We start from the raw sequence: 72,089 nt of genomic DNA, 5'->3' as shown, positions 1-72,089 counted from the left end.
GGCTATGTAGAGATTTGATTTGCCATTGGCTTAAAATCATAGAGTAAAGTGAGATTGGCAATGATAACCTATCAGTTAAATTTCTTTATATCCATAATAGGTTGGAACAGCATTAAATCAGGAAATTTTAGAGCCTTTATACCTATTGCTTTTCCTCTAGGAAAAGTAACTAAAATTTTTGAAATATCTGAAATAAAATATTTTAATCTTACTCCCTAATATTTAGGTAATTGTGATCATTAAAAATAGATAAAAAGCTCAAAATTCAAATTTAAACTTGAAAGTATAGAAATTACATACCTTTCCTTTTCATCCTAATGCATTTTTTTAAAAGAAATATAATGAATAGTTATACTTATGTTCCAGGAGCCATTACTAAATTAGTTTTTTCTTTCTAATATAATTAGAGAAAATTAGCATCAAATAAAGCTCATTAATAAAATCTGATATTTGGTAGCTCATTATCTTTGATTTTGCAGCAGAGTCTATCATTTATTGCTAAAATTTCACCTTTTAGTTAATAAGTTCTGCTAATTGACATAAGTATGCATAATGAGAGCTGTGTACTAATAGTTATATTAATATTCCCTTTGCATTTGCTAAAAACCTAACATAACTAATTATTAACCATTTTCCTGCAACATTCTTTTGCAGATTTTTTCAGAAATTTATGAGTTTTTGAATAAAACTTATTATTTTTCTTATATTTTATGTCTGTTTCATATTAAAATTTATTAGTTTTACTATGATTCCATGTCTAGTAGGTAAAGATTATTTAGATACAAAAAGGCAAGAAAGAGAGGTCTTATAATGGTCTTCTGTTTCAAAAGGAATATATTCATATTCATTTCACAATATGAACATCAACACTAGGATCTTGGTAAAAATCAATATAATTCTAAAAGCATTTGGAAATTATGTTTATCATTGGATAAATTGTTCTAGGCAAGTGGTATTCCAATTCAGAAGAGTATCTACAGCATTAACGAACATCATGCAGCTTTACAACAAATAGAAAGATACAGCTATTTGTTTTATAGCCCTGAATACATAATGCTGGCATCTAATCAAAACTAAAGTCTGAGCTCTCTGCTCTCTTCCTCTCCTTTCTGCTGGTCTCTTCCTCTCCTTTTTTGCTTTCTTCCTCTCTTTTCTTCCCCTTTGGGCAGCCTCCCCAATAAAATCTCTTGGTTGGAAAAAAAAAAAAAAAACTAAAACTAAAATCTGATTGAACTTGCCAAATATGTTACTTGTGGAAAGTTTTTTTTTTTTAAAGATAAAATTCTGTTTGTTTTTCTTCTGTTTGTATGATGCTATTTTACAGCTATGAGATTAGTAAGTTTTCAAAAATGACTTTTTATTTTCAGAAAACCTTATATACTGACGATTAAATTAAAATAAATAGAGTTGTGCCTTTTGACTTTAATTTTCTTTTTTGTTTATGCCTCAGAGTGCTGTGTTAAGTACTTTGGACAAAGGGTATGAATGAGGATGCATCTGTAGCAGTGAAAGACAGATCATGATCCTGTGTAGAGTAATTCTTTCATTCTTTTCTCCATGTATGAATGTGAAGAAAATTTTATGTCCCAGACATGTTAAATGCTGATATCTGAGCTCTTTCTACATATACAAAGAAATATCCCTAGTTATATTTTATTCTGGGCCTCTTTAAAAAAATTAAATGTGCTATTTTCATAACATTTTCCCTCAAACATTCAAAACACTTAAAAAGTGATAACTCCACTTTTAAACATAATACATTGAATAATAAAATTCCTCAGTTAAGTTTTTCTTATTTTTACTTTTTTAATAGGTAAGAATTAATATTTAAAGTAAGAAAATAAATAACAACAAAATACAAGCTTTAAGAAACTGACATATACCACAAATTTTACAAAGTCTAGAAAACAATTTTTTCATTAATTACCTGAAATGCCTTTATAATATATTACTGCTACATTATTATAAGAAAATTTTAGAAAACTTCCATCAAATTTCTTTCATATGTCAGCTACAAGAGATATATTAAACATTTTAAGTTTCCTATATGTTTGTGGTCACAAACAGGGAAATCTGAGAAATTCTATTTCTTATGATTACTATTTTTTTTTTAAATTTCTTTTAACATGGGCCTCTCCCTGAGCATCTCACAACATGACAGCTTGCTTCATCAGAGTGTGTAAGCAAGAGGGAATATGTAACAAAAATGAAGACACTGATTCTTTTGTAACCTAATCACAAAAGTGACATCTCATCCTATTCAGTTGGAAGGGACCCCTGAGTACTGCCATCCCAATTCAAGGGAAGCAAATTGCACAGGGCATGAATACTGGAGGTAGAACCCTTGAGAAAGGTATGGAAGTTGTCTTCAAAGTCCCTTCATATGGTGCTCTGGACTCTGGTCTTGAACCTTCCAGTCTTACTGCTGGCTGAGCAGGCACAGTGGGCCACAGGAACACACTGAAGATGCCTTAGATAGGGATGCAAGTAACTTCCACACAACCCATTAAACTCAGAGAAAATGGGTGCCCAAACTCAACTGTCCTCATCAAAGTACCACTGGCCACTCCAATAAAACCTTATACAACTGACTTTAACTGACTGCAGTTAATATATCTTATTCTTGCAAATTTTATAATAGTATAACTTTTTGAATACACCTGAAGAAGGTCAAAGAACACTTAAACTTCAGTAATTCCATCATAAATCAGCCTTTGAGCAAAAGACTTCCTTTACTGATTAGGTTGATCCAGAAAAAAATGTTACAAAGGAGGTAAAATTTAGAAATTGCTTTGAAGACCAGTTTTCATTGCTGCATTTAAGTTCCTGAAAAATCACTGTGACTTAAGTTTAAGTAAGCCAATCTCTCTCAAAAAGCTAAAGAAGAGTTTAGGGAAATGTTTCAAAATTGCTTCTATTCTTTTAATACTACAACATATTACATATGGTTTCATATTATGGAAATTTACTGATCAAAAATGGAAACCAATACTAATCTGGGACTGCTATTAACTTTAGGAAAAGGGTCTTAATCCTAAAGGTACAGTTGCAAAGACTAAGAGTCAAGAAAGTGTTGGGGTTTTTTTGTTTGTTTGTTTGGGTTGGGGTTTATTTATTAAAAACAAAACAAAACTTAGTCAATAAAAGGACTAAGGAACGGAACAGGCACTTCACAGAAAAAGAAATATGAATAGTCAACAAACATATGAAAAAATGTTCAACATTTTTAGCAATTAGAGAAATGCAAATTAAAACTAAACTGAGATTCTATCTCATTCCAATCAGAATGGCAATTATCAAGAATACAAGTAACAATAAATGTTGGCGAGGATACGGGGGAAAAGGTACACTCATACATTGCTGGTGGGACTGCAAATTGGTGTAACCACCACTCTGGAAGGCAGTATGGAGATTTCTCAAAAAACTAGGAATGGAACCACCATTTGATAACCACAGTAATCCCACTCCTTGGTCTATATCCAAAGGAGTTAAAATCAGCACACTACAGTGACACAGCCACATCAATGTTTATAGCAGCTCAATTCACAATAGCTGAGCTATGGAACCAATCTAGGTGCCCTTCAACAGATGAATGGATGATGAATATATATATATATATATATATATATATATATATATATATACACACACACACACACACACACACACACACCTACACACACATTGGAATATTAATCAGCCATAAAAAGAATGATATATGCCAGTAAGTGGATGGCTCTATAGACTATTATGTAAGTGAAATAAGACAATACCAAAAGACCAAAGGCTGATATGCAAATGTTAACACACAACAAGTGATGGAGGGGAAGAACCGAAGTTCAGTGAATCGGACAAAGGAGAATGAAGAGAAAGGAGGGGTACTATGAATAAGAAAGACAATAGAATGTATTGGACATAACTTTCCCGTGTACATACATGAATACACTCTACCGTCATGTATATCTAAAAAAGAATAAAACATATTATTAATAAGGTTAAAAATAAATAAAGCAAGAAGCAAAAAGGGGGGAAAAGATTTTTGCCTCCATATCATTCATTAGCTATTGTTTCATTTCTTCTCCTACATAGCAAAACTTTACTCTAGAGTTCTCAGCATACCACATCTTTATATTCTAATCTCCCATGTATTCTCAATGTAATTTTTATTATAATACAATCCAAATACACAGAAAAATACACTAACAATACAAAAATGCATAGCTACTAACACCCATCTTTACACATTTTTTTTTTTTTATAGTGCTGGGGATTGAACTCAAGGGTGCTCTACAACTGAGATACATCCCCAGCCCTTTTAATTTATTTTTTACAGTTTTATTTTGGGAGGTACTATGGATTGAATTCAGAGACACTCAACCACTGAGCCACATCCTCAGCCCTATTTTGTATTTTAGAGACAGGTCTCACTGAGTTGTTTAGTGCCTCGCTTTTGCTGAGGCTGCCTTTGAACTCTGGATCCTCCTGCCTCATCCTCCCGAGCTGCTGGGATTACAGGTATGTGTCACCGTGCCTGGCTATATTTTTATTTTTTGGTAATCACGAATTAACCCAGGGGTGTTTAATGACTGAGCCACATACCCAGCTCTTTGTATTTTTTATTTAGAAACAGGGTCTAACTAAGTTGTTTAGGTCCTCAGTAAGTTGCTGAGACTGGCTTTGAATTTATAATCCTCCTGCCTCAGCCTCCTGAGCTCCTGGGATTACCAGTGTGTGCCAACACCCAGATGCCCCTTTGTATTTTTTATTTTGAGACAAGCTCTTGCGAAGTATCCTAAGCTGACCTTGAACTTGGGATCCTCCTGCCCCAGCTTCCCAAGAGGCTGAGATTATATGTGTGTACTACCACATCCAGCAAAACTTCTAAAATCCAAGAAAAGCACATAACAAATTCAAGAAGTTCAAAGAACATCAAGGAGGATAAAACACCCCCCAAAATCATATCAAGATACATTGTAACCTGTTTAAAGTCAAAGACAAAGAGCAAAAGAAAAGCAGCAAAAGAAAAGCAATTCATCAATATATAATGGGGAGCTGGGGCTGTAGCTCAGTGGGAGAGCGCTTGCCTAGCATGTGTGAGGCACTAGGTTTGATTCTCAGCACTGCATATAAATAAATAAATAAAATAAAGGTTCATCAACATCCTAATATACACATATATGAATATATATATGAACTTCCATAAAATTATCAGGGGATTTCTGACCTTGCAGGCCAGAATAATAGTACGAGACATTCAAAGGCATGAAGGGAAAAACAAAAATCTTTCAACCAAGAAAGTTTGCAGTGTTCAACAAAACTCTCCTTCAAAAGTTAAAGAAAAATAGTAACTAGGAGAATATCTCAGAGATAGACACACACACACACACACACACACACACACAAAGGAAATAAAATAAAGCTTGTCACTACAAAATATCAGTGAAACACAAGAAGGCAAAAAGAGAAAAGAAAGGACAAAAAAGAAACAAGACATAGAGAAAACAATAAACAAAGTGCCAACAGTAAGTCCTTCTCTATCAGTAATTACTTTAAATGCAAATGAATTTATTTCCCAATATAAGATTGGCTAAATGGGTTAAGTAAAACAACATCTTGGGCTGGGGATGTGGCTCAAGCAGTAGCGCGCTCGCCTGGCATGTGTGCGGCCCGGGTTGGATCCTCAGCACCACATACAAACAAAGATGTTGTGTCTGCCAAAAACTAAAAAATAAATAAATAAATATTAAAAATTCTCTCTCTCTCTCTCTCTCTCTCTCTCTCTTAAAAAAAAATCTTACTATATGGGCTATCTATAAAGCTCACTTTAGATCTAAGGATACACATAGGCTGAAAGTTGAAAGGACAGAAATAGATTCCAGGCAAATGTTAAAAAATAAATAAATAAAGGAATCAGGGTTGTTATATTAATATAAGAATAGACTTCAAGTAAAAAAATATTACAAGAGACAAAGGATACTATAAGATAAATCTCATGTTAAGCCACGTCTTTCAAAATTCAAGATGACTGAAATTATATAGAATATATTTTCCAATCACAATGGAATTAAAATAGAATTCGAAAGCAGAAAATCCACAATGTATAAAACAAAGTGCTTTTTGAATCTGTAAAGTTTCCCAAAAGCTCATGTGTTAAGAGAAACGCAGCAATGTCTAGAGGTAGGACTTTTAGGAAGCGACTGGATATGAGGACTATAACCTCATCAGTGGATTAATCTACTTGATGCATTATTATTTGAATGGACTACTGGGTGGTATAGTAGGCAAATGAGGTGTGGTTAGAGGAAGTGGGTCACTGGATACCCTTGAGTACTTAATCTTGTCCCTGGCTGCTTTCCCTCTCTCTTCTGCTTTCTGGCTGCCATGAGCTGAGCAATATTCCTTTGCCATGCCCTTCTGCCATAATGTTCTGCCTCACTTTAGACCTAAAGAAATGGAGCCAGCCAACCATGGACTTAAGTCTGTGAAACCACAAACCAAAGTCAGGCACAGTGGTGTATGTCTGTAATCTTTCTGACTCAGGAGGCTGAGGCAGAAGAATTGCAGGTTTCAGGTCAGCCTCAGCAACTTAGCAATTTAGTGAGATCTGATGCCACAGAAATAAAAAGGATTATAATACAATACTATGAGCAACTGTAGGCCAACAAATTAGATAACCTCGATGAAATGGATAAATTCTTAGAAAGGGGTGAATAGAGGTATACAATCTACCAAAACTGAGACAGAAAGAAATAGATAATCTGAGACTTTGGTTCGCTTCTGCGCCACCGTTTTTTCACCTTGCCAGGACCCACTGAGCTCGCCCCCCGCCCCACCCCGCCCGCAGACATGTCCGAGACCAAGAACAGCCCCAAGTATGCTTCGTCCTTGGCGGTCATGGGCGCTTCGTCTGCCATAATCTTCAGCGCCCCGGGTGCCACCTATGGCACGGCCAAGAGTGGCACCGGCATTGCAGCCATGTCAGTCATGAGGCCGGACCTGATCATGATGTCCATTATCCCAGTGGTCACGGCTGGGATCATCGCCATCTACGGCCTGGTGGTGGCAGTCCTCATCGCCAACTCCCTGAATGATGGTATTAACCGCTACAGGAATTTCTTCCAGCTGGGTGCAGGCTTGAGCGTGGGCCTGAGTGGTCTGGCAGCTGGCTTTGCCATTAGCATTGTTGGAGGACGCCGGTGTTCGGGGCACTGCCCAGCAGCCCTGCCTGTTTGTGGGCATGATCCTGATCCTCATCTTCACTGAGGTGCTTGGCCTCTATGGTCTCATGGTGGCCTTCATACTTTCCACAAAGTAGTGCCTCAAGCTCACCAGCCACAGAACACGATGTAAAGACCACCCCCTCCTCATTCCAGAACGAACAGCCTGGCACACGCTAGGGCAGCCGCCCCCTCCGTAGTTGGTCTTGTAAATGCGCAATGTCCTAGTGCCCATCATCTGTTGCCCGGCCTGGCTCCTTCTTCCCCGTGCTGTGGACATTTGGCCCACTCATATCCCATCCAGGCCCCAGACCAGTGAGCATGCCAGCCTCCTCCCCCGCCCTCTGCCCTGGAGTGCACTGTGTATAAGGATGAATTAGAGTTGTCATTTTTCTCTTCACTGGATGTTTATTTATAAAAGATTTGACTTGTTCATGTGTCTGTGGAGCAACTCTCGTCTCCCAGTTATATAGTACTCTTTAGGTAACATGTTGCCCTGTGGGGGGCCCCCTGCTCAGACTTTTTGGATGGAACCTCCCCTTGTGCCTGGTGTCCGTTGGGGGCAGAATGCCAGCCACCAGGCCCTGGCGCCTAGCTGTGTCCTGTGAAGTTCTCGGATGTGAAGGGAGAGAGAGAGAGAGAGAGAGAGAGAGAGAGAGAGAGAAGAGAGGAGAGAGGAGAGAGAAAAGAAATAGATAATCTGAGCAGATCAATAACTAGTAAGGAGGTAGAATCAATAATCAAAAACTTGCCACCAAAGAAAACCTCAGGACCAGATGGCTTTGCTAGAGAATTCTGTTCTACATTCAGAAAGAATTAACATCTAAACTTCTGATATGTTTCAAAGAGTTGAAGAGGAGGGAACACTTCCTTCCTCTATGAGGTCAGCATTACACTGACATCAGACAAAGACACTACAAGTAAACTACAGAGCAATATCCCTAGTAAATATTGATGCAAAAATCCTTAATAAAATATTAGCATATCAAATCTAACAGCACCTTGGAAGGATCATACACCATCACCAGGTGGGATTTAATCCTGGAATGCAAAGACAGTTCAATATGTGGACATTGATAAATGTAACATACTACATTAACAGAATGAAAAACCAAACAAACAAACAAAATAAACAGAGGATCATCTCAATATAAAATTTCTTTTTTAAAAAACTCAACATTTCGTGATTAAAAAAAAAAACATTCAACATTTTATTCTAGAGCTAGAATAAAACTATCTTAGCATAATAAATGGCATATGTGAAATTTCTACAGGTAACATCATAATTAATGCCAAAAGACTAAAAGCTTTTCCTCTAATATCAGGAACAAGACAAAGATACTTGCTTTCACTACCTCTATTCAATATAGCATTGTGAGTCTGAGCCAGACAATTAGACAAGAAAAAAAATAAAAAATAAAGACATTCAAATTGGAAATGAAGAAGTAAAATTATCTCTGTTCACAAATGACATTAGCTTATCTATAGAAAACTCTAAAGATTCTACAAAACTAACTACTAGAACTAATAAATGAATGCAGCAGTTGCAGGAAACAAAATTAACACACACACAAAAATCAGATTCTATACACTGACAATGCACAAGTAGAAAAGGAACTTGATTTCACACAATTAGGTATTTGGACTATATGATTTAAAAAAGAGTATATATTAATTCACTGAGAATATTTGCAAATATTCAGTAAAATGATATATATATATGTATTTCACTTTATTTCTCCTTGTATGTGCACCACATATAAATTAATAAAAAATAAAGTACATCAACAACTAAAAAATATTTTTAAAAAAATAGAGCTGGGGATGTGGCTCAGTGGTTGAGTGTCTCTGAGTTCAATCCCTAGTACAAAAAAAAAAAAAAAAAAAAGAGAAGAAGAAGAAGGAGGAGGAGGAGAAGGAGGAGGAGGAGGAGGAGGAAGAGGAGGAAAAGAGAAAACTAGACTAAGAAAATATTTTCCACATATCCAAAAAAAGGACTAGTAGTATCTAGAATTATATAAAGAACTCTCAAAACTCAACCATAAACAGTTTAGTCAGAAAACATATTTTACTGAAGAATATATACAGATGTAAATAATCACATGAGAAGATGTACAACATCAATATATCTGAATTTATATGCCTTTTTATTAGTACATGAGCTTGGAAAAATGTAGAAGGATACTATTAGGTTGTTAATTATCTCCCCTGGGGAGAAAAGGTGCTTGAAGACATCAATGTGGTGAAATAAGAATGGCAGAGCAAAGAAGAAGGAAATTTTAAAAAGTTAGATTGCATTAATATGCATATGATGAATATTATGTATTATGCAAAACAATATTTCAATTGGTACTTTTTTCATTACATTTTCTAACAGATGTAATATGTAAGATTTTTTTTTTCTTTTAGGTATTGGGGATTGAACTCAGGGGCACCTGAGCCATTGGGATACAGGCATGAGCAACTGTGCTCAGCAAGATGTACATTTTTAATTTCTGTTTATATCTGGTCCCCATACTGAAATGTCTTATTAGTTCTGATAGGCTTTGCATTGATTTTCTTGGGTAAACAATCATATAAGTTGAAAATAAAACTCTGGGTCCCATTTTATAATTTGTATGTTTGTTATTTCTTTTATTTTTGTCTCCTTTGATTACAGCTTGAAATTTCAGCTTTCAAAGAAATATTAAAGAATACTGGTTTTCTCAGTCAACCATATTTTATTTCTTTAATATTTCTAGGGTTTACAGTTGACTACAGTGTGGGTTACACATCTGAGATTTGTTTCAGAGGTATGTTTGTATAGTTTATAGGGAAAATATTCTGAATGCTAATGGGTCTCTTTTTGACATCTATAAACATAACATTTAATTCTTTGACCTGTTAACATGATATAGCATATGAATAGATTTCTTTAATATCAAACCATCATTGCATTTTAGAAAACAGACTCCCTACTGGCATTGCTTATTTATTCAATATAGTTCTGAGTTTAATTGATTAATATTTTATTTAAAAGGTATTACATATTCATGGATTTTTCTATAGTTTTCTCTTTGTGAATTTTGTCAGATTTTCATATCAGGATTATTAACATGAGCTGAGGTGTTCTTATATTTTCTGTGCTCAGAAATGTTTTGAAAAGCATATGAGTTATTTCTTTATAATTTGATAGTAATAATCATTCAAATGCTTAAGGCCTGAAACAGCCTACAGAGGTAAATTTTAATAAAACTTCAACTTGTTACATGATTATTTTTATTTTGAGACAATTTTAGTAAATTATATTTTCCTAGAAAATCATTCATTCCATCAAATAGTCTTGTCAAGATCTTCCCATTTTCAAGAGAAGCCAGAAATTGAGTTTTATTAGTACTCCCTTTATTAAAAATAATTTTGGATTTACATTAATGTTAAAATCTTATATAACCATAGTATAACAATTAAAGCCAGAAATTAATATTGATATGATGTTATTAGCTAATTTGCAGGCTTTCTTTGAATTTCTCCAATTGTTTCACTAATATTCTTTAAGACAAGATCCAGATTCCACAATGTGTTTAGTCATATCTTATTTGTTCTGATTTTTTTTTATGTTAGCAAATTGCTTATAGTGATGCATAGGACCAACAGGATCCTCAGATCTCCAGTTTACTACTCTTGGACAAATAGGGCATAGTTAAAGCTATGTCTTGTGTAAGATCAGCAACAGCTGTCCTGTAACTCAATACAGAACTAAGGGAGAGTTGATGGAGCATGTTCATTACATCTCTTCTTTCTCTAATTTGCCAGATGGATATTTTTGCACTTATTGTACCATGTAGAAACAAATTGTTTATTTGCTTATTCTGTTATCCCTTACACCTTGAATGGCCTACCATATACAAGTAAATTCTAACAAGAACAAAATGCTGTTTGGGAAAAGTTTCTACTAGCAAGAATTCATGTGTACTATATATTGTCATGGATATGTAATGTTTTTGCTAATCCACCTATTTTTCTTTCTTTTAGAATGGCAACTCACTTTTCCTTTTGGAAATAACTGCTACCAACTCCATGCTATCTTATTAGAACTATCAATCAGATGCAAAGGAGAATATATGACCCAGGTTAGGCTAACAGTTTTTCCTGGAATTTTGTATCTTAGGTAAGTAATATAAGATGGGAAAATGACTGGATCTCATTCATTTCATTAGCAGAACCCTGAATAGACTTAGATCCCTGGAATTTTTCTGGTTCCTTTTCTTACAAAGGTTTAATTTGTTCAATTTTTACTTGTATTTTACAAGCTACTCCCACTTTTCCAATAAATCTTTTTTTTTTAAGAGAGAGAGAGAATTATTTTTTAATATTTTATTTTTTAGTTTTCAGTGGACACAACATCTTTATTTTATTTTTATGTGGTGCTGAGGATCGAACCCAGTGCCCTGCGCATGCCAGGCAAGTGCACTACTGCTTGAGCCACATCCCCAGCCCTCCAATAAATCTTTACCTTCCCCTCACTCTGGTTTTGGCTTAATATTGTTGAAGTCACTTGCTATTGCTTAGAAATCTAAGATATACGTGTAAAAGAGAAGAGAAAGGCTGTTTCTAGATTTTCTTCCCTGAACGAGTGGAAATTAACAAAGAGGAAAGTTGTGACATATGAAATTCAGACTCTCTCTCCTTTGATTGGTAAGCTAAATTTATATCCTTCATAATAGTTAATTTAGTGCTCATATACCAACTATTTTAGTTGCTGTTGATACATATGTATTATTTTATGTACATCAATAAAGTTACAGCAAGTAGATAGCATAAATATAACTGCAACATATATTAAATTTGACTATATATATACTGTAATGTAATAGTTAGATAAGATGTACAAAATTGATAGAGCTCTTGCCTATATGTGCAAGGCCCTGGATTTGACTCCAGAGTTGAAGAAAGAAAGAGAGGAGTGAGGGGAGTAAAAGATACAGTAAAAGATACAATACAATATTGTCTACTGTTTTCTGAAAAAAAATTCAAGTAAGCATTTCATTTTGGAAAACAATAATCAGGCATTTCTCAAGCTAGTAGATTAACATTTACTTAAATTGAATATAACCTTCTTAAATATGAATCTGAAAAAATACATTATAATATTTTACTTCTAACTCCTAGGTATAGCCAATTCATTGTTTTCAAAAATATCCTACCCCAAAACAGTTCTCATAGTTGACTCATAATAGAGAGAGAGAGAGAGAGAGAGAGAGAGAGAGAGAGAGAGAGAGATTTAAACTACTTGTATATAAGACTAATTCTGGTCACATTTTGTATGATTTTCCATTTTATGTGTTTATAGTGTTAGGCTTAGAGATAGAAATCTGTGCTTATTAACATAATAAAAATGCATGCATTTGTACCCAATTTCATAACTTATAAAGATGTGGTAAAAGCATTGACCATCAAATGTCATCTCTCATATAATGATAGTCTAGACAAAAGATAACTATATTTGAAGTCCTGGAAAAAATTGCTAAGCCTTCAGCATTCCCTTGTCAAAGGAATCATTGTGACTAACAAGCAGCAATAAATGACAAAAACCAGAAATACAAATAGTGTTATGTTATGCTAGTACTTAAATTGACTTACCCTCTGTGTTTAGTCTCTGATGATCTTAATTCTAAGATATAATTTCCTTTAGGAACTAAAGGAAAAAAAATATATAAGGCCTCATGAAATTTCAAATAGTTATTATGGATTGGTCTTAGTTTTAAGAAAAGGAAGAATCAGAGGGCTGGGGTTGTAGCTCAGTGACAGAGCGCTTGCCTCGCATATGTGAGGCACTAGGTTCAATCCTCAGCACCACATAAAATTAAATAAACCAAATAAAGATATTGTTCCCATGTATAACTGAAAAAAATATTTAAAAAAAAGAATCAGAACATGAAAAATATTAATTTATGTAAATGAATCCTCTTATACAGCTTTAAAAAAATTCTCCTTGTTTTCTAAACCGAATAATACTCAGGTGAAAGTTCCTAAGTATAGGTGAAAGTTTTTTTTTTAAATTTAAACCATATTTATTTATTTATTATTTTTTTAGTTTTTTATTTATTTTATTATTTTTTTTAAATACATGACAACAGTGGAGTGCATTACAATCCTTATTAAACATATAGAGCACAATGTTTTGTATCTCTGTATATAAAGTATGTTCACATCAATTTATGCCATTATACATGTACTTTTTTTTGCATTACAATTCTTAATACACATATATACCACATTTTTTCATATCTCTGTATATTAGGTATGTTGACTCCCAATTCAAGTCTTCATACATGTTCTAGGTGAAAGTTTTTAAGAAGTAAATTGTAGGGGCTGGGATTGTGGCTCAGAGGGAGAGCACTCGCCTCGAATGCATGGGGCACTGGGTTTGATCCTCAGCACCACATAAAAATAAAACAAAGATATTGTGTCCACCTATAACTAAAAATAAATATAAAAAAAGAAAAAGAAAGAAGACATGATAAAAAAAAGTAAACTGTAGCAGTATATATGAAGATTATATTATTATTATATTATATTATCATTGTAATTTCTATACTCTTTATTTGGTTCAGGTCACTTGTACCTTCCAAAAAGGCATAATTCTTCTAATATAAAAAAAAGGTTTGCCCATAGTCACATGTTTTTCTTGTTAAATAAAACAGAAGAGGGCTAGGATTGTGGCTCAGCGGCAGAGCACTTGCCTAGCATGTGTGAGGCACTGGGTTCGATTCTCAGCACCACGTATCAATAAATAAAAATAAAGGCCCAATGGCAACTAAAAATTTTTTTTAAAAAACCCAAAACAGAAGAACTTGCTCCATTATTAAAAAATAATTAAATGGTAATTTCTAAAGCATATTTCCCTAGGTTTTTCTGGTCTATAGATTTTGGTAATTTTTATAAAAAAATTTAATAAGTTATACAAATATTTATAGAGTATTTCACATAATATTATGTGAAAAATCTTGTTAGATGTTTTGGAAATAGTAGTGAATGAGACAGACTTTTCCCTTTACATTCGGAACTTGTGGTCTAGTAGTAGATACAAACATTAAAGCATATATTATTGTATAATTAAAATTGTGATCAATTATATGAAGGAGGTATGCAGAGTATTATGTCAGTGTAGAGGAGGCATACTAGCAATCTGTGGGACAGAAGGGCTTTTTGAGGAAGTCACAGAAATCCAGTGAAAATACTAGTAAAGTCTATGGTTTTCCCCAGACCTGACGCCAAATCTATGGTTATTTTCATGTATAAACCAGTCCAAATTGGGTGTCTCTTCCTTCCATCCCAGAATCTTAATCAACATGCCATTTAAAGACAAATAAAATATAAAATTAATAATAAACAGGCAGAATATCCAACCTAAAAGCAATACATATTCTTAAGAATATACAAAACTTTCTCAAATACAGATGGCATGTTAAATCACAAAGCAAGTCTTAGATCCAAGTATCTTTACTGACCATGAAGTGAAACTTGAAATCAGTATCATTTTTCTCTTTTGCCCCTCTGGGAACCAGAAATTAAAGACCAGGATATTTAAAACAACTGCATATATGGGGAAAATTAGAAAGCAAACATGCATGCCTAGAGAAAGGTAGAACCTTAGAAAAGACCTGAGAAAATCTTAAGTTTTTATCTCACACTGATCCTTGGAATGAGACAGCCTATAATAATCAGAAAAACAAAACAATCACAAAGTATAGCAAACCCCAAGAAAGGGAGAATCTAATTTCCAGAGTTATCACCTAAATAGATTCAAATATCCAGTTTTTGACAAAAAAAGTCACAAGTCATACAAGGAAGTAGGAAAATATGGACCACACAAAGGGAAAATAAATAAATAGGAACTGTCCCTGAAAAAAACTTGATGACAGATTTATTAGACAAATACTTTAAAGTAATTGTCCTAAAAATGCCCAAAGAATTAAGAAAAGAAGTTGAGAAAGTCAACATTGTATGAACAAAATGGAAGTACCAATAAAGAGAAAACCCAGAAATAAACCTGCTGGGAGCCATCAGCCAAGTAGGTATGACAATTTCCTTGCCAGCTACTCCCATGCTGTCTAGTGGAAGGACTCCTGAAAGGTGACCTTGCTCAAGGACCAGGGCGGATCCGTGTTTAGTGTGTCCCGGTTTAGCATAACAGGAGATTAGGGTGTTCCCCCTTTAGAATAGGGCGGTTTAGCATAATAGATTAGGGTGTTCCCCCTTTAGAATAGGGCATATCCTGCTGCCTGAGTTCCTCTTGAGTTCTTAGGGTCAGACAATATATTTGGGAGACAGAAGCCCAGGAGGTGTGGATTTGGGCAGAGAACGTGGATTTCCCCAGAACGTGTTTGTAGAAGGCCGGTGTGAGATCGGGAATAAAGAATTGCTGTTTGAATCTACAAGCTGTGTGGTGGCTCGTGATTTGTGCGCAGCCAGAGACTGCGGCATAAACCAAAAAAGACTTTCTGGAATATGAGTATAATAGTTGAAATGAAAAATTCTTTAAAGGGATTCAGTGGCAGATATGAGCAGGCAGAAGGAGATATTAGCAAATTTAAAGAAGAAACAATACAAGCCAGTGCAGTGGTATGTCTGTAGTTCTAGCTACTTGGTAGGCTAAAGCAGGAGAATCTTTGAGTTCACAAGTTCAAGGCAGCATGGACAACACTGTGAGACCCCCACAATAAAACAAATCATAAAAAATATATATAGGACATTACATTTTTATATGTTGTGGGTGCCAAAACACAAACCAATAATTCTTTGAAATGCATTAATCTCTTAAAATATGTAGAAAATACATGTGGAGTTCCAAATAAATTACAATAATATTAGCTTTTAGCTAATATTATTGTATTATTTGTATTTTTAATGTATTTGTCTCTTCAATCATGTAGAAAACAAAAAAACTTGAGTTACAAACCAGTTATAATATTAGCTTTTAAAAACATTTGAGGGGCTGGGGTTGTGGCTCAGCAGTAGAGTGCTCACCTATTACATGCAAGGCTCTGGGTTTGACACTCAGCACCACATAAAAATAAATAAATAAAATAAAGATATTGTGTTCAATTACAACTAAAAAAAATAAAAAATAAAAACATTTGATATATCAAAAAATAATAATAGCTTTTATAATTGCCATGTATTTATCTTTATTGAGATCTTCTTCTCTTCATATGGCTTCAAGTTACTGTTTAGTGTCATTTTGTTTTGGTACTGGGGATGGAACCCAGAGGTTTAACCACTGAGTCACATCCACAGCCCTTACATTTTATTTTGAGACAGGGTTTCACTAAGTTGCATAGGGCACTAAGGTGCTGAGTCTGGTACCACACTTATGATCCTCCTGCCTCAGCCTCATGAGCTGCTGGGATTACAGGTGTGCACCACCATGCCCAGCTGTGTCCTTTCATTTTACCCTTCAGGAATCCCTTGAACATTTCTTGCAGTGTAGATGTAGTGGTAACAATCTCTCTCAGCTTTTGTTTATCTGGAAATATTTTAGTTTCTTCCTCAATGTTAAAACAAAGTCTCACTAGATATAAGAGTCTTGGTTGACAAGATTTTTTCCTATAGCATTTTTATATATTGGCCCACTGCCTTCTGGCCTCTAAGGTTACTGATGAGAAATTTGCTGATAAATTTATTGAAGGTTCAACAAATGGGTGAAAGGAGAAATCATAAGAGAAATTAGAAAATAATTAGAGAAAAATGAAAATAAATCATACCAAAACTTATGGGAGTCAGAGAAAATAGTACAAGAGGAAAATTAATAACCATAAATGCTCAAGAATAACTCAAATCAACAACCTAATTTAACACCTTATGAAGAAACAAAACCAAAATCTAGCATAAGGAAGGAAATAATAAAGATTAGAGCAGAAATAAATAAAGAAAAGACAAGACTATAGAGGAAATCAATTAAATCAAAAGTTGACAAAAATTGTCAAAACTTTAGCTAGATAAACTAAAAAAACATGAAAGAAGATTTACATATTAAAATATAAAATGAGAGCAGAGACATTACTGTTGACTCTACAGACATAAAAATGATTGATAATCCTTTGATAGTATTACGAACAATTTTATGCCAATAAATTGTATAAACTAGAAGAAATGGACAAATTCCTAGAAATGCAAAGTCTACCAAGACGAAATCACAAAGAAATAGAAAATCTGAATAGACTTAAAAATAGTAAGGAGATTAAATCAGCAATCAAATCTCCCAACAAAGAACAGGCCCACTGGATCCAATGCCTTCACTGGTAAATTCTATCAAATATTTAAAGAACTTACACCAATATTTCTCAAACTTTTGCAAAAAAAAAAAAAAAAAAAAGAAGAAGAAGAAGAAGAGAAGGGAACACTTCCTAACTCATTTTATGAAGCCCCAATTACCCTGACACCAAAGCCAGACAAAGATACTGCTCTAACCAATGTCTCTTAAGAACACTGATGTCAAAATCATAAAAAAATACTATCAAACCAAATTCAGCAACATAATGAAAAGATTATACACTATGACCAAATGGGGTTTATTTTGGAGTGCATAGATGGTTCAACCTACAATGAACCAATCAATGGAGAAAAAAAAGAATCAAGGTAACAAGCCACATTAACAGAATAAAGAACAAAAACTACATGATCATCTCAATTAATGCAGAAAAAGCAAATAACAAAATTCAACACTTTCATGATTAAAAAAAAGAGAGAGAGAACTCAATAAACCAGGAGTAGAATGAAACTACTTAAACATAACAAAAGGCTTGTATGAAAAGCCCATAGGAACATCATACTTAGTAACAAGAGACTGAATGTATATACTCTAAAATCAAGAACAAAAGAAGACTGCTATTCAAAACAGCACCAGAAATTCAAGCCAAAACAGTTAGGAAAGAGAAAAAGAGAGAAATAAAGAAAGAAATGCATGCATCCAAATTGGAAAAAAAGAAGTAAAACTATCTATTTATATGTTATATGATCTTATATATAGAAAACCCTAAATATTACAAAAAAAATATAAGAACTAATAAATGAATTCAGCAAAGTAGCAGAATACAAAAATCAACATGTCACAATCAGTTGTATTTCTACACACTAACATGAACAATCCAAAAGGAAATTAAGAAAACAATTCCATTTATAGCATCAATAAAGATCAGATACTTACAAATAAACCTACCGAAGAGGTTACACTAAAAACTACAAACATTAATGAAAGAAATTACAGAAGATGTAAATAAATGGGAATACATCCCACATTCATGGATTGGAAGACTCAATATTGTTAAGGCATTAGTACTATCCAAAATGATCTTCAGATTAATTGAAATCCCAATCAAAATCCCAATGACTTTTTCATGTAAACAGAAAAAACTATACTAAAATTCACATGGAATTTCAGTGGACGAAAAATAGCTTAAAACAATATTGAAAAAGAACAAGGCTAGAAGACTCACCCTACCGAATTTCAAAATTACCATAAAAGTATATTAATCAAGATACACTACCCCAGTATCCATCAATAGATAAACTGATTACAAAATATGGTATATACATACAATGGAATATTATTAAATCCTAAAAAGGAAAAAAATTCTGATATATGCTATAACATGAATAAGACATTAAGCCAAGTAAAATAAGCCAGTCACAAAAGGACAAATACTATTATGGTTCTACTTATATAAGGTACTTAAAGTAGTCAAAAATCAGAGAAACAGAAAACAGAATGGAGGTTATCAGAGGCTGTAGGAGGGTAGAATTGGGAGTTATTGCTTAATGAGTATAGAGTTTCACAATATGAAGAATTATGGAGAATGATGATGGTAATGGTTGCATGTTATCCATTAATTTAATACCATTGAACTGTACACTTACAATGAAGTAGTTTCCCCTCACCCAGGGGAATATGTCCCAAGATCTCCAGTATATGAGTGAGATGTCTGAGACTACAAAGTACTACTGAACCCTATACATTATGCTTTTTCCTATATGTACATACATATGGTAAAGTTTAACTTATAAATTAATCACACCAAGGCATTAACACTAGCAATAATAATAAAAACAATTACAACCATGTATTATAATAAATGTTACACAAATATGGACTCCTTTTCTCTAAGATGACTACTAAGTGACTAATAGGCAGTTAGCATATATAGCATGGATACACTGGACAAAGGGATGATTTAGGCCCTGGGTGAAACAGCAGGATGGTGTGAATTTTAAGCTATTCAGAATGGGGGAGTACAATTTAAAGTTTATGAATTATTTCTGGAAATGTCCACACAGTTTCAACTGTGTTGGCATGGAAAGTGAAATCATAAATAATAAGGCGGAACATGTTGGTTAAGATAGTAAATTTTATGTGTATTTTAACACAATAAAAAAAATGAGGGAAGTCAGTCATGGTGGCACATACTCATAATCTGGGCTGTTCAGGAGGCTGAAGCAGGAAGATTTCAAGTTTGAGACCAGCCTCAGCAATTTATCGAGACCATGTCTCAAAACTAAAATAAAAGGGACTGATGATATATTTCAGTGGTACAGCATTTGCCTGGTATGCATGGGACCCAGGATTCACTTTTCTGCACACATACCAAAAAAAGTAGAAATTAATGCCAATAAAAAGCCATTTAAAATACACATATGTATTTTTTAATATGAATATTCTCATGTGTAACCATAATACCATTATTACACTTAAGAAATATAATACTGAAATAAAAATATTATCTGATATACAATTTATATTATAAATTAAAGCAAATAAAATTAAAACAGTAACATTATTATACAGAATACACTTACTTTTAATATTTTGGCATTTCATAGCCATCATTTTACATTTTTATTTTTTGACATAGTTGAACACACATTACACATAAAACACATTTTAGCTCTAAAAAAATTTTTTTTTCTGACCAATAGGATATAACACAAATCTGATGGTATTATTAAATATGCTTTTAAAAATTAAAATGATGGTTTCAAAGCAGAACTGCTGAGCTGCAAAGAACATGGGTGTGAGTCAGAGAATATTAGGACAAGCCTGTCCACCAGGAATATAGATTTGATTACATGTGACTTGTGTCAACTTTGGAGAAATCAAGGGCAAAATGTAAAGCAAGGCAATGGAGATGTTTCTAAATGAGCCATTCAGCCTCTAAGGCAAGTTTTATGACTACAATTGAAAGTCAAAGGGAATGCCATGTATTAACATGCCAGGTTTACCATCTTTAAATTATACATCACTTGTCTATTCATTTCTTCAAAAGGTCAGAATTTTTTGTTTTTAAAATTGCAATAATAGCCCTTTAAAATTACGAGCACTCTGTTCTTTTAGCAATAATAAATGCTCTAGTCAGTTACCTATTCAAGCCCCTGAAACTCTAATAGCTACACAGTTGGAAAAAACAAGAAAAATAATCTTTATATTACTCAAAAGATTAGGAATGGAACCACCCTATAACCCAGATATTTCACTCTTTGGTATTTATCCAAAAGACCTAAAATCAGCATAGTACAGAGATAAATATAAACCAATATCTATAGCAGCACCATTCACAATAGCCAAGTTATGGAACCAGTTTAGGTATCGGTCAACAGATGAATGAATAAAGAAAAGGTGGTATATTTACACAATGGAGTTTTATTCCATCATAAAGAAGAATTAAATTATGTCACTTGTGGGTAAATGGATGGAACATTATGCTAAGAGAAATAAAGTAAAAAATCAAGGGTCAAGGGGCTGGGGATGTAGTTCAGTTGGTAGAGTGCTTGCCTCACATGCACAAGTCCTGGGTTCAATCCCCAGCACTGCAAAAAAAAAAAGAAAAAGAAAAAGAAAAAAAGGAAATCAAGGGTCTATGCAGAAGCTAGAGAGAGAGAAAAAAATAAATAAATAAAAAATCAGGGGAGGATCTCACAAAAATAGAAGGAAGACCAATAGAGTACAAGAAAAGGAATGAGAGGGAGGACATAGGAAGGCACAGAATTAAAATCTACCAAATTATGCTATGTGTATCCCAATGAATGCCATTTATATTTATGTGTATTTATATAATTATAGCACACTAATTAAAATAGCAACAATAGAATAGAGATCAGTACTAGAACAATCAGATGGGGAAGGGGAGTGGAGAGTAAAAGGGAAAGTACTGAGGAATGAGATTGATCAAATTATGTTATATACATGTGCAAATATAGTATAATGAATCCCACTATTATGTACCAATTAAAAAATTTAAAAGTCAATTTTTTACTTTTCATTTATCAAAAGGATTTACAATTCTGAATCAGCAGGGTATTAAACTGCTTACTGTTATTTATTCATTTATTTTTTGTGTACTGCTTTTTATAATGTGAATCTATACATTGCAATCTGTTCTAATCAGTATGGCTATGACTATCTTATATCTTCTGACTATGCTTAAGGACACTGATGTTACAACATACAAGTACAGAGTTATTCTATTCCCTTAGCTTTATATTTGATATAAATTACATGGTTAAAAACCTCACAGAACACTGAAAAAAGTAGTCAGTTTAATGGTGAATTGTGTGAATACCTACACTAAATCTAACACTCAACAACAAGTCAAGTGATTTCTGCATAGTGATGGTACAATTTGAGAATGCTTAAGAAAGTCAATTCAATTTAAATAAGTATCTTTAAGAGGTCAAAATACTGTCTAAATTTCAATGTCAAAGATAAATATTTCTTGTAAGACAAAAGGAGTTTCCAGTGCTGGCCCTTGCACAGAATTATCAATTTGAACAACTATCTAAGAAAACAGCTTCACAAGAGCTAAGGAATCCAGATGGGAGATTACAGTGCCTGGGTGAAGCACAGAAATAAGAAAAAATGCATTGCCCTTGTCATTCTACTCCCAAGCCCAAGTTTCACAGCGCGGAGAGATGCCTTATGCATGGGAGTTCAGCACTCAATTTTGGTACTGACCACAGGACTTCCGCTTATGAAGATTTGTTCTAACCCCAGGCTCCCCCAAGACCCAGGCTCCAGGCCTACCCCTGCAGCCATAGACTCACAGCCCATCGTTTTGGACTCAGGCTCCAAGTCTACTTAGCACCAGGTCAGTGGTACCCACAACCCCAGACTCCAGGCCATTCAAGCCTGCCCAGGCTTGTCTATTAACTAAAAAACAAAAGATAACAAATGTAAGCAAATAATTAGAGAAAGGGGACCTCTTTTCGCTGTAAACTAGTACAGTTATTATGAAAAATGGTAATGTAAACTAGTACAGTCAGTATGGAAAACAGTATGGAGATTGCTCAAAAAATTAAAAATAGAACTACCAGGTGATCCAGCAATCTCTCTCTCTCTCTTTCTCTCTTTTACACACACACACACACACACACACAGAGCAAATGAAATCAGCATGTCAAGAGATATCTGCATTCCCATGTTCACTGTAGTATTGTTGACAATAGTCAAGATATGGAAACTATCTAAATGTTCTATGACAGATGAATGAATAAAGAAAAGGTGATACACACACACACACACGCACACACACACACACACACACACACACAATTATTTATCTTTTAAAAAGAAGGAAATCCTGTCATTTCTGCATTTGCAACAGCATGGGTGAACCTAGAAGACTAAGGGAAATAATGCTAAGAGAAATAAGCTAGGCAGAGAAAGACAAAATAGTGATCATCTTATCTATATGTAGAATATAAAAAAGTAAAATTCATAGAAACAGAGATTAGAATGGCAGTTACCAGGGGCTGGGGTGTGGGGAACACCAGGAGATATTGGTTAAAGGGTACACAAAGTTATAGTTAGGCAAGATGAAAAGTTCTGGAGAGCTAATCTACAACATAATGACTATAGTTAATAACACTGCATTGTAAACCTGGATTTGCTAAAAGTATTGATTTTAATTTTTTTCATCATGAAAAAGAATATAAATATCTAAGATGATATATATGCTAATTAGCTTGATTTGGGTAATCATTTCACAAGTATACATCTATCAAAATATCAGGTTGTAAAGATAACAGAATGGCATTTATCCTCAGTGGTGATGGGGGTTAGGAGACAAGATTCAATGGGGGTAGGACACAGGTAGGGAAGAGAAGACTGCTTATTATTTCATATACCTACTTGTGTGTGTGTGACTTTGTTTTTTTTGTTGTTGTTGTTGTTGTTGTTATTGTTTTGGTACTGGGAATTGAACTCAGGGCCACTTGACTACTGAGTCACATCCTCCCAGCCCTATTTTGTATTTTATTTAGAGACAGGTGGCTTAGCACGTTGCTTTTGCTGAGGCTAGCTTTGAACTCTGGATCTTCCTGCCTTAGGCTTCCTAGCTGTTGGGATTACAGGTGTGCACAGCTGTGACTTGTTTATAAAATATGGCATAATAAAAAAATTAAAAGCAACTTAAAAATTGTACACTAAAATACACATAGCATACAATTATTAATTATTGATCTTACCTCAATAAAGCTGAAAAATGTTATTTAAAAAGATATAAATATTTGCTATTTTGTAGAATTTTTTTCCTTAAGTTTTGTATTTAACTTGATTCAATAATTAATACTTACTGGGCACAGAGGCACACACCTATAATCCCAGCAGCTTGAGAGACTGAGGCAGAGGATCACAAGTTCAAGTTGGAATCAGCAAGTTAGCAAGGCCCTGATAATCTTAATAATAATAACATTATTATTATTTATACTGAAATAATATTTTTAATAATTTAAGTATTAAGTTATTACTAATACTTAGAATGATAGGATTGATTTTTTTTTTGGAAAGAAGCAAATACACCCTAACTCATTCCCAAATATTTTATTTTCTAAAGACTGCTGATTACAGAACAAAATAATGTTTAACAACTAAAACACTGATACTGATTGGAGAATATGTAATTACTCCATATTTTATAGATTTTCCAATAATTTCTAAAGGCCATTTTTTAAAAATACTACAAATAAAGACACTATAAGAATATAAAACAAAGATGGAAAAGAAATATGGCCTATTGACTCTCTCCGTAAAACCCAAACCTAGAAATATCATAAAACATAGAGAAAAGTTGAGATATCTGTCAAAGTAAAATAAATATTATGAGGAAACCATTAGGGTTGAATATCTGTATTAGAGTTCTCCAGAGAAATAGAACCAATGGGAAATAGAGATGATAGATGTAGATATGGATATAGATATAGATAAATAAAGAGACTTATTTTAAGGAATTGACTCATAGTATTATAGAGGCCAAGATCTGCATTCACACAAGGGGAAGATCTAAAGGCAAGGACAGAACAGGCAGTGGCAAACAAAACAAAACAAAACAAAAAAAACAACTCTGGAAAACAAGGTAACATCATAAATACAAGGTGTCACTAGAGAAATCTGATTTATAGTGTACTAAAGGTAACTTTTTCAACCACAAATCTTAAATCCAGTCAAATTTCTTATTAGAGTAAGTCAGAGCACCATCTAAAGCTTAAAAAAAGGAAAGAGATTCCATTTTGAGACATTAAAATTGTACTTTACCTTCTTTTATCTTACACAACATGCCTTGCTTGAACAAAATATGAAGCATGTGGAAAGGAAAAAAGCAAAATCATACTTGCAAGAGATAAACTAATCATCAAATCAGAGTCAATTTTGAGCAAAATATTGGATCAATTTGCCAGGGAATTTAAAATAACAATGATTAGTGTATTGAGGACTATAGTTTGAAATACAGACAAGATGTTAGACCAGATGGATACTTATAGCAGAGAGATAGAAATTGTAAAGAATTAAATTAAAAAGAATTAAATGGAAATGATAGGAAAAAAAGTAACAAAGAAGAATGCCTTTGATAGGGTTCATCAGTAGATTCAACATACCAGAAGAACAAATCAGTTAATATAAAAATAGGTCTATAGATATTATTATCAACTAAAACACAAAAGGAAAAGAGTTGAAAAAGAGAATGCATTCAAGAGCTGTGGACAATGTCAAACATTTTAACACACACCTAATTTGAATCCCCCCAGAAAAAGAAAGGAGAGAGAAGAAAATAAAGAGCAGGGCAGAAGAAATGTTTGAAGAAAAAATAGCTGAGAATTTTCCAAAATGAATAACATACACCAAACAACAAACTTTAGAAGAATGGCTATAAATACCCAAAAGACAAATAAACACCTAAGTATATATTCCAGCTACTGAGAAAAAGACAATGAACAAGTCCCAGAGGTACCTAAAGAAAAAAATTACATGTGTAGAACGAAGATAAAAACTACAATAAACTTTAGTTCAGGAACCATGCAAGTTAGATAATGAGAGGTTGACTTTTTTTTTTTTTTTTTAAAGCACTGAAAGAAAAACAAACAAACAAAAAACTTGTCAATCCAGAATTCTATATCCAGTAATAAGATCTACCAAAAATAAAGAAGAAACAAAAAATTATTAAGCAAAAGTTGTTTGTAAGTAGACCTATCCTGCAAGAAATATTGAAGAAAGTTCTTCAGGCAGAAAAAATAGGATGCCAGACAAAAATTTAAACTTGCAAAATAAATAAGAACACTGGAAATTGAATAAACAATAGAAAAATAAAAATATTTTCCCCCATTTTTAATTGTTATAAAAAACAATTGGGAGCTTGGGTTGTAGCTCAGCAGCAGAGCACTTGGCCAGCATGTGCGAGGCACTGGGTTCAATCCTCTGTACCACATAAAAATTTTAAAAAATTAAATAAAGGCATTCTTTCCATCTACAACTACAAAAAAAAATCCAACAGCTAATGTCATACTTAATGGCGAAAGACTGAATGATTTTAGCTACGATCAAGTACAGGGTGACAATGTCCTCTCTTCCCATACCTTTTTTTTAAAAAAATTATTAATTATTTTTCTTATACCTTTCAACACCGGACTGGAAATCCTAGTCAGTGAAACAATGAAAGAAGTATTAAAAAGGAACATATACATTGAAAAAGAAGGAATGAAACTCTTTTTATAGGTAACATGATTGTTTCTAAAAACAAAACAAAACAAAAAGTCCTAAAGAATTTACAAAAAAGCAATTAACTCTATGAGGCTTAGTATGATTATGAGGTGTAATGTCAATATGCAAAAATCAACTTTATTTCTACACACTATCAGTGAATAATTGATATTTGAAATAAAAATAGAAAAACAATGCCATTTATAATACTACCCAAAATTTAAAAAAATAATTAGGCATTTAATAAAATATGTGCAGGATATGCACTATGAAAACTATCAAATATGATGGAAAAGTTTAAAAATATATAATTGGAGATATATATCTTGTTCACAGATTGGAAGACTCAAAACTGTCAGAATGTTGAATGTATAGGTTCAATGCAATACCAATTAAAATCCACAGGCGGGGCTGGGGTGTGGCTCAGTGGTAGAGTGCTTACCTAGCGTGTCCGAGGCCCTGGGTTCGATCCTCAGCACCACATAAAAAGAAAGAAAGAAAGAAAAAAAAATCCACAGGCATTGAAAAAATATCAATAACATTTTAAACTATACGTGGAAAGACAAAAGTAATAATATTTATTTATTTGTTTGTTTGTTTGTTTATTTATTTATTTATTTATTTATTTATTTATTTATTTATTTTTGTGCTGCTGAGGATTGAATCCAGGGCATTGTGCATGTGTGGCAGCACTCTATCAATTGAGCTATATCCCCAAAAGTAATAATTTTTAGAAAGAACAAAGTTGGAGGGTTCACACTACCCCAATTTTTTAAAAAAATTAAATTAAATCCATAAATATACTTGTAGAGATCAGGAATTATACCATGTTATTTAAATATGGAAAATACTTAAGTCCAACTAATTTCAAATATTCAGTAGTTTCTGGATGGCCTACTGTGTGCTAAAACAATGCTAAGCAACTACAAACTATCACCTTTTGTTATAGGTCTGAGGAACCCATTGTAGAGAATATTCATTTGTTTCTTTCCTTTTTATTTGTTTTAAATTTATTTTTAACTGATAAAGTGGTTTTAAATTTATGATATACAACATATTTTGAAATATGTGTGCATTGTGGAATGGCAAAAATCAAACTAGCATACACATTGCTTCACACACATTTTGTATGTGTGTAGTGAGAACATTTAAAATCTACTCATCAATTTTCAAGTGTATAATACATGTTACTAAGTCACTGTGCGGCACACTAACTCTCTTAAATTTAATCCTACGAACAAAATGTTGTGTCATTTGACTAACATCTCCTAACAACCCTGCCCACATCCCGGAATGATAAATACCATTATTCTCTCTGCTTCTATGAGTTCAAGTTTTTTTCTTTATTATTCCATATATAAATGAAATCAGGCAGTATTGTCTTTGTGTGCCTGACTTACTTCATTTAACATAATATCATCCAGATTCATCCATATTGTTGCAAATGATAGGATTTCCTTCTATTTAATGGCTGAATAATTCCCCCTCAAGTATAAATTCTTCATTCATCTGTTGTTGGACACTTAGATTAATTCCCTGTTTTGGCTATTTTTATGAATAATACTGCAATAAACATGAGAGCACAGATATTTTGACATACTGGTTTAATTTCCTTTGATTACATACTCAATAGTGAGATTACTGGGTCATATGGTAGTTCTATTTTTAATTTTTTTGAGGAATCTCTATAATATTTTCCATAATTACTATACTAATTTGCATTCCCATCAAAAGCAACACTACTCAATTTCAAGATTCATTTTAAAGCTATGGAAAACAAGACAATGTAGTATTGATGATAAAACAGACACATAAATCAGTAGAACAGAATAGAGAGCACAGAAATAAGTCCACACCAATAGAGTCAATTGATTTTTGCCAGAGGTGCAAAGCCAATTTAATGGAGAAAGGGTAATCTTTTCAACAAAAAGTACAAAAAAAAAAAAAAAGCGGATCTTGATACATACCTCACCTTATCCAAAAATTAACTTTAAAAAGATTACAGATCTAAGTGTAAATGTAAAATTCTAAAACGGATGAAAGAAACAGAGATGAAAGTATGTTTGATCTTAGGCTTGAAGTTTTTAGGTATAATACCTAAAGTGCAATTCAATGACAGACTGGACTTTATCAAAATTTAAAACTTCTACTCTGTGAAAGATACTGTTAAGAGAATACAGAAATAAGTCACTAATGGGGAGAAAAAATATTTTAAAGTCACATATCTGATAAAGGACTTGTATCCAAAATATATAAAGAATTGTACAATTCAATCAGAAAACAAACAACTATTTTTAAATGAGCATTCAGATGTAAATAAGGATATGAAAATATGCTCATTGTTATTAGACACTAGGAAAATATAAATTAAAATTACAATCATATACTATCCTATAACTATTAAAATGGTTAAAATTTTAAATTTGATAATACTAAGAGCTGTCAAGGACTGGAATGTTCATTCATTGCTTGTGGAAATGTAAAATGGTATAGTCAATTAGACAACATTTGGCAATCTTAAAAAATTTAGCATATATTATTACACAATGCAGGAATCCCAATTACACTATGAAATGAGTGATCTTAATGTTTGTATATCTTAATGTTTGTGTACTCCCAAATTTCATATGCTGAAATCTTAATCCAGATATGACATTAGGAGGGAGAGCCTTTAGGAGGTAATTAGATCATGAGGGCTTTCATCAGATTAATGTCCTTATAAAAGATGTCTTAAACCTTCTCATCATGTGAGGGAACAGCTAGAAGGCACCAGATGTGAACCAGAAAGCCAGCCTCCACCAGACATCAAATCCACTAGTGCCTTGGTGTTAGAGTCTGTAAACAAGTCTGGATGGCGCCTGGCAAAATGCCAGAGGGAGTGGTTTGTGAAGTAATGCCAGCAAGCCATTAAGTGTGGAGATTCCTTATTGGTTGACTGCTGTATCTATTTTATGTTAATTAGATAAGCTGTGTGGAATGTATAAATACCGTTCCTGTCCTACAATAAACGGCTCCCACTCCCGCTGTATCAATGTACGCAAGTTGTTTGTTACCCCCGGGTTATTTTGCTGCAGCCGGACTGTGGGACCTTGGTCTTAAGAGTTCCCAGCCTTCAGGACTATAAGAAATAGTCATTGTTTATGAGTTACCCAGTTTTTGGTATTTTGTTATAGCATCCACATGGACTAAGATGTTCATATTTTTCACATAAAATCTTGTACATAAATGTTTTTAGAAGTTTTATTCATAACTACCAAAGGCCACAAAAAAGCCATTAAAACAGATCTTATCCCCTCACCCCCTATCAATGGGTAAATAAATTGTACTACATACATACAGTGGGATATTTAAGCAATAAAAATTAACAATCTACTATTTATGCAACACTGATGAAGTTTAAATGCACTTTGCTAAGCCAAAGTAACCAGCCCCTAAAGGCTACTTATTATATGATTCTACTTCTAGGACATTCTGGAAAAGACAAAATTACAGGAGAAATCAGATCTATAGTTTCCAGGTTTTGAAAGGAGAGGGATTGACTACAAACGGTCAACACTATGGAATGTGGGGGTGATTGGACTGTTTTTTATGGTACTATAGTACCATAAACATTGTTTTCAAAAGATAATTATAAGATTAAAGACCAGGGGCTGGGGTTATGGCTCAGCAGTAGAGCACTCGCCTTTCAAGTGTGAGGCCCTGGGTTCGATCCTCAGCACCACATAAAAATAAATAAAATAACAATATTGTGTTCAACTACAATAAAAAAAAAAAGACTAAAGACCAAAAGAAAGTATACAAATACTACAACCTGTGTCATAGGCTGTAAATGTACCCCCCAAGGATTCAGAATCAAATCTCTGGAGTCTGTGAATGTTACTTTATACTGAAATAAGTGGGATCTTGAGATAGGAAGATTATCTAAATTGTCCATCTAGATGGACCCCAAATATATTACATGTATACTTACAAAGGAAAGCAGAGGGAGATTTCATATGCAGAGAGGACTAAAGAAGGTGGAACAGAGAGAATTTTGAAATGTTGGCTGTGATTGCTAATTTTATGTCAACTTGGTCTGTATCCAGTTGTTTGGTCAAACACCATTCTATTTTTTGCTATGAAGGTGTTTTTAAATGGGATTAATTTTTTTTCTTTAAAGAAAAGGGGCTTGCTATGTTACTCAGGCTGGCCCTGAACTCTAGGCTCAAGTGATTCTCTAGATCTTCCAGAGAAATTATGGTCTTGCTGACATCTTGATTCCAACCTTGGACTTTGGTCTGCAAAACTGTGGAAGAACAACTTTCTGTTGTTTCAATTCAGAAAGGCTGCAGTAATTTGCTATAGCTGCCACAGGAAATTAGTATGTACTAGCTGATACATTTTGTTGATTACAAAATGTGTTATGTATGTACACCAGAACTGAACAAGAATATATTCTTATATTGTAGATAACACCTAGGTTTCTTACTGTCAGATAAAACAGTTACAAATAAAAGGAGAACACTAGAATATATTAGTCAGCTTTGTATTCCTACAGCAAAATACCTGAGGCAGCTAATTTATAGAGAAAATATTTAGTTAACTCATAGCTTTGGAGGTTCAAAGTTGAAGATCAGGTGGTGGAGGCATTGGTTTTGTCTCTGACAAGGGTGGCAGATAGTGGCACATCATAGCAGAAGTGCAAGTAGGAGCAAATAGTCACATCTCTAACAAGAAGAGAGAGAGAGAAAGAAAAATAGACGAAGGTCCCACGATCCTTTTTGAGGACATGCCCCCAATGACATAAGAACTTCCCACTCTTTCTTCTTTCTTTCTCTTTCTTTCTTTCTTTTCTTTCCCTCCCTCCCTCCCTCCCTCCTTCCTTCCTTCCTTTCTTTCTTTCTTTCGTACCAGGGATTGAACCCAGGGGCATTTAACCATTGAGCCACATTTCCAGCCCTTTCTATATATTTTTTTATTTTTTTACTTTAAATATTTTTTATTTTGGGGCAGAGTCTCACTAAGTTGGCAAGGTTGAATTTAAACTCACTATCCTCCTGTCTCAGCCTCCTGAATCACTGGGATTACAGGCATGTACCACCATACCTAGCAAGAACTTCCCACTCTTAGAAGTTCCATCACATTAGTGCTACCCAAGGAACGAAGTCTTTAACATATGACATTTGGGTACACTCAGCATCAAAACCTAGCATAAAATAAATCTCATGTTGCTTGAGTTTTCAGCATAAATTTGTGTTTTTCTTTATTTTTATCAGATAGATAAAAGACACACAAACATGTGTATTTATACATAGGTAAGTATGCATACATACATTTCCTAGCTCTGTTCATTGAGAAGCAGTGATATTCCAGAAGCTGTTGCATGCTCAGACATATACTTCTCTTGAGAATAAACCAGACTTGATTGATTTTGGAGTATTTCTCTTATATTCTTAGAAAGTTTTTTTTCTTATCATATAGAGACAAAATTAGTCTAATATTAAAATACTTCATTTCCTTAAAGATAATTAGTAAACAGTATTGATTTTTCTTCTACATGCATTAGGAAACTCTGGGACTAGACCACAGATTTTGAAATCTAAATAAAAGTGGACATAAATTCCTATTTTGAAAATGATAGCAGATTTGATTGCTTTTAGAGGAATACTTTTTTAAAAAAATTATCTTTAGAAGTTTATTTGATTAAAAGTTATTTTTGTGATTTGTATTAGGAAATTGCATGTGCCCCCATTAACTGGATGACCTATTATATCAAACACAACTAAACAATTCTGGTTCCTTTCTCCTTTTATCTTATACCCAGATGGAATTCTATCAAGTAGATTTCTTTTAACTAAGATATAATTTTCCAATTTTAGGTATCAGTAGTATCAAACTGCAAAAATATCAATTATTACCTGGAACATACTACCACAGACCTGGACCACTGCAAATGACTCCAAATTCATTTATCTAATTCTAATTTCTCCCATCTCTGACTGTATTATCAGTTTAATCTTCCTTAGCCATTCTTTTTCTCTTGCAGATCTGGCATTTAATAAATAAGTTCCTTTTTTGGCCTCAGAAATCAATACGCTTCATGATTCTCAATAAATCAGTCCTACCATATATATTAAACTCAATTTCCTATTATCCTGTACTCTAATTAGGTCTGTTCTTTAATTTCCTCCACACATAGTTAATTTGTAATTCCATTTTTCTTTTGCTCATAGTATTTTATTTACCCAGAAAGCTCTTTTTGTCATATTTACCAGTTCAGTTTAATTATATTAAGTCAATAAATGCTTAATGAATTCCTACCAAAAATTAGCCATTACAGTTCAACAATAAAAAAAATGCAAAGCTAAAAAAGGCTTCAATTCAGGGCTGGAGAGTAGTTCAATGGTAAAGTATGTACTTAGTATGTGCAAGGCCCTGAGTTCAATGCCCAGGATCACAATCAAAAAAAGTCTACAAAAATGCATTAGCTTTTCACGTAAGAATTTTACAATCTACATACCTTCAAAGTCCCAATTAAAATTCTGCCTCTTGGGCTGGGTTGTCGCTCAGTGGTAGAGCACTTGCCTAGCATTTGCGAGGCACTGGGTTCGATCCCTGGCACCACATACAAATAAACAAAGTAAAGGTATTGTGTGCATCTACAACTAAAAGAAAAATATACATTTAAAATTCTACCTCTTCAGTGAATCCTTTCAGCTTTCCAGTTCACGATGACCTTTCTAATTCTTAAAGCAATTGGTTTCTTCTCTACCACAGATCAAGTTACAAACCATAGAATTTAACTTTATTGTAATGTACTTTTGTTGTTTTCTGAGTTTTGTCTCAACCAAGTTCTAGTTACCTGAATGTAGGACTATGTTTTCCAGACATTTTATATTCTCCCAAGTTGCCATATGCACTATAGATATTTTAAAGTACTTGTTTTAGAGGCTGGTTTGTAGCTCAGAGGCAGAAAACTTGCCTAGCATGTGCAGGGCCTAGTACTGCAGAACAAAAACCAAAAATATTTATATTCTGCCAATTACTGATGCATAATTTAACTACACTACTGTGCTAGATATTACTCTGAAGTAAAAATAAACTATAGACTCACTGAGTCACTCAAGGCTAAAACCAGTTTTGAATTTCTTAATAAACAACAAATAAACCAATTTCAACTTTTTTTTCTCCTTTCTCATATATTGTCAATTTCTTTATTATATCAAAACCGCCAATTAATTAAATCATGGGGTTATAAAACAAATACCTAATATGAAAAGAAAAACTTCAGCTTTAAAAAAAATTTTATAGTTGTAGATGGATCGAACGCCTTTGTTTGCTTATTTTTATGTGTTGCTAAGGATCAAACCCAGTGCCTTTCAGGTTAGGTAACTACTCTGCCACTGAGCTATAGCCCCAGCCCCAAATTTCAGCTTTTTAACTAGAATTTTAATATTCCAATCAGTTGAAGATTTGTGGGTTTTTCTTCCTTAACACAGTCTAAAGTTTTAAAAATACTATCATTAGTTAGATTAGTCTTTTTTACAAGTCTTTTGGAAGGTTTAATTTAAGACAATTGTGATGTTTTGGATATCTGATGAAACAGTATAGACCCTCACCCATAATGTGGTTTGCATATTGAGATTGATGATGCCACACATCCCCACTCAAATAGGATATGAAAAGATTTTCTACTCACATAACAAGATTTTATGGGGAGGGGAGGGCAGGCCTCCATATTGATCTGAAAATGGCCTAAGAAAAGAGACTGCTCATGGGTTTTTAAGGTGGTTAGGGGTGAAGCTGGGGTGAGAGTTCTTGTACACTTGTTACTGACACCAAAGGAGAGAGCCCCTAGATTTTCTTATCAGTTTGACCAGATGTGGGAAAGAAGGGGAATCAGAAGAAATAAGGTTTAAAAATGTGACAGCAGTTACACATCAAATATGGATTTATACTCTTTAATACTTAACATTACAACCAATTTAAAAAGCAAAAAATACAAGATACTATACAATATTTACATAATTTCAGAAAATTTTAAACATCTTGATTTAAGTTATATATAATTAATTGAAAATACAAAATATAAGTATGAAATTGTTTTCTGTTGAAGACAGGGAATGAAGTTTTAAATGTTCTTCAAAAAACGTTTAAACAAAAAGCAGGAATATCATTGATAACAACAACTCAATTTTCAGAAAATAGTCTTTCTCATACAATTTTCTTCCATTAAAGATAGAAAACATAACTGATAAAATTAGAAATTTACTATTTGTTGTATTTAAGAGAAAACAACAGAGATTTCATTCACTGTCAATAATAAATTATCTGAAATGATTATTAGAATACCATTCACATTCTAGAATACTGATGCATAAGTGAAACCCAGTAATTGTAAAAAAAAAAAAAATGTTTAGTTGCTATAGTATACCCGAGCACTAATTCTAAACAATTGCCACTAAAAAGTCTTCTGATGACCTCAGGAATTCTTCTTCTTATGAAAACAACTAAAATACCATTAAGAATGAAATTTGGACTCCAGGAATAAACAGATTTATATTTATAATAAAGAGAAATGGAAGAAGTATCAAATTTTACTCAGATTAACAAAAGTTCTGCCTGGGTATGCCTTGCAAAATCAAAACCAGAATAAATGACTAGCTAATGTCATAAATAAAAAATATTCAATATTTAAATATTTAAATTAATATAATCAAATAATTTCACTATGGTAAACCATTTCATTTCATCACCAAAAAAGGAGTATCTTCAGTTTTTAGTAGTAATGTAAATTTATGCCCTAGATGATTATAAAATAATAAAATAATTCAAAAATTAATAACTAGTTCAAAAAAAAGTAAATTGTGCCGTATTTTGTGAGGAAGATGAAAAACCTTTTAATGAAGAAGAAGGTATTGTTTGATCCTGTTCAAAAGAAAAGGGAAAACTAAAATCATCTTTTCCAGTACCAAATGTATGAGCTGAAGTGTCTGATGAAAAAGAAAATGTAAAGGTGTCTTCTCCTTCTGGTTTCCCAAATAAATTTCCTGAGGAAGACAAATATTACAAAATCATGCTATCCATGTTATATAGAATGCATACAACCTAGAGGATTACAATACAATGTATACAATAAATACAGTACCACTGAATTATTTACCTGTTTAACAGATATTTAAATGTATTCTTCTCACATGCGAGGCATTATTCTTGACACTATGGAAGGATAAACAGACTCAAACATAAACCCAACTTGTAAGTAATATGAACTCAAGTAAATAAAGAACTACTATATGTGGTAGAAGGTGTAGTAGAACACTTCAAATGAAGAGACTAGCACAGAGGCCCAGAAATAGGCATAGGAAGTATTAGAGTAACAGAAATCAGCTCAACTTGGCAAGATACTGAGAAATAATAATGATATATTAAGCAGGAATTAATGAAGATGAGCTTGGAAAGACAGTTGAATGTCTCACTAGAGAATCAGGACTTTATTTAGTAGGCAACAAGAAAATATTAAGTATTATCAAATACAATATGATATTAAATAAATTGTTTTATAAGGATTCTTTAGGAGAGATGTGTAGAAAGGCTGGAACAAAAGTGTCTAGAAGTGGAGAAAACCAAAAGGAAAAAACTCTATTGTCCAGCAAAGAGATGGTGAAAATTGACCTTACCTATACCATCATAACAATGGAAATGGAGAGAAAAAATGTTAGATCTGAGAGACACTGCATAAGTCAAACTTATCCAACCATTATTTATTGACCAACTACAATATACACTCATAGCATTGTTCAAAAATCAACTTTATGTATAGAATTATTTGGTGTTTGACTCTCTGAATTTCCACTAAAAATACTGTTTTCATCATTTTATTATTTAAAACTATAAATATTAAATTTGTCAACATCTTAAATTTAAAATCAATTATCATTAACTCTACAATAAATGAAAGATTTACCTAAAACAAGTCTTCTAAGGCACTTAATATTTTTTCCATAGAGAACTGATCAACTAGTACATTAAGCAAAAGAAATTACTCTGTACCACTTTGAAGTTTTCTTATTTTTTTTTAATATCTCAGTTATTTTACTCTAAATAAGCCAACTAGCAATTAAAATGGCTGATTGACTGGATGGACTGATTACCAGACAGTTGTGTTTTGTTTCTCTCCCTTTCTCATTTTATTCTACTGTCTTCAGCACACACCCATAAATCTTAAAAAGAAAATTTAGACATGGATCCAGAAAAAACTAAAATCTTGAATCACTCTTTGCATAAATAAATTTGATTTTATTTTTTAATTTCAGAAGATTATATGTGGGCTTCATAAAACTATGTTCACTGTAAATAAATATAGATTGCTATGCAAGGCAGGATTCAAGGTGCTGTGAGGAATTCAGAAGTGAATATAACAGGTCTTTGCCCCTAAAGAACCAAAAATCCAGAGAGTATCTCTCATATATATATATATATATATATATATATATATATATATATATATATATACACACACACACACACACATACATACATACAAATAATAAATGATAGGAGGTAGAATATTTAAAAGTGTAAAAAAGGGGTTGGGGATATAGCTCAGTTGGTAGAGTGCTTGCCTCACATGCACAGGCCTTGGATTCAATCCCCAGCACTACAAAAAAAAAAAAAAAAGAAGAAGAAGAAGAAGAAGAAGAAACATTCACAAAAGTGAAAAAGAGGTCTTTCTGGAATGCAAGTTGAGGGGAAAAAAAAGGTTTTATGAAAGAGAACTTAGTCTTGAAAGATGGTTAGGGATGGAAGTTGGAGATTACAAGAAGAAAAAAAGCAGATAAGAAAATATAGCTCATCTGGCACTATGTTCTTCAGTCTAGCCAAAGCATGGGTAATTCTTAGGGAAAGGGCTTGAAAGGTATGTTGGAGCTAGGTTAGAAAGGTAGGAAAATAATTTGAGTTGATGGAGAGCCACCAAAGGCATCTGATTAGTGCAATTACAAAATCAACATTAGGCATGAGGAAGATTATTTAAACTGTGATTTATAGGTAAGCTAAGAAGATGAAAAGACCAATTAAGATATGACTGCAGTAGCACTGTGAATAGTTATTAGAGTTTGAAATATAACAGTTTTGATTAATATAGGAAAAGGAAATAAGTACTTCAGAGGAAGAACTGATAAAACTTGATTAGCTGAATTTGGTCACAGTCACAAGGAGAAGTTAAAATTATTACTGAATTTTGGTCACCACAATAATGGAGATAACATTAGGGACATTAAAAGAACAAATTTGATTTCAGATATGGTGAGTTTTTAATGTTAAAAGATATCTTCGATATAAAAAGATTTTCATTACAACTTCATTCTTACAGTTATTGTTGTCAAGATCTTAGCATCATCCTTGTTTCCTTCTCATCCTTAAAGGTGATAGACAAATTCTTCCAGATCTATCTTCAGAAAAATGACAACCAAAATCCCATTCCTTCTTACCAATTCTACTGTCATTATCTTAGCCATCACCAATTCTTACTTGTATTATTTTAATAGCTTCCTAATCTGTTTTCACTCATTTCCATTATTTGTTCCCCATATATATAGCAGACAGTAATCTTTTAAAAGCCGGTTAGATCATTTCAGTCCTTTGCTCAAAACCCTCCAATGGTTTCCCATCTCTTTCCAAAGATCTGAACAGTCTATAGGTCCCACAATTTGCTCCCTCTCCAACCTCTCTGATTTAATCTTCCTACATAATTCCTCCTTCCTTATTCCATTCCAGTTATACCAATTTACCTGCTGTTCATTGAACATACTGAGTATGTGCCTATCTCAACTTTTCATCCTTCACTTTGAAAGCTTTTCCCAGTAGCTTGTACTGCACCTCCTTCATGTCTTTCCTCAAATGTCGCCTCTTAATGATTGCCTTCTCTAACTCCCTCGTAACACAGCAACTGCCTTCTCAATCCAAGTTCTTCTTATTCCCCTTATTCTGCTTTACCTTTATTTATATTATTAATTACAACCAGTAAGTACAGAGTTAACCTCAAGCCTAGACTGATTCAGACCCACTTGGAAGAATGATCTTGGAGTCTGATTTCTCACAGCACTGTCTCCTTAGAAAATACAGAATTAAGGTAGATATGGAATGCTGAGTCTACAGCATTACTTGTCTACAGTTCTATGTGAAACTACACCTGAATTATAAGAGTTGTATAGGTCTTGGGCCTCATGACTAGATTTCTTTAAGAGCCTGCTGAAAACTGAGGCTGCAGCTTTTGTGTGCCAAGGCAACCTACATGCAATATAACTTATCCACAGCTGCCTGAAATCTTTCACATGGATGAGGTGGCAGAAGTAAGATTATTACTTGGGTATCTGATGAGCCTCTCAATGAGACAAAGATATTGTACCTATGTTATTTCTTATTCCTCCTCTTATTAAGCCATTCACATTTCAATAAATTCTTACAGTATTGTCAAACCTTGGCATCATCCTTGTTAGCTATAGAGTAAATTAAATACTGAATTAAAAATCACAACATATGATCAGTTGCCAATTCAAACCCATAAAAATTGTTGTTTAATGTACCACTTGATATATTATATATTGACTTGTCTTATCTTCAGTCTCTCCCACTCTAGTGGGACAGAAACCCTATGAGAATTTTGCATGTTTGTCCACTGTTCTATCATCAAAACCAAAGTAGTAACTGATAAAACAATATAATATATACACACGCTTATTTATATTTTGAACAGATAAAAGAATAAAAGAAAGAAAATGCAATAAAAAATAAGCACAGAGAGATAGGAAGAAATCCAAAGAGTCCAGAAAGAAGATGTGAACAGTCAACAATATCATGCTGCAAAGGGACAATATGATAAACAATGCAAAATATTCATAATGTTTGAAAATTGAGAAGCTATTAGTAATCTTGGAGAAAGCAAGTGTTGTCAATGCAGTGAAAAAAAATCAAGCTAAATTGCTAAAAATAAAAGCAGTGAATAGTACAGAAGTCAAGAGTAATTTTTTAAAGAATTAACTGAATGCCTAGAAAAATCTATTAGAAACAAACTAAAATACCAAGGGGGAAAGTTAGCATGTTTTTATAAGTAGTAAATCACTTACCAATTCCTTGTTGTGATGAGGGAGGATTTAGATTTGCTTCAGAAAAATGTTCATTAAGCTGGAAAATAATTTCCATAAAATATTACTTGTCAAACCAGTAGAAAAACATACATAGTATTTGTATTTGAATCCAAAGCCTGGTACTTCTAATATGCAGCATTAGAGTAAGCATATAGCAATATTCTATACAGCACACTACTGTACTTTTTTTTTAAAAAAAGTTGTATTTTTAGGCTGGGGATGTAGCTCAGTGGTACAGTGCTTGCCTAGAATATGTTAGGCCCTGGGTTCAATCTCCAAAACTAAAGAGAGGTGGGGGGAGTGTTCTGTCTTCAAAAGCTGTCATTTACTTATTAAAATAAGGCCTACTAATTTTACTATACCAATAGATAAAGAATTAATAGGCAATATGTATTGCACTAAGGATAATTCCTGCTTCAGGATCTTACTATAACATTAAATTCTAATAAAACTTGCTTGATTCTGAAGGCCTTTAACAAATCAGGGTCTTAGTACTGCTTTTCTGATTATAAAAGTAAAAGGATGCTGACAGGTCCATTCAGATCAAATTTTGCTGCCAAAAAAAAAAAGTCTATTTTCTCAGTAGGATGGGCTTTTAAAAATGTTTTCATGATGGTTTAGTTTTTTTGTCCTTTTTTTTTATCTTAATATTACCATATGACCATGTTGCTATTCTTCTGAAACCTCTTTGTGGCAGTATAATATTCCTCCATATAGACATACTGTACTATTTCAATTATTCATTTATTTTGAACATTTAGGTTGTTTTGCTTTTTCTATTTATAAACACCACACTTAAAACATTTAAGCACAGAATCATATTTCTTTAACAATTAATAAGAAAAACTGTTTTACCATAAATTATGTAATTTAATTTTCTTTTTCAGGGGACTACTCACCAAATGGATTTTGCCCATTTCTATACTGAGGTAGTAATTTAAGTTCTTTTTTTAATTTTTTTAAATTTTTTTAATATTTATTTTTTAGGTGTCGTTGGACACAATACCTTTATTTTATTTACTTGTTTTTATGTGGTGCTGAGCAAACCCAGTGCCTCACACATGCTAGGCGAGCGCTCTACAACAGAGCTACAACTCCAGCCCAGTAATTTAAGTCTTAATATAATAAAGATGTTAATTATTTTTATACTTTTATCATATTGCCTGTCCAATTTTTTAACTTGGAAGTCTGAATGAAATTAACTTAATTGCTTTTTCTTTTGGTTCTTCTTCCACTGCTTTTATGCTTTGAGCATCCATCCTTCTGAGGTCTAGTAAATATTAACTTATATTTCCTCTGAAGTATTTTATGGTTAATATTTTTTCATTTATTTTAATTCATCTGTAAATTTACTGGTGTACAGTGTAAGTTGAGTGTCTAATTTATCCCTGTGTGGTCTCATCTTTATCATATTCTAAATTCTTTTGTATCAAGACTATTTAACCCATACCAAATATCATTCTTTCAATCCTTATATCACACCATTTTGATTACTCTAAGTTTATATAGGGATGTTTTAATGTGTAAAAAGTGAAGTTCCCTTCACCAATCTATTTCACAATATATAGGATTTGTAATGATATTCTCTCATGTTTAATAACTATCTTTCCTTCTCTGTCAATCTAGATGGGAATGTATCAATTCTGTCAATTATTTTAAAGTACAATCTTAGTTTTGTTTATTCTTATTTATTTATTTGTTCTATTTCAATTATGTCATTTTTTTTATTTCTTCATTCTACTTACTTTGGATTTGCTTCATTGCTCTTTTTCTAGTTTCTCAATATAGGTCATTAATTTTAAATCTTTCCTCTTTTCTATTAAAGTAATTATTTAAGTTATTAACTAACTAAATTATTTAAAGTTATAGTTTTGCTCTGGCTTTGGCAGCATCCCGCAATTTCTGATAAACTGAATTTTCATGATAATTCAGCTCAAAATGTTTTCTGACTTCTCTCATGATTCATTCTTTGATTCATGACCTACATATTTAGGATTTTTCTAGATATCTTATTGTTACTGAGTTCTAATTTAACACACTCTAATTCCAATGCTTTTAAATTCCTTTACTCTTATTATAGCCCATAATATAGTTGATCTTGGTGAATGTACTATTAGCACTTGAAAAGAACATGTATGAGGCAGTTGTGGGATAGTGTTTAAAAATGGTGTAGGGGATTGATGCTGTATACAGATATTACAGAAGATCTGATTGTGTTGTGTGATTCTATCAATTGCTGATAAAAGGGTATTAAAAACTTCCAACTATGCTTGAATATTTGACAACTTTGATTTTATGTATATTGGAGCTGTTATTAGGCACAGTTACACATTTGTGATTGTTGTATATTCCTTATAAAGTGGACTTTTTACCATTCTGAACCATTTCTATCTTCAGTAATACTCTGAATCTCAAGACTACCAAAAATGGTATCAATATATCCATCATGAACCATTTGTTTTTAGGGAGGGGAGTACCATGGATTGAACTCAAGGGCATTTGACCACTGAGCCACATTCCCAACCCTATTTTATATTTTATTTAGAGACAGTGTCTCACTTAGTTGCTTAGCACTTCACTGTTGCTAAGGCTGGCTTTGAACTTGAGATTCTCCTGCCTCAGCCTCCCGAGCCAGTAGGATTTACATGTGTGCACCACTGCATCTGGCAGCCCTTTTTATTTTTTATTTTTAAAACAGAATCTCACTGAATTCCCAAGTCTGGCCTTGAACTTTCTATTTTCTTGCCTCAGACTCCCAAATAGCTGTGATTACAGGAGTGCACCACCACATTCAATTTATTTTTTTATGCATTCTTATAGTCTCTACCTTTTAATGGAGTTACCTATTCATATTTAAAAAATCATTTGAAAGTTCATGATTAGGTCTAACATATTGCTATTTATGTTTGTTCCCTTGTTTTTTTGTCACTCCATTCCTTCTTTTTTGCCTTCTTTTGGATGAAACTTTTTCTTAGAATTCTATTTTAATCTATCACCAATCTTATTTTTGAAAATGTTCTTGCTTATTCTTGAATACATTTCTCCCAGGACACACAGTAATTACTTGGTCAATCTCCTTCCCCAGCTCTACCACCACAAAAACAAAACATAACAAAAACTAAAGACATCTTGCCAGGACTTTAATTAGATCCATAATGGATTACGTTTATAAATTATTTTGAGAGGGAATTTATCTTTATAATATTTTCTTTCTAAACAAGTACATCATGTTATATATTCAATAATTTTCAGTAGTTTTCTGTTTTCAAAATGTACATGTCCCCTGATGAGGTTATTTATATACACTTATTTTAACATTCATAGTATTACTGTAAATGAGAATTTAGTAACTCTAATCTATTTTTCTAATGTACTTTTCCAGGGATTACTAATTTTTTGTTGTTGTTTTTTGGGGTGCTGGGGATTGAACCCATGACCTTGTACATGTCAGGCAACACTCTACCAACTGAGCTATATCCTCAGCCCCACTAGTTTTTGAAATAAGTATTTAAGTAAAATTGAGACCAAAGTTAAAAGAAACAAAATATGAAATGTATACTACTATATCATCAACAAACTTATAATTTCAACAACTTAATATAGTGCAAGGAACACAGTAATAAAAATTCTAATAAATATAAAAATGGCTAAATAAGACTAATTTAAATAAGTAATAATACTTATATTACATTGGTACTTATATGGTATTATTAAGTGATTGAAACTTTTCTAAATGTTTTATGTGCATAAACTCACCTAAATATTTACAAACCTTATGGTAATAATTATTTTCATTTTACAGATAAGGAAACTGAGAGTTACCCAAAATCTTACATATAGTATACACTCAAGTAATCAGGCTTCAGAGTCTAGTTTTAACCACAAATTTATATTGTCTCTGCTTTTCAAATAAAGCATGTCTTAATTTTGGGGCTTAATTACTAAATACAGAAATAAGCATTTCCACTGAACAGTAGCAATGTTGATGCAGGAAATTCCTTAGGTCTTTTAAAATGAACCAATGATAATGTTGCCATGTACACACACATAGTTGAAAAGACAAAACATGAAGCCATTGTAAGTTCATTAATAATATGTAAAGTTTGTTTTCAGAATATGTAGTTTGTTTAGTAGGCACATTAATTAAAAAGACAAGTTCATTGCAAATTGCCCTTAACTGAAATTTAAATCATCCCTATCTTGAAATTTAAAAAAATAAATACAGTGAATTTGGGGCATCTAAAGTTAAGAGCAAAAAGATAATAGGGAACTTTGCTATACTACAGCTACCCAGAATTTTTTTTTAAATTGCCTTTACTAGCACTCTGTCCCAGGATAGTTTGGTACTAAGGAAATAAAATTACCCCAAAGTTTCAGTGTACAATTTTTAGAAATCAACTTTAGTTTCTCGTTTTACCTGATCTGATGAAATTTCTGAATCAAATACAGAAGAATCAAATAAATTCAATCTAGGTGATCTAGAAGTATAACTTGTAAGAAATGAAAATCCAGAGGATTCTTTTTGTGTTTGACCTTCAGGTACTGCATTTCTGTTGCAAAGAGATTTTAAAAAATCATCAATGAATTTTTAAAAATTCACTAAACACTGAAGATTGACCACAAGCAATGTCATGGGGGTAAAAATTAGCATAGAAGGGAAGGTAGGAAGTAGTTATTGAAGCAACCTATAAAGAAAAGATGGTTTGGGAGGAGACTACTACGGAGAATCAACTTTGGGATAAGTATTATGAATATCTATTCAATATACTGTCAGGCACTCTTCTAGGTACTTCCATAAGCATAACTTATTCCTCATAATAACTCTATAATACAGATATTATTTCAGTCACTTTAATTTTACAGTAAAAGATTTTTAAGCACAGAAAGTATAAATGATTTGCTCAAAAAAATACAGTAAGTTCTAGAGTTGAGAATTGAATTCAGCGCTTCAGATTCAAAGTCCAAGCCCTTAACCCCAACACGGTCTTCAAGATCTTGAAAGTCAGTAACAAGCTGTGTCTATTTTGTTTTTAAATATTTTTTTTTTTTTTTTTTAGTTTTTGATAGACCTTTACTTCATTTATTTATCTGTGGTGCTGAGAATCGAACCCAGTGCCTCACACATACCAGGCAAGGGCATTACTGCTGAGCCCCAGCCCCAGCCCCAACAAGCTGTGTCTGGATTAGAAGCCAGCCATTACTAAGTGTCTATCAGGGAGTTAAACAGTAAAATGATCTGGAAAAAATAGACAATACAATGTGTAACACATTGGTTAGGAGAATGGATTCTAAAACCAGAACTACCTGGGTTTAAAATCTCAACTCTAACATTGATTACTTGTATTACCTATAATTATGTTTCCTCATTTATAAAATAATGATAATAATGTACCTAAAATGTATAAGATTGTTGTGAACATTAAATGATCAATATTAAATGGTCTAAAGTGCTTATAACAGTGGCTCACAGATAGTGCTACATAAGTGTTTTTAAAATATAATAGGGGCCAGGGGAATAGCTCAACAGAAGATTAAGTACTTAGTATTCACAAGGCCTTGGAGACAATTCCAAATACCAAAAAAGGAAAAAAGTGTGTGTGTGTGTGTGTGTGTATGAAGTGTAATAATACTTCCATAAACTATCTCTATGACCATGAATGAGTCATTTAACTTTACAGATCATAATTTTCTCATCCATGGAGAGAAATTTTAGCATATAATCTGATATTCCTTAATAATTCTCAGATTTGAAGTTGAGTTTCACTTTAAACATGCTGTGCTTGAGTCAATAGCATAGTATTCTTATATAAAACTTATTCTAACAATTTAAAATACAAAAGTAGGATATAGGTGAGATATCCCTGATAAAGTGAAATCTATCTGACATATTTTGGTAAAACCTCAGGGATCAGTATTAAGGAAGAGACTGAACTAAAGAAAATGTTTAAAGGTAGCACTATTTTCTTGAATGCAAACCATATATCTATAGTTTTCAAAGATAAATATTCATGTTAGAGATATTTATGCCTAACTAGCTTACTAAGCAGAATGACAATTCTTGCTTCAGACACTATAACGTGGGAAAATGACTGCTGGAACATTATTCAATGATAAGCCCACAATCTTCCAAATATGGCAGTAGTTCTTTAACATTTTAAATTTCTCTACAAAATTTAACCCTTTGGAAAATTTTAAATCTATATAGTATTGCCCTGGGTAAGTACTCAGGATCTACATCATCTTCAGCTAAACGCTGCAGGAAAAATAGGGAGGAAGACCTGTGAAACAAGAACAGCAGAACATTAATAATTCAAACAGGATGATAGGTACTTGGAAGTTCATTATGCTAGTCTCTACTTTGCATGTCTGAAATACTCTATACTAAAAAAAAACTTTTTAAAGTTACAGGTATAAGTCATTTTACTATTCCTATCAATTTTATATGATTTAATGCATAATTTACTTATAATTATCAAATAAAGTCCTACATTTCAAATGAGGGAGCTTTAGGAAACTGTATTTTCTCCAAAGATTCATGTGTCTTCATAGCTTCAGGAGTTTTTAAAAATATAGGAATTTCAGGAGTTGGTGGAAAATTCTCAGGCCTTTCTTCTACTTCATCACTATTATCTTCTATTGACTTTCCAAAATGTTCTGTATGTATAGGCTGCAAATTCAAAGTAACAGAAAACTAAAAATGAATGTTGTTGCAGTAATAGAATGACATATATAAAAATGCACAAGACAGAAAATACCATACTAATCTGTAGTCATTTCACAGATAAGTAAAATAAGAATAACTGGAAAAGTGATATTAAAATACACATTCAAACAATAATTATTTTAATGATCAATTTTTTCTTTTCTTTCCAGCTCCATCTTCCTCATTCCTACTTGAGAAAAGTATAACAACCAGAAAATACTGAACTTGATAAAGAATAATGTTTAGGACTGTAGTATAGATGAAGAATTGTATATACTAACTCCTTGAAAGGAAAGAGTAATTTGGGTCTGACAAAAAAATTTAAATGTACTTATTATTTGTATTTCCTTACAGAATAATACTACTATATTGTTTCTCTTATTTAAACCCTTAGTATCTAGGGTAAAGTTTAAAATATATTGTCTACATCTATCATAATTAAAGCTTTCCACTATTCAAAAATAATTTCAAGACATTTTTATGGAAATTACTGGTCTTGGACTGCCACAACAAATCATTTAATCTTACCAAATTGTAGTCTCAATATATATCAGCACTTAGTTTTTTTAAATTTTTAATTTATCAGCCCTTATTAATGACAAATTTTTGCATATTTATGTGTAAACTTTTTGTGGTTTTGGTTTTCGTCTTATTCTGTTTTATTTTCTTAGTGGTGCTGGGAATGGAACCCAGTGTTTTAAGCATGCTAAGCAAGCACTCTTTTTTGTTTTGTTTTAATTAGTTATAAATGACAGGAGAATGCATTTATGCACTTTGATATATCATATATAGATGGGACATAATTTCTCATTTTACTGAGTGTGTATGTTGTAGAATCATATTGGTCATGCAGATATATATATATATATACATGTTTCATTCTACTATGTTTCCTATTCCCACATCCCCTCCCCTCTCCTCCCTTTTCTTCCCTAAGGTAACGCTATTCTTCTCTCGTGTTTTTGGCCTTGCTTTTGAATCTGAAAAATAGAATCTGTAACTTCCTAGAAACCTGATTAGCAACTAATAAAATCTCACATAAACAATCTTTATTGCACTAAATCCAAAATTAAAATGGACACAAAATTTTAAAATTAGAATGGTCAAATCAAACATTTGACTTACTTGTGAAGTGCATTTTGATTCTCTTAATTGTCTTACTGTCCCTTTTTCTCCACACTCAGCATCTGTTACATGAGAACAAACTGTTTTTCTTTTTGCAATTTTATTATAAAATAAAACACATTAGTTTAACCATATGAAACTGCCAATATTTAACTCTGTTAGTCTACCAAAATGGCAATTTCATGTTTCAATCCAATAATATAAATAAGAGAATAAAATATAATATAAACAGTTTAACAAACAAAATTATAAAGAGAACCCTCATGTAACCACATCAAGTAAAGAAATAAAACATCACAAGCACTCCAAAAGGTCCTATATTCTCCATGTCCTTCTCTTAGAGGTAATCCCTATCCAGACTTTTGTGATAATTTTTTCCTAATTTGTTATATATGGTTTTATCATCTCAATAACATATTTTCCTGTTTTAAAAATTTTATATCATGAAATTAATATGTCCTATCTCTTGCTTTTGTTTACTTTTTTTTTTGTTTGAGTAACATAAGCTTGTGAGATTCATCCATTCTGTAGTACATGACATAGTTTTCTTACTGATATAAAGTATTCCATTGCACAAATAGGACATTATGTATCTATACATTCTACTGCAAATGGGTATTTAGGATGTTTCCACATTAAAACTATTACAAATAATAACATTATTTTGATATAATTGATATAATTGTATGTATATACTTGTATTTCTTTAAGTATATGCCTAGAGGTGGAATTATGAGGAATAGAGTATGTGCATTTCTCAAGACCAGATGCCAACCTTTTCTAATGTAGTTGTACTAATTTCCACTGTGACAACTAGCCACCTTGGAAATCATTCAATCTCATCAGACAAATTAGCTCTAATTTATTAAAGACAATTCCTACCAATAGTTTGAAAGTTCCTATTGTCCTGTATTCTCATCAAAACTTAATATTGTGAGACATTTTGAATTTTGCTAATTCGGTAAACATGTAATGATAACTCAATGTGGGTGGTTTTTTTTCAGTTCCATGATTTGCTGAGTATCTTTTCATGTTTATCTGCCACAAACGTTTCTTTCTCTTTTTAAAATACCTAGTCATATTTTGCATATATTTCTAATTGGGTTATCTTTTTCTTCTTTTGTAAAAGTTCTGTATATACTTTCAAATTACTCTTTTTAGAGCTTTCTGTATTGCAAATATATCCTCTGGCTTGATGATGCACCTGATACTCTTTTAGGGTATCTTTTGATAAACAAAAATCTTAATTTTAATGTGGCCAAATTCATCAATTTTTCTTTTATGACTGAGCTTTTTAATTCCTGTTTAAGAGATCTTTCTCTATATTGAAGTCAATATTATTCTATCTGATCTTCTGAAAGCTTTCTTGTTTTTGTCTCCTGCATTTAAATAAAAATTACTATTTTCATTACATATTAATTTCTTCAAATTTTGGGTCTAAAGATTATTGAAATAAAAATTTTTATCTCAAAATAATTATATGACTTCTTGTGTATGAACAACAGGTAGAGTTATGCCAGCTATATGCAGTTCCCTGCATTGTTTGATTAATTATTTGTCCTTGTTTAACACTGTTGGTTTGGTATATAGAGAGAATTATAAATAGCTAGAACAGATCACCCGTACAGGTAAGTTAAGTTTTTATCTTAGAAGAAAGCAAGGAGACTAATCATTTGTGTACAATAAACATATTGTGTTGGATCTCCTAGTAAGAGTAAGAGAAAAAGACTCTAAGTATATAATTGTTCTAAAATGCATACATTAACAGAATTTTCCCGGGATCAGAAAAAGCCATCTTTAAAACTTCAAAATAAAAGTCAATAATCCAAGAAGAAGAGAAAAAGACTTCCACATGGCATAATAAATTAAATAATTATTGTGAATTACTAGATTACCAAAATACGTATGCATGTATGCACTTAATATACAATATATACTCACGTTTATTTTTATATATTCATGTATACATGTATATACATAACTATACAAACATGCATATTGAAATGTATATGGAGAGAAAGAAAAATAAATTATATTTTCAAAGATATGAAGTTTCAATAGCTAGCTCATTTGAGAATAATAAATTCATGCATATACACTGTGATCTTTCTGTGACTTTATTCAAAGAAAATTGTCCAAGATACTAATATATCAATGCAAAAATATAATAACATTATTTATAATAGTAAAAAACAGGAAATTGAAAAGAATTCAATGTGAAAGAATGGCTAAATAATGGCATATCCACACAATGGGACATTATACAGTCATTACTAATAAAAACTAATTAATGACATGTAGAAATAACCTCAATAATTTATTATGAAGGGAAAAAGGATGCAAAATTATATACATAGTATAATTAAAATTTGGAGGGTAAAAGAACAAAACAAACATACGCATAGAAAAAAAGACTAAAAGAATATACACTGGTATGTATCATGTCTATTATTTCTGGGTGGTAGTATTTTTTATATTTTTTTGTATTTCAAAATTTCTACATTTACTTAATATTACATTTACTTAATATTTAGAGGGAATATGTTTTAAAACCAGGCATGCATGATCAATTATACAGAGATGTAAACAATCCAAATAATTCTAGTATAAAAAACTGATGTAATTTATTATCCTTATTTATTAGGAAAAATATGAATAGCAAATACCTGTTTGTCTTTTTTCAAACCACTGATTGTTGTTTGATCGTTTCTGAGGACTTAACAATCTAAAATGCAATGCATATAATTTTTATATTATTTTGAATTGATATTCACAAATTGCAGAAATTAAAGTTTTTTTTATTGGGGGCAGGTAGGGGTGGGGATTGAAACCAGGACCTAGTAGCATGCCATGTAAGTCCTCTACCACTGAAATACATCCTCACCTCTTTAAGAATTTTCTTATTTTAAAAAATTACCTGAACTGCATAAAATTTTGTGAACTTTTAATAGCAGTAACATGTGAACATTTTGAATTGTTATTCACACCAGAATCATTAAATACCTGAAAGAAAAAAAGAAAGCATTGAATTGACTACATACGATGTGGGGAGAAAGGTACACTCATACATTGCTGGTGGGACTACAAATTGGTACAGCCAATAAGGAAAGCAGTATAAAGATTCCTTGGCAATCTGGGAATGGACCCATCTATCCCTCTCCTCAGTCTATACCTAAAGGACTTAAAAACAGTATACTACAGGGACACAGCCACATCAATGTTTATAGCAGCACAATTCACAATACCTAAACTTTGGAGCCAACCTAGATGCCCTTTCAGTGGATGAATAGATTAAAAAAAAATGTGGCATATATACACAATAGAATTTTACTCATCATTAAAAGAGAATAAAATCATGGCATTTGTAGGTAAATGGATGGCATTGGAGAAGATAATGCTAAGTGAAGTTAGCCAATCCCTAAAAACCAAATGCTGAATATTTTCTCTGATATAAGGAGGCTGACTCATAGTGGGGTAGGGATGGGGAGCATGGGAGGATTAGATGAATTCTAGATAGGGAAGAAGGGTGGGAGGGAAAAGGAGAGGCAGGGGATTAGCAAGGACCATGGAATGTGATGGACATCATTATCTGAAGTACATGTATGAAGACTCGAATTGGGTATCAACATACTTTATATACAAACAGAGATATGAAAAATTGTGGTATATTGTGGGAGACCAACCTTACATGTGACTGAGTCACACTCCCCGACTGGGTTCTGAGGTACTCAGTCACAGAAATGTGGCAGAGCTTTCCCCACCCTTCTTGGGTTCGAGGGACAGTGTCTTGTGCATGGGTGTGTCTTGCTACAGCCCCATGGGTGAAGCTATGCTCACCTGCTCCTTTGTAATATAACCCCTTGCCCTGTTTAGGATAGAATCTTCCATGGAAGAGCCTTGTGTGTCCCCTTCTCTTACTGTGTCCTTGGGTGTGGCCTACCCAGGTGTCAGTCAACCTGCTGACAGTGGACATCATGAAGATAGACTCAGCCCTCTTAAACCTGACCCCTTGCCTCATTTGAATAGCTTCTCCTCAATAAAAGGGGTCAGCGTGTGCTCTCACTCTCTCTATTCCTGCGGACCATTAAGGTCAGAGGAGCCGTCACAGTAACCCCAAAGAAAAAGATATTTGTGTCTCTTGTGTGGTTATTTTGCACAGCCCAGTCAGCCCAGTTTAACTGGAGTAAACTCTGAGCCTTTTAGTCGAGAGAACAGAAACCCGGCAGTATATATGTGTAATAAGAACTGCAATGCAAAAAAAAAAAAAAAAAAAAGTACATGTAAAAAGGCATGAATTGAACATACTTTATATACAAAGATATGAAAAATTGTACTCTATATGTGTAATAAGAATTGTAATGCATTCCGCTGTTGTGTACTTAAAAAAATAAAATCAATAAAACTAAAAAAAAAAAAACAATAAACATTTGCGAAAGCTATACAAGGTTCTCTCATTTCATTGGCATTTCAACCTTATCATCATCATTAGCAATATAATGCTTATACACATTAATTGAAACTACTACATATAAGACATACAAATACTGGAAAACAAATTCAAAACCCTCAATGAATTTGATGTTTATAATAAATATAATAACTATTTTTATAACAGTTAAGGTAAATCTTTTTAAAATTTATTCCCTTCATATTATAACTAATTAAGAAAATCTTGCCATTTCTCAATTGATGATCTGCTCTGTGTCCCTCTATCCTCTAAAATCTTTAAAACAGAATACAGAAAAGTAAAACAACAAATTAAAAGATTGAAGCCTGAACTTTCTTTTTTATTTACATATGAAAGAGCTAATACTTCATTTTTAACTTCAAATAAAATTTGTTTTATATTAACATGTAAGCCACTGCTTTATTATGTTCATTTACAGCCTTTAATTTTCCCTAAAAATATCTGGCTTAAATGGAAAGTTTATTTCATTGTTTTTGTTATGATATATGTTCTGCCAATTTTTGCTTTGCATAATTTGGTGCAACATGGTTTTTATGATTTCTCAATGAACTGTTCTCTTTAAAAAATAAGAAATATATATATCCTTGCTAATGCTTTTCATCTTGAACTCCATTTAATATGACATTGTTATTTCTATATATTGTTACACTTGCTTTTTTGTTTGTATTTGCCTGATACATACTTTCCATTTTTTATTTTTAGCCTTTATTTGTAAAATTGTTTCAGCTATTCTGTTTTAATAGTATGTAACTGTATTTTTAAAATATATCCCATACAAGTACCTCTGTCTTCTAATAGTGGTTTAACCCAGTCAGATTTTTATGATTGTTTATCTGTTCAGAACTTTTTCCAGCATCTTGTTTGTTTTCTATCTAAATGCTAACTGTTGTTTCCACTCTGTTGACCTAATTTTTATCTTTTTTCTTTTACTTTTAAAAAATTTACACCTTCCATTTCTCTTCTGATGATTTTCTTAAATATTTGACATACAGACATAAATTTACATTTTTCCAGAATGTATACTTAATCAGCATTTATATTTTCTCCCTACATCTACTACCCCTCCACCACCAAAAAATTAAAAACATCGGTAAACATTTGCTTTCCTCATTTATCTACCTTCATCCCATATTAAAATCATCTGTAATTTTAGATTTCTATAATACATATTTAGACTTAAGTTTCATTTTAGTGTCTGTATTAATTACAAATAAGTGAAAGGACAAATATTTTTTTCATTGAGGAATTCCCTCTGGACTGTTTTCAAGGGAAAAATAAAGATATGCAATATCAGCAGTTAGTTATTTGGTTGGTGTAGTCCTTATTTTTCACAGGCATCAAGAACCACCCAGGACATGAGCCAGTTTCTCTTACCCATGCTCCCCTACTCACTGCTTCCACCTGGAGTCAGTCATCCCATTACTGAGGCTGACCAAAGGCAAAGTAGAGAAACAAAGATGAACATGAGTTAAGTTACTTAACTCCCTCTGAAGGAGCCCAACAAATTATCCTATTGATTGTCCCTGGATCTCTATTTTGTTAACAGAATTATCCTATGCATGTCCCAGGCTATAATTTCCTTCTTCAATCCAATCAGTGTTTCTTCTTCCAGAGATTTTTCAAGTTTTTGGTTTAATAGATATAGGGCTTGGTATTTTAAAATATTTTTTCCATTATTTTGAAAGCACTGGAGCATATTGTAGTCTATATTCAGAATGTCATATTCAAATTTTAATTTTTTTAGATCCCAAAGGTTATGCTAATGGCTGATTTAACTGCACACACACATCTCTGTCTCAAGTGTAGTACATTACTCTCATTTAACAAAAGCAAGTATTTAATCTATATTATTTAAAAAGAAATACCTACATGTGGATCTTTTTCCTTTTGTCTGAAGTCAATATTGGCAAGATTTGACTGCTGCACAAAACTTTCTTCTTTTTTATCTAGATTATTAAGTAATACTACTTAAAATCAATTCTGAAGATAGAATCAAACATCAACTCTGACTTTTTTCTCATACTGAGGATTGAACCCAGGGCCTTATGCACACTAAGTTTGCACTCTACCACTTAGCTACAACCCTGGTCCTCATCTCCACCACTTAATCTAACCTTATCATTTAGACAATCAAGTCTATATGAATATTAAATTTTAATTTAAGTACACAATTTTTAAACATCACATCTCTTAATTTATCACTCTATATTCACTATGATAGCAATTAAATATGAAATGATAAAATGACCAACTGACAAAACTGTATCTTTAGAATCCATAACCAAAAAAGACCAAGTAATAATAGTAATGATGGAGGGGAGACAGATAATATAGTTAAACTAGTTAATCTATGGACCCTTGAATGAAATCTAATTCAAATGTCTCAATGACCAAGTCTCAAACACTATTAACACAAGTATGCTACCCATAGAAATCATACATATGACAATATAATTCCTCAAATAAAAATATGTAATTACTTATATTCCTCTGACAGCTGAGCAATCCAACCAGAACACATTTTATGTAAAAAGTTTCCTTCTCAGAGGGAAAAAATATGTAGAGAAGACATTTCTTGTTTGCTCTCCAACTCAAAGCAGTACTTTCCTGAGTCTGTAAGTCTCCAGTACTGTTTGTTCTTGCTCACGTCAAATGATAACTAAAATTTATTTTTATTTCTCCTTCTGTGGGTTTACCCAAACAAATAAAGTTATTAAATAATAAACAATTCTGTACCTGTAACTCTTGGTTCTGAAGAATGCATCTTTTTTGGTCTTACTAATTTATGAGGTTCATAAGGAAGAAATAATTGAGTGCTTTGAGGGATTTTATTCAATACAAGCATATGCTCATCTTTTTCAAAAATTCTAAAGAGAAGAATAGATTACATTAAATATGAGCTAAGTAAAAATTAACATATTCTGAAGCTAGAAGGGATATTTAGATACTATGTAGTTAAAATCCTCCACTTTGCAAATAATGAAACTAAGTTCCAGAGATTTTTTTTAAAGAGAGAGAGAGAGAGAGAGAGAGAGAGAGGGAGAGAGAATTTTTTTTTAATATTTATTTTTTAGTTTTTCGGTGGACACAACATCTTTTGTTTGCATGTGGTACTGAGGATAGAACCCGGGCCGCACACATGCCAGGCAAGCGCGCTACCGCTTGAGCCACATCCCCAGCCCCAGTTCCAGAGATTTTTAACAGACTTTTGTACAATATTATTAAATTACTTGATAATAGCGTCAGAGCTAAAACACCTTTTCTGAATAAGTCCAGTAGTCTTCGAATAAATGCTATCAAAATACACTGATTCTACCTTATCAATTTAGGATACATGATAAGTTTCCCAGTACCGAACTTTATATATACATACATAGACAAATTTAACACCTTTTCCATCTTAACTAAGCAAGCATTTATTACACATTGTAGCTTTTTTTCCTCCTGTGGTGGATTTAACCCAGGAGTACTTAATCACTGAGCTACATCTCCAGTCCTTTATATTTATTTTTAAAATTTTGAGACAAGTTATCTCTAAGCTGCTTAGGGCCTAAGTTGCTGAGGCTGGTCTCCAACTTGCAATCCTCCTGTCTTAGTCTCCCAAGGCATGCACCCCCACACTCAGCTGTGGCCTAACTTTTGCAGTGTGAGGTATGATAGCAAAACTAGCATAAATTTATTTTTCCTTCTTCACAATTTCATGGACAGATAAATCTAATCACAGATCTTGGCATCCTAAGCATATAACTGTTTTTTTTCCCTTATGTTAAGAACTTTCACCTTTTCACTTAAATAAAGCATTTTACAGCTTCTATTCAACATATCCAAATTGCCAGAATCACTAATCTTTCACTTTGGGGTCATTTTTAAGTAAAATAAGGGTTACTTGAACACCAGCGCCATGATAATATAACATTCAATGGGATAATTGAAATGGCCACTAAGTAACTAACAGGCAGGTAATGTATACAGTTTAGACATACTGAACAAAGTGATGATTCACATCCCAGGTAGGATAGAGTACAATGACATGAAATTTCATTAGACTATTCAGAACAGCATGCAATTTAATTGTTTATTTCCAGAATTTTCTATCTAATATTTCTGGATCATGGTTGACTACAGGTAATTGAAATCATGGAAAGCAAAACCATGAATAAGGGGGTGCTACTGTATACACTGAGTAAAAAATGACTAAATATTTATATAAGTTCCTCTCAATATACAGAATTTTATGTTAAAACATTGTTGGCAAAGCAAAATTCTGTATGTTTGCCTATTTTTTTAAATCAATTTCATCATAAAACTAAATACATACTGCCATAGATACGATATGTGGGAGTGCAACATGTTAGGGAGGAGGTCAAGCAAATAATAGATCCAAGGAAGTGGGTTCAGGGGAATAAACTCTTCAAGAAGAGTGTGTTGAAAAATCAACACAAAGGCAATGAAGACTGAGGAATGGAAATTTAGAATGAAAAAAGGGCACAGGCAAAAAGAAAAAAAAATAGAAAGTAGATCAGAAACAGCAAGAGTAACACATCTATTTTTCTTTAAGAGAAAAATTAATGACTTTTTCTTCATGATTCCATCACTAAGGTCTATTTGATCAAAAAACAGGACAAAAAAACAAGGAAACATATGATGTCATGGATTAAGTCACAATTATAGGCTCATCTACACTCTCCATGATAAAGAAAGAACTAAACAAGTTGGTGACAAGATGATAAAAGGTGGATTGTGCATCAGATGTGCTGTTGCTACCCTCTCTCCCTCTACAATTATAATATCCTCAGCCTCACTAAAGCATACTAAATAATAATAGTTCAAAATATTTAAATTAATATTTTAAAAAATATTTTATTGGGCTGGGGATGTGGCTCAAGCGGTAGCGCGCTCGCCTTGCATGCATGTGGTCCGGGTTCGATCCCCAGCACCACATACAAACAAAGATGTTGTGTCTGCCGAAAACTGAAAAAATAAATATTAAAATTCTCTCTCTCTCTCTCTCTCTCTCTCTCTCTCTCTCTCTCTCCTCACTCTCTCTTAAAAAAATATATTTTATTTTTTAGTTATAGTTGGATACAATAGGTTTTTTAAATTTATTTATTTTTATGTGGTGCTGAGGATCGAACCCAGGGCCCCACACGTGCTAGGCGAGCACTCCACCACTGAGCCACAACCTCAACCCCTTAAATTAATATTTTTCATAAGAAATTAATAGAAGATAACCTGCATGACAAAGGTGTAGAAAACATACATTGGAGAAAAGATAGCCTCTTCAACACATGATGCTGGGAAAACTGGAAATCATATGCAGCAAAATGAAATTAAATTCCTCTCTCTCATCATGTACAAAACTCAACTCAAAATGGATCAAGGACCTAGGAATTAGACCAGAGACCCTGTGCCTAATAGAAGGAAAAGTAGGCCCAAATCTTCATCATGTCAGATTAGGTCCTGACTTCCTTCATCAGACTCCTAAAGCACAAGAAATAAAATCAAGAATCAATAAATGGAATGGATTCAAACTAAACAGCTTCTTCTCATCAAAGGAAAAGATAAATAACATGAAGACAGAGCCCACAGAGTGGGAGAACATCTTTACTAGACACACATCAGATAGAGCACTAACTTCCAGGATATATAAAGAACTCAAAAAACACCAAAAAAAACCAAATAACCCAATCAACAAATGGTCTATGAAACTGAATAGACACTTCTCAGAAGAAGATATACAATCCATCAACAAATATACAAAAAAATATTCAACATCTCTAGTAATTAGAGAAATGCAAATCAAAACTACTCTAAGATTGCATCTCACTCCAGTCCGAATGGCAATTATCAAGTATACAAGCAACAAAAAATGCTGGGAGGATGTGGGGAAAAGGTACGCTGCAAATTGGTGCAATCACTCTGGAAAGCAGTATGGAGATTCCTCAGAGAACTACGAATGGAACCACCATTTGACCCAGCTATCCCACTCCTCTGTCTATACCCAAAGAACTTAAGATCAGCATACTATAGTGATACAGCCACATCAATTTTTATAGCAGCTCAATTCACAATAACAAAACTGTCTGATCTGGATGCCTTTCAATAGATGAACAGATAAAGAAACTGTGGTAAATATATATACACAACGGAATATTACTCAGTATTAAAAGAGAATAAAATTCTGGTATTTGCAGGTAAATAGATGGAGTTGGAGAATATCATGCTAAGCAAAGTAAGCTAATCCCCCAAAACCAAAGGCTGAATGTTCTCTCTGATAAGTGGATGCTGATCCATAATGAGGGGAGGGGGCATGGAAAGAATGAAGGGACTTTGGATTGGGCAAAGGGGAGGGAGGGAAGGAGAACAGGAATGGGGGTAGGAAAGATGGTGGAATGAGAACATTATTACCTTAGGTATATATATGACTGCACAAATTGGTGACTCTACATCATGTACAACCAGAGAAATGAAAAGTTGTGCTCCATTTGTGTACAATAAATCGAAATGCATTCTGCTGTCATGTATAAACAAAAAAAAGAGGATAGAATACAGAATCAAACTTTTAGATGCAGAATCTCTGGTCACATAAAATTCAATTTTAAAATTTACCTATACCTTTCTTTCAATTCCTTTCTCTTTTCTGTACTTTTTTTCTTTTCTTCAAGAGTTTCTGAAAGATTCTTGGTTTCATAAAGTCTTGCAATCAGCTAAAAAGAAAAATGGAAAAGGAAAATGAAATAATTACCTGCAAAGAAGAACTTTTATCTTAATTAATGAATATGATTTTTTTCTGTAGAATCACAAGATTTGTATTTTTGGCAGAATTTACTATCTTCTATTGAAAGTCATTAAGAGTTACACGAATATTAAATCATACCCCTTTAACTTTTCCTTACTACTAAATTTTCAATCATAAATATCAATAATTTCCATTTTTTAAAAGAATAATCATAAGCAAAATAGACATTGAATATTTACATAGGGACATAGTTATCACATATTTTAAAGGAAATAGCATCCATTTTTCTCTCATTATTAAAATTATATTGCCGGGGGCACTGGGGTTGTGGCTCAGTGGTAGAGTGCTCGCATAGCATGCATGAGGCACTGGGTTCGATCCTCAGGACCACATAAAAAAATAAAATAAAGATATGTGTCCACCTAAAACTAACAAATAAATATTTAGAAAAAAAATAAAATTATATTGATATTATTTTGTACCTTATAACTATGAATGATCACTATAAAATCTAATTTTCAAAAAATTTAGAAAATTTAATTTTCAATTTTTTCTCAAAATTCATAAAATGATTTTGATGAGTTCTTGTATGTATGTGAATCAAAGCCACAATTCAATGGATGATACTAAAAATATTCAATAAAACCTTAAAAACTTAACTGTTTCTAGACTGGCTTCCTAAAAATTATAAACTACAGTTGTAAATTTTGCAAGATTAAATTATTTAAACTATTTACTGTTCACCTTTTTGAAAACACTGTTACTTTTTCAATGCTTTTAAATTCCTGTTACAGGGCCAGAGGTATTAGGTACCAGTGGATCAAATCCAGAGCCTAGTATACATGAGGCCTTGGGTTTAACCTACTGCACCACAAGTCAGTAAGTAAATTCCTCTTAACCTACATCTTGATCCTTCTTCAGGCCCTCCCAAAAGCCAACCTATTCCCCCAAATTCAGAGTTAAATAAATTCCACACCTGAAATACATTTTGGCTTCAAAGTGATCTAAAGCTTATCAATTGGCCTTTGTCCACATTGAGGCTATCTTAACAGCTTTTCTAAGGTGTCTACTAACACACTATTATACAATAATACATATTTTAGAAACAATAACAAAATATATACCTTGTTTAATGAATTAATTTCCATTTCTGCTTCATCTGCTTCTTTCTTCAATTCAGATGAACTTTTGGTAAAACTGTTGGCATGTTTGAGGATATCTTGTGTTTTACATCTCAGATTAACTCTTTTTATGTTAAGGAACTATGCTGTGCAAGTAAACCTTACATTTAAAATAAATGTACTATGTCAGAAATAGTTAATATTATATAATGTCATTTATATGTGTGGTATATATAAGCAATAAGCACTGTTTCTGAAACAGGTAAGATTAATATAAATATTTGGCAGACTAATGAAGATAAGTTAGTATTGATCTCTATTAACTTAAAAGTAACATCCATCAAAAATATTTGTTAGAACTTTTTCATTCAGTTAAATATTTTCACAAGGTGTTATTTGGTTTTTTTAAACTAAGTTCACTGTGTCATTGGGATGACTAATAAAATATAATAAATTCAGGTCCCAATTTAACTTTTTATGCTTCCATCATGTATTATTCCAAAATCAACATTAAAAATCCACCCAATTTCCCTTTTCTTGCCTTATAAGGTTCATCAATGCACCCTGTAAAACTGAGAACTTTCATCTGGACATTCTGTTTAGGGAGGATTTAGACTCAATTTCAAGTAGAAAATTTATCTGCTATTAATAGACATCCTACATAATTATTAATTAACACAATTACTTAAGTTCCTTTATTATCTATCTAGAATTTAGAAATGAATAGAAGAGTAACAGTGAACAAGAACTCTAGAGAAATTTTATCAGAACTTCCTATCCTGCCTTAAAAATATGTGACTTATATGATAGAACAAACATTTCAGGTGAATATTATTTATAAAGCTAAGTTATTACCAAAAGTATCAGTTTAAATTTTTAGAAATAGATATTTAAATCCTAATCTTTAATTCTTCCTACCTCCATCTACCTCTTCTTGTTTGACATGCAACTTTACATCTCATCCCAACTCATATCCAACTCCCTTATACTTTCTGTACTTCATCTACCAACTAACCTCTGCCCTTTCCCACTAAGAAGTTAATGCAGAGATAAACAACAAATGTTCATAAAAATATAATAGGCTCAAACCAAAACATGAAGGATAAAAAGCAGCAGAGGAGATAAAAGAATGGTTTAGGATGAAACAGAAAGGAAGCAAGGTAGAATACAGGGATAAAGAAGACTTAGTACAAACATAGGAGTTATAATCTGATAGAAAAGCATATAAAGGATTGTGGAGGTTGAAAGAGGATTAAAGTTTCAAGTTCAGCATCAGGAAAGATCTCTCTGACAAACAGGTGAGACTTAGACCAATTAAGAATTACTTAAGCATCTATTACAGTGATACTGTATTAGAATTCTTTATTTGTCTTTCTCCTCTACTAAACTGTGAGCTCTTTGCAAGAGAGCTTTGTAATTTCTTCAGTACTGCCTGACACAAGGTAAGTACCCAATGAATTTTTAAATATTAGTGAATAATTGTTGACTCACTTCCTTACCATCATCTATCATAACAAGTAATAATTAATCAATTTAATCAGAACTTCTTTGATAAGACAAAGCAAGATGACATTTTCATTAGTTTGATTGTTGATACGCCACTTTAAAGCCAAATACATATACAATTTTATTCCCCTTAAAATTACTTACTTTTGATCACATGTACATGAGAACTAATCCCAAAAGACCTTAAAGTGACCTTTAAAATCTGAATTAAACACAAAAACAAATCTATGAAGCTCTCACCAGGAAAACAAAATAATAATTAAAATACAGAAACAATACTTATCTAATAAAATTATAAATAGAAATACTATTGTGGATACATGTGTAATGTCCACTTGGTAAGTGATGGAAAGGGTGCAGGCACTGAAAAAAAGTCATAGTTGAGACTGATTTATTATATTCTTCTCAGTACAAAGATATAATAATTAAAGCAACATATTACAGAAAGGTTAATACCTAGAAATTCCATAAGAATAGTTTCATTCATTTTTAGTTGTTCAGAACATGCCAACACTCTCTTTTGAATTTCTTCATGTTCTCTTTTCTTCTCATAATATTCACGTGAAAAGGGTGTTTCTGAATATTTTAGTTGGTATTGCTTCAAAACTTCTTTATACTGACATACATAATCATGATACATTTTTCTGTTAAAAATAAATGATGTAGAATAAATCTAAAAACCTAATAAATATCACTTGTTAAAGTCTCCTAAATTAAGTATAAAAAGCAATTCAAACATCTATTTGTATTTCCCTCATTATTGTCTGTCCTTCAACTTTCTTTAACCCCAAGACACTTCTCAGCTACACTTTTTTTATTCCTCACCTGGTTAATCTTCTTCAATTTAACTTCCACTCCCACCAGTATAATGACATTATTCTTTCCATGGTCATCAATGATCTAAATTGTCCAATCAAATGATCTCTTTTTCATGTTCATCCTAACTGACATTGCAGAACTAGGTTCTTTTAGTCACACCTTTTTTTCCCCACATTTTTTATTGGTGCATTACAGTTGTACATAATGATGGGATTTGTTGTTACATATTCATTCATGCACAGGATATAACAATATAATTTGGCCAATATCAGTTATACCTTCTTAAATATCTATGCTCCCTGGGTTCTGACCTCTGTAACTATGCCTTTTAAATCTCCTTTAATTTTCTTTAGCTGAAACTATTACATGAAGTCACGTTCTGTGTGTTAAAACTCTGGGTTCATAATCATTCATGTATACCCCACAAGTATTCTTATGAAAAAAATTTGAGTCATTTGGAGGAACTCTTCTATATCAATTCAACTAATAATGGGTGACCATCTATTTAGGCACAAGTCGTAAGTGAGGCATTATTCTTACAAAAGAATATTAAGACTTCTTTCTTATTTGACCCATACGGACAAAGGAGTTGATTACTACTGCCTATGTGCCAAAACTTTGTGATGGGGTAGGGGAGGAGATACTGAGGATTGAATCTAGAGCCTTGCATGTTAAGCAAGTGCTCTACCACTGAGCTACATCCCCAGGCTGCCTATGTGCCAAATCTAATCCATCCTCTGTTGTCTGTGAACTAAGAATGGTTTTTAAATTATTGAAAAAAACTCGAAATATACTCCATGTCATAATAAAATTATATGAAGTTCAAATTTCACTATCCAATAAGGTTTTATTGGATCATATCTCATTTATTTATATATGGCCTAAAGCCATCTTGTACCACATAGTAGAGTTGAGTTACAATACTTACTATCTGGTATTTTACAAAAAATGTTTGCCAATCATGATCTATAACACTGAAAGTACTCAATACAGTTCTTCACAGAAAATATACCCTCAGCCTCAGTGTTAGGGACTGCACCGAGAGCCTCACTCATTGAGCTATACATCCCCAGTCCTACAGAAAATATATTCCTGAATCCTCTTTTTACCAAATTCTGGTTTCAAAAATAATATTCATAGTAAACTTTCTGAAAATATATAGTCCTTATATTCCTCAAGATTTTATTTCTTGGATCAAGAAATTTCTTAAAAGATGCTATAATGATTATTCTCCTTAGCAGAGAATAGGAGCAAGTATTCTTAAAACTTCTGGTTTAATAAGTAATGATTAATAAGTACTGGGTCAACAAGTCTGAATTTTAAGAATGATCTAATTTTTTAGTATTGCTAAACTCTGTCCCCTTTAGCAAGATAAAGCAGTTGAGCCCCAAATAAGTTCCTATTCTTCTAAATGTATATTTATAAATTAAGACCCCATTTATATAATAACTTGGGAAAATGGTCCAGGGAGAAGAGAAATACCATTGAAAAATTAGGCCTGGGTCACCTGTTTCATATGAGATTAGCATACCATATTCTATCTTGTTTATACTATATAGTCATATCCACTTCTAACACCTTCCATATAGAAACTTTGGCAGAACACAGCATAGCTAAGTCATGATCAGAAAGTCATTATTCTAATTTATTCTAGCAGTACTAGTCTTCATGAATGCTCAGAACAAGAATGAGAGATCAGAAATAAGTAGCTAGTGCCCCTACTTCCTTCCTACTTCTCAGTACTGATTGTTGAAATGAAGGAAATTATATGCATTTATGAATATGTCAAAATGAATACCACTATTATGTATAACTTAATGCATTAATAAAAACATTAAAAACGGGGACTTTTTTGAAAGAATTTACTGAAAATATTACCACACTCCCCAATTTCCCCTTTTTGAAGACCCAGGAGAAAAATTTCTCTCAAGTCTTGGGAAAAACTTCATAACTTATCCTAAGCACGTAAACTGCTAAGGATTAAAACCAGGGCCTTGAGCATCCTAGGAAAATGTTCTACCATTGAGTCACACCCCCAGCCTCTAATTGAATTTTTTTAAATGAATACTCTGATCATATTTCTTGATCAATGCCTTGACTACTAAGAATTTCAAAGCCTAATTTCTGTACTTTTAACAAACAATATGCAGGACCACACGTAGCCTTGATTTTTTTTAAACACTGTGGTATTATTATACAAATATCTCAAATTCTTTTGGGATTGAAGCAGGATCTATAAATGACAACCTAATAGTCTCCTTCATCTTTTCCACCCTCTGTCTACTCTTTGGATGATAGCATACTTTTGCCTTTCTCCACTTTGCTCCATATGTTTTCCTGAGAAACCTCATCTACATACAAGATTTCTAATGCCATTAAGTCCCAATTTTAAACTTCAGTTCTAACCTAAGACTCATCTTTGAAAATAATGGATTATAGATTTTACATGGGTAGTTATTTTAGGAGGGTTTTTTGTTTGATATTGGGGACTGAAATCAAGGGTGCTTTACCACTGAGCTTTATCCCCGGCTTGCTTTATTTATTTATTTATTTTTATTTATTTATTTATTTATTATTTTTGAGACAGTATCTTGCTAAGTTGCTTAGGGTCTCACTAAGTTGCTACAGCTGCCCTTGAACTTGAGATCCTCCTATCTCAACCTTCAACTTGTTAGGATTATAGGTATGCACCACAAGGCCTTCAACATATGTGTTTCTTAAGTAAAATGTAAAAACTGATAAGTGTTCTCAAATCACTTCAGTTTTTAAAATTAGGTAAAATTTTAATGCTATATATATCATGTTCAAAGTCTCTAACCTGGTTTTATTACATTCATTAATTACATTTAATCCCTAAGATGATGTGATTTTACACGAAGTAAAATAAATTCACATAACTACTGGTATTTCTCCATTAGAATATAACCACTTTACTAAATTAGCAATCTGAAAAACTGAAATTTGACACAAAATCCCTTTTAAAAACCAATACCTCAAATTTTTCAAAATGTTTATTCTACAAATAATTATCCTCCTAAATGTTTGCTTACACTGTTTAGTCATAAATACCATTAATTGAAGAACTTTGCTATAAATGCTGCTGATAGATAAATGGTTTATATCTAAGGCAATATCTCAACATATTCAAGCTTTTACAACAAATATGGAGACCTTCAATGATTCAGTCCAAGATATCACATTTACTTAAAATAATATTCCCTCACAATACACACTTTCTAAATTCTTACAAAGCATGTTCCAGTAATACTAATTTATAAAACTGATACACTTAAGTTAATATATATACTGTACTTGTCTTTTTCAATGGTTTCTTGAAAAATAGTAAATTGGTCCTGCATATAATCTTCATGTTTATGAAAAACATCACATGTTGGCTTCCAGCTATAGAAAAAAGTTATAGTTGTAATTAGCACTTCAGAATGATAAACAAATAAAAAAATTGGCAGAGATAATAAAAAATGAACAAAATTATTTAAAGAGAAATGAATGTGTCTTCCTAGAGAAAACAAGTTTACATCAAGAAAACATTCCCTATGCCACAATGAAATCTACTACTCTGTATAATTAATATGAACCAATTTTTAAAATAATAAATACAACAGTATAAAAAAGAAAAAAATTGCATATCCTATCCCCATCACTATCAATATCCACACACTCATATGCTCAAATATTAATATTCATTAATTTTTACATAAAATTTGTTTTTGAGATATGACAGGGAAAGAAGCAAATATAGCATGGCTGAAACTAGGCCAAAATAGATTATCAAATCAGATAGAATAAAATGAATATTCACCTCATATACTTTTGTTTTATCATATAACTTGAAAACTATTACCAATACAAAAAACTAAAATTACTATATATACCATGGCAGCTTCCATTCTAAGTATTGTTTGAATATTTCCTCTATTTTCATTTTTTTTCCAAATTCAAAAAGTACATATGCAAAATGAAAAAGAAAATAAAAAGTACATATGCCCATTTGGAAGCACAGAAGAGTATACATAAGAAACTATCATACATATTCTCAATATTAAATAACTACTATGATTTTAAAATTGTTTCAAGATTTTGCTACAATTATATATTTTAACATTACTTAGATCATATTCACATAAAATTTATCCTCCTTTATCACTTACTGAAATTATACTTAAATATTTGTCTTAATTTCTTTTCTTTCTTTTTTTTTTTTTTTTTTTTTTTTTTTTTTGTGGTGCTGGGGATTGAACCCAGGGCCTTGTGCATTCCAGGTGAGCACTCTACCAACTGAGATATATCCCCAACCCCTTAATTTCTGATACTTAAAAAATATTCCCCAAAAGGAAAATTTTTTTTTTAAGAGAGGAGAGAGAGGGAGAGGGGAGAGAGAGAGAGAGAGAACTTTTTAATATTTATTTTTTAGTTATCGGCAGGCACAACATCTTTGTTTGTATGTGGTGCTGAGGATCGAACCCGGGCCGCACGCATGCCAGGCAAGCACGCTACCGCTTGAGCCACATCCTCAGTCCCCCAAAAGGAAATTTGAAGGTCTAAGATTATACATGCATATATTCTGAGTATTTAAAAATTCCATAAGAAACATATGCTCACTGAGAAGATATTCACTATAAGCTTTTCAATGTGCATCCTTTGAGGTTTTTCTTAGATATAGATATATCATCATGCATTGGGTTCATATTATGAATAATGATGCATAAACTGCTTTGTTCAATTTGCAATATACTACTAACATTTTCCCATGTCAAACATACACCTATGTCATGATTTTATTGGCTGCCTAGTGTTCAGTCATCTGGATATACCAAAATTCATTTAACCAGTCCCCTAATGTTGAACATTTAGAGTTACTTCCAATATTTTCCTATCATAAAAATGGTTGAAGTAGAAGTCATACAATTCCATGGCAAGAAAAGAAATAGCTTGATTAGAAATTGGACAAAAGACCTAGAGAGATATTTCTCAAAAGAAGTGTTTTTATCTTGAAAAGTTTTAGGTTGGATTCCCTTATACAAACTAAGATCTTAAGCCAGAGTGTAGCTCAGTGGTTCTTGTCTATCATGTATCAAGGTAGCACTTGCTTATCATGCATAAGGCCCTGGATTTGATTCCCAGCACCACATAAACAAAAACACTAAGATCTTGAAAAGTCAAAAAATGGAAATTATTTCAGACTAATAGGACTTACATAGACTACACTAAAATTCTTTATTTATACTAACTATATCTAAGTTAGTGAAATCTCATAATTCAGCACTTAGGGCAATGGTAGAGAACATGCTTAGCATGTACAAGGAAGACCCTGAGTTCAACCCCCAATACCAAAAAACCAAACCAAACCAAAACAAAACAAGCAATGGTGTCTTCAACTATAAACCTAGAAATCTTGAATAAAAAAAATCAAATGGCAATTACTGAAGGTTCATTTCTTTAAAATACTCACTTACTACAGTTGTCTTTGATTTCATTACTATGTTTACAGTAATGAGCAATTTCCTCATCTGTTGTATTTATAGTTTCATGTATCTTACAAATAGTTGATTTGTTTTCTTTTATGTCTTCAAAGCATTCTAAAAGAGGAAATGTTTATTTTCTTACGGTAGAAATTATAAATTCAAAATAAACGAATACAGTAAGAAAACCAGTTTATGTCAACTTACCTAAAAGGAGGACAGCCAGAAAGGAGAGGAAGTGAGGCTTGAGAAGGGAAGGCTCCTGTACTAAAAAGTAGAAAACCACAGCCACCCCCACACCCCCCCCCCAAACTAAGGAGGATTTGTATTTGCAATTGAAGAATGTACGCTGGGCTAGATTAGGTGACACTTGAGGTCAATTCATCTTATGATGCTATAAATTCATGCAAATGTTTACTCATTAATTATATTAACATAAGGATTTTGTTATTGACAAATACATAATTTCTATCAATTAATTATTAAATATACCATCAACTAACTTATTTACCAATGATTTAAGATAAACTTAGTTCTTGAAAATATTAAATAATTTCATAATATTTTATTTTTTGATTGTAGAAAAAAACCAAATTCAATCTTTCTGTGACAATTAAGAAGTTAATAGTTATATTTTTAGAACTAAAATATTTAAAGCATTATATTTATTTAAATTTGCCCAGCTACTTCACTTATATTTACTAGCCAATTCACTTATTTTCAGAATTATTATTCCTGAAAATGTGGCATCAATTCTGGTTCCTAATTTTTGATGATTTCTTTAAAGAGAAACATTTCACTCAAATATTTGAAGTAACCTTGTTATTTGAGAAATATAACATTTTTTAACTGCACCTTAGGGGTCATTGCTGCTTAAAGCAAAATTCTTCACAAAATAATTAAATGCAGAATACACAAAATTACTGAAAAACAGTAGGTGAATCACAACTATTTTGCCTAGGCTAAAAAGCTCATTATTACTGGAGAGAATTAGTACAGAATTTCCAGAATTAGTAGAGAATTTATACTAATAAATTAGTAGAGAATTTCCAGAAGAGTTACAATGCCAACTACAAGTTGCCCTAAACAGGGCAATTATATGCTATATGTCATAAAAATTAAGACAAAAACATCTTTAACATGAAAAACTACTTACTATTAATTCTTTGAATCATGTCTTCTTTAGTACTTATATCTTGCTCATACTGGAAAACTAAAACAATTCTCTTGTGACTTTACTTCATTGTTAAAATGTCGAATAATAATACAGTTACCTATTTATTTTCATTTTATACCTACCAAATTCTAACAAAAGTCTGTCCAGACTGACAAAGAGGCTGTCATTCATCTTGAATACTATGTAAAGAAAATAAAAAATAAGTGAATATACACATGAATATAAAATGAAAATACACATGTATATTCGGTAACAACATTTTAAATATAACATTCTCACAAAAAAATGTGGATGGAGCAAGACAGAGGGTAAGAGACGTTTTCAGTCCACAGCCACCTTCCTGGTAGAGCCCTAAGAGACACTTAGGCAGCTGCTGAACGTCGTTGCATGACTGAGACTAGGGGCAAGGGTGGGCGCCTTCATAATTGTTTATTCCTGGTACTGCAGTAAGTCTTTGAATCTCTGGGGATCCAGACACCTAGACTTCTCAAAAGGGCGTGCCCTGTAAAATAAATATCTGAATATGTCCCTGCTTGGCGTGTGTACTGCCCCGCGCAGTGAAAGTCCTTCACCAACAGCAAGGTGAAACCTAGAAAAGTGGTGCAGGTTTTCATTTACCAATTTGCCTCCCAATAATTTAAAAAAAAAAAAAAAAAATCACACGAGAGCCAACTCGCTGTCCAGAACATGCCAGAGGTGGGGTTCGCAGCTCTGGCTCCCCGTAGACCCGAGGGGCGGCTCGCGGCTTTCAGCGGGAATTCGCTGGCCCGCCCTCCCCTCAGGCAGCGCTGCTGGCCTCTGCCCACCACAAGCCAACCACGACGCCGCGCGCGTCCAGCGCCCGCCACGGGATGAGGCGCCACGTCGCGGGTAGTTCTCCGGAGTAGGGCCAGGCTAGCCACTCCCGCCGCTTTCCTCAGAAACCACCACACACGGTTCCTTTTCCCACCCACCTAAACAGCCCCTCGAAACCCCGACGTCCAAACCCTCTTTCCTTAGGGTCCCAAACTCCACTTAGGGCCCGAGTCGTCAGGAACGTGACCCCAAACCTAACTCGAACGTCTGGAGCCCCGTCCTGCCCTCGCCCCCTTGCGTCAGCGTGGGTAGACCCCGCGGAGCACGCAGCAAGAAGCAGATGGCGTGGAAGAGCGAGATCCCGCTCCCGGCGAGAACAGGGTGGCGATCGCGCAGTCCAGGGCGGTTAAAGAGAACCACAGGAGTGAGTGCAGGGTGAGGTAGCACTCAGAAAAACACAGGGGGTCTGTCGTGAACTCTCCCGCTGCCTTGCAACCTGGTGTTAACTTCAAAGACTATCCAGCCCTCTTCTAACATAATAGATTTAGACAAAAATTGCAGAATAGCAATAAAATTAACTTTAACATGACAATAAGAAACTCATCAATCAGAATTCAGTTTTGAATTCAGCATTTTGCTTCTTTGAAAAGCATAATTCAAACACGTTTTAGTAAACATTTTATGACTACCTCATTTGTTGTTGCAAATAAAGCATATTTTCTGCCTAAAACTGTCACCACTAGGTAATTTATGTTTTAGATTTTTCATGTCGAAGTGAAGAGTGAAGAAAAAAATAATGTAAACAATTTGCCTCAATCCGTTGTTGTTGTTCTCAGGACTGAACCCACGGCCTCAAGTATGCTAAGCACCATCTCTACCACTGCGCTAGATCCCTCTTGAATCTTTTATTCCTGGTGAACATGTGAAATAATATCAATAATTGCCTTAAGCCGACAATACTAAATCATTTCATAGATTAAAATGGAAAACAAGCTTTTCTTAAGTACATACCATATGTATATTTTATTATAATGTGTTGTAATGTTGATCACTAGTATTAATGATAGTGAACCATCAAAGCTAAGTTAGGTTCTGATGATTTAAGAATTTACCATATTTATTTGTGTGTGAGAAAGAAAACCTTTATTTTTCCAGCATTATTGAGGTATAATTAATCACTTTCCAAAGGCCCCACCTATGGACTCTGTACTTGAATTGTTCCACCCTGTTAGTATCTCACAATGGGGAGTAAATTTCAACCCATGAAGCCTTGGGGAACACCCTTAAACCATATCCAAGCCATAGCAATTATGAAATAATTATCACAATCAAATTAATTTGTATAACATATTCACCACTTCATATAGTTATCATTTGTGTGTGTGGCATGAACATTTAAGATCTACTCTCTTAGCAAATATCAAGTATGCAATTCAGTGTAATTAACTGTAGTCAGCATGCTACACCATAACTTTTCATCTGCCTAACTCAAACTTCATACCCTTTGACTAAAATCTCCCCATTCCCACTTTCTACTTCCCCTCCCACTGGCAACCATCATTCCACTCTACTTTTATGAATTCAGATTGAACTTGACCCAAATCCAAAATTATATGTTCCTGTCTAATATTTCCTGTCTTTCTGACACTTCCTAAGAATCAACACATGAAACTTGTTATCTTATGTGATTATCCTCATCTCTTATAAATAATTATTCACAAGACATTGATTTTTTTTCCTTTGATATATTCTTTGTATGCATCCAATCCACTGTATACATAGTCTTTGTAGTCAAACAGATATGATTGTAACTATTGGTTCTGTCATTTGTTAGGTCAAAACTGTGAGCAAGTTTCTAACCTAAGCTTCAGTTTTCTCAAAAGCAAAATGAGAATTGTTACGATAGGATAGTTTGAAAATTAAATTATTTCTATAAAGCCCCTAATGTAATGCCCAACTGTAATGGCCAACACATGGTATATAGAAAATTAAAAAGCCATTCAGAACAAAATTCTTCAAGTTCCATGTGATCATATTTCATATGATCCCACTTACATTTTCATTGTAGAGGAGGAATAGTTTATTTGGGGGCTCACAGTGTCAGAGGTCTCAATCCACAGACTGCAAGCTCCATTCCTCAAAATTCAATGTGAGACTGAACATCATGGTGGAACAATGTGGGGGAGGGAGGCAGCTCATAGGATGATCAGAAAGCAGATACAGATTCCACTTGCCAGATATCAGATATATACCCCAAAGGCAGCCCCCAATGACCCACCTCCTCCAGCCACAGTTAATTCTATCAGGGGAATCCATTCATTGATTGGGTTAAGGCTGTCATAACCCAATCATTTCTCTTCTAAATCTTCTTGCTTTGTCACACATGAGCTTTTGGGTGACACCTCACATTCAAAGCATAACAGAAGCTATCTCGTCTCTTCCATAAAGCCATTTCCTCCGTGTCCTGAGTATCATCTCCTTTCACCTCCTCAGTAATGTTAAAATATCAAGTATTCCTTTCCTCTTAGGTGTATTCATCTTTTTCCATTCAGGTAGCTCTTGACCATAAGTTTTTAACTTGGTGAAATCTCTACCAGTAGAAAGAAAAGAGGGCAGAAAGAGAGAGAAAGAAAGGGACGGAGGAAAAGAGGGGAGAGGGAGGGAGGGAGGGATGGAGGAAGGGAGGAAGGAATCAATCTTTCCTAGACACTAAAAATCTCTATTCGTCAACATATTTCTCTCATCCCTCCGATCTGGTAATGCTAACCAGAATACAAGTTAGTTCCACTGGAGCCATGGGTATCCACAT

The 72,089-nt window shown here is 32.8% G+C and overlaps 1 protein-coding gene and 1 pseudogene across 1 annotated transcript; one reads left to right on the top strand and one right to left on the bottom strand.

Moving 5' to 3' along the window:
* Positions 1–6,846: 6,846 nt before the first annotated feature.
* Positions 6,847–7,315, top strand: LOC143393850 (V-type proton ATPase 16 kDa proteolipid subunit c pseudogene; annotated as a pseudogene).
* A 27,734-nt stretch (positions 7,316–35,049) lies between these two features.
* Positions 35,050–68,656, bottom strand: C3H14orf39 (chromosome 3 C14orf39 homolog). Its single transcript, XM_076848342.1, has 18 exons — positions 68,608–68,656; positions 68,465–68,521; positions 67,299–67,425; positions 65,141–65,230; positions 61,466–61,653; positions 61,330–61,372; positions 59,507–59,627; positions 58,259–58,350; positions 54,380–54,510; positions 53,513–53,589; positions 50,093–50,178; positions 49,842–49,900; positions 47,176–47,237; positions 45,836–46,014; positions 44,680–44,684; positions 43,765–43,904; positions 39,327–39,384; positions 35,050–35,249 (listed from the first exon to the last, which is right to left on the bottom strand). The coding sequence occupies exons 1-18, from the start codon at positions 68,654–68,656 to the stop codon at positions 35,050–35,052; spliced, it is 1,764 nt and encodes a 587-aa protein (XP_076704457.1).
* Between the last annotated feature and the right edge of the window lie 3,433 nt (positions 68,657–72,089).

This window comes from Callospermophilus lateralis, chromosome 3 (genome assembly GCF_048772815.1).
Source record: "Callospermophilus lateralis isolate mCalLat2 chromosome 3, mCalLat2.hap1, whole genome shotgun sequence".
Taxonomy (NCBI): domain Eukaryota; kingdom Metazoa; phylum Chordata; class Mammalia; order Rodentia; family Sciuridae; genus Callospermophilus; species Callospermophilus lateralis.
Note: the sequence above shows the minus strand (reverse complement) of the source record. Positions and strands in the feature narration are given on the sequence as shown.

Bases quoted from the DNA above. Each gene is read 5' to 3' on its own strand.
- C3H14orf39 (XM_076848342.1), bottom strand. From the start codon at position 68,656: ATGAATGACAGCCTCTTTGTCAGTCTGGACAGACTTTTGTTAGAATTT. The intron at 68,522-68,607 runs GTAGGTATAAAA...GAATTGTTTTAG, and splicing joins CAGACTTTTGTTAGAATTTG to TTTTCCAGTATGAGCAAGAT. The intron at 35,250-39,326 runs GTAAGTGATTTA...TGTCTTCCTCAG, and splicing joins CTCATCACAACAAGGAATTG to GAAATTTATTTGGGAAACCA.